This window comes from Akebia trifoliata, chromosome 16, assembly GCF_017979445.1.
Source record: "Akebia trifoliata isolate Shusen 1 chromosome 16, ASM1797944v1, whole genome shotgun sequence".
Taxonomy (NCBI): Eukaryota; Viridiplantae; Streptophyta; class Magnoliopsida; order Ranunculales; family Lardizabalaceae; genus Akebia; species Akebia trifoliata.
The window spans coordinates 26,886,286-26,958,374 of NC_141390.1; the positions used below are offsets into that span (position 1 = coordinate 26,886,286).

At 34.4% G+C, this 72,089-nt stretch overlaps 7 protein-coding genes across 13 annotated transcripts in view; 1 reads left to right on the forward strand and 6 right to left on the reverse strand.

Moving 5' to 3' along the window:
- The window catches only part of LOC147383134 (dyggve-melchior-clausen syndrome protein), a 12,254-nt gene extending 10,934 nt beyond the window's left edge, over nucleotides 1–1,320 (reverse strand). For 3 of the 4 annotated variants that reach the window (XM_086427749.1, XM_086427748.1, XM_086427747.1), the window contains exons 1-2: nucleotides 840–1,320; nucleotides 126–365 (exon numbers count right to left, since the gene is read on the reverse strand). In XM_086427749.1, the coding sequence (XP_086283875.1) occupies nucleotides 126–365; nucleotides 840–1,026 (427 nt within the window). In that variant the 5' untranslated portion in view covers nucleotides 1,027–1,320. The remainder of the gene's footprint in view (nucleotides 1–125; nucleotides 366–839) is intronic. The other variant, XM_086427750.1, reaches the window with a different exon arrangement.
- A 4,265-nt stretch (nucleotides 1,321–5,585) lies between these two features.
- On the reverse strand, nucleotides 5,586–9,518 carry LOC147383135 (acetyl transferase 1-like). The gene is made up of 2 exons (XM_086429227.1): nucleotides 8,974–9,518; nucleotides 5,586–6,670 (listed from the first exon to the last, which is right to left on the reverse strand). The coding sequence occupies exons 1-2, from the start codon at nucleotides 9,409–9,411 to the stop codon at nucleotides 5,753–5,755; spliced, it is 1,356 nt and encodes a 451-aa protein (XP_086285353.1). The 5' UTR covers nucleotides 9,412–9,518; the 3' UTR covers nucleotides 5,586–5,752.
- A 2,802-nt stretch (nucleotides 9,519–12,320) lies between these two features.
- Nucleotides 12,321–13,887, reverse strand: LOC147383136 (uncharacterized). The gene has a single exon (XM_086427282.1). The coding sequence runs from the start codon at nucleotides 13,885–13,887 to the stop codon at nucleotides 13,006–13,008; it is 882 nt and encodes a 293-aa protein (XP_086283408.1). The 3' UTR covers nucleotides 12,321–13,005.
- Nucleotides 13,888–27,989: 14,102 nt separating this feature from the next.
- CLH2 (chlorophyllase 2) lies at nucleotides 27,990–30,602 on the reverse strand. The gene is made up of 2 exons (XM_086429265.1): nucleotides 30,325–30,602; nucleotides 27,990–28,871 (listed from the first exon to the last, which is right to left on the reverse strand). The coding sequence occupies exons 1-2, from the start codon at nucleotides 30,574–30,576 to the stop codon at nucleotides 28,197–28,199; spliced, it is 927 nt and encodes a 308-aa protein (XP_086285391.1). The 5' UTR covers nucleotides 30,577–30,602; the 3' UTR covers nucleotides 27,990–28,196.
- Nucleotides 30,603–32,661: 2,059 nt separating this feature from the next.
- Nucleotides 32,662–37,345, forward strand: LOC147383138 (protein LIFEGUARD 2-like). Its single transcript, XM_086429116.1, has 4 exons — nucleotides 32,662–33,101; nucleotides 33,236–33,349; nucleotides 36,556–36,713; nucleotides 36,829–37,345. Exons 1-4 carry the CDS (start codon nucleotides 32,864–32,866, stop codon nucleotides 37,033–37,035), a joined length of 717 nt encoding a protein of 238 aa, XP_086285242.1. The 5' UTR covers nucleotides 32,662–32,863; the 3' UTR covers nucleotides 37,036–37,345.
- Nucleotides 37,346–40,025: 2,680 nt separating this feature from the next.
- Nucleotides 40,026–44,775, reverse strand: LOC147383139 (VAN3-binding protein-like). 2 transcript variants are annotated; one of them, XM_086428501.1, is made up of 7 exons: nucleotides 44,313–44,775; nucleotides 43,608–43,721; nucleotides 41,847–42,264; nucleotides 41,329–41,550; nucleotides 41,174–41,223; nucleotides 40,939–40,996; nucleotides 40,026–40,767 (listed from the first exon to the last, which is right to left on the reverse strand). In XM_086428501.1, the coding sequence occupies exons 1-7, from the start codon at nucleotides 44,622–44,624 to the stop codon at nucleotides 40,550–40,552; spliced, it is 1,392 nt and encodes a 463-aa protein (XP_086284627.1). In that variant the 5' UTR covers nucleotides 44,625–44,775; the 3' UTR covers nucleotides 40,026–40,549. The 2 variants fall into 2 exon arrangements, with proteins under 2 accessions (XP_086284627.1, XP_086284626.1); XM_086428500.1 differs by having other exon boundaries at nucleotides 43,608–43,724; nucleotides 44,313–44,773.
- A 23,188-nt stretch (nucleotides 44,776–67,963) lies between these two features.
- Nucleotides 67,964–72,089, reverse strand: part of LOC147383140 (PITH domain-containing protein At3g04780-like) — a 13,201-nt gene continuing 9,075 nt past the window's right edge. For 2 of the 3 annotated variants that reach the window (XM_086428162.1, XM_086428163.1), the window contains exon 8: nucleotides 68,187–68,427. In XM_086428162.1, the coding sequence (XP_086284288.1) occupies nucleotides 68,379–68,427 (49 nt within the window). In that variant the 3' untranslated portion in view covers nucleotides 68,187–68,378. Of the gene's footprint in view, nucleotides 67,983–68,186; nucleotides 68,428–72,089 lie in introns of those variants that run through there. The other variant, XM_086428164.1, reaches the window with a different exon arrangement.

A 72,089-nucleotide genomic window follows, 5' to 3' on the forward strand; every position in this document is an offset into this window, starting at 1 on the left:
ACTTCTCTGATGCCCATAACTAACAGACCCTTTTAACTGGAAAATAATGATCTTAACACAAGCAGTTACATCATGGCATCATAAGCAAAGATTTCTAGCTAATGAATTATTAATCAGTGAATTACCCCTCAAGATATCTTCTGGTGTTGCTTCACCTTCACCTATGGACAGATGTAATTCCTCAAACTTATCGCTTTTAGCATTCTCGATTAAGTATTTCAGAAACACAGATGATATGTATACTGCATTTACAGCCTTCGTATAATCTGTTGCAGACTCAGTAGAGGTTGACATAAAATCTTGCAAACTCCGAACCAGATGAATCAAAAGCTTTGCAAGATGTCTCGTGTGATAATTGTTCTTCGCTGCACAAGCACAAACAAAGCTAAGACAATGAGTACCCATACTTGGAACAGTTATTCCCCCTCCCACCCCCCCCCCCCCCCCAAAAAAATAATAATAATAATAAATAAATAAATAAATAATAGAAGAAAGAATCATGATCTCATTCCCTGAGAAAGCTTAAGTTCTACAAATGTAATGGTTCACAACAGAACTAAGTAATAATCTATTAGTTCAATTTAAACGAATTTTACACATTATGAACAGGAAAAAATTGCATATTTTTATGAGTCGAACTTCGAATCCTTTGTGTCAAAATCCATTTAAAATACCTAATTATCGATTTCTAGGTAATGTGCCGCACTGTTAACTACATAAGTTGGAAAATTTTAAAGAAACTAACAAGAAAAGAATAACTGAAGAAATGATCAAACAAAGATAGCTAAATTACTTAATTTTTTTAGACGATTGAGTTGAGAAGTGACAGAAGTACTAACCAAAAGCCTCGCATGCTTGAAGAATTCTTTCGTGCGGCCATTCGAGAATGAGAGGAAGCTCGAGCAATTTCTGCCAGAAATCTGAGGAAATTGGGAACGATTTCTCTCCTACTAAGGTGGTGATTAGGTACTCTGCCGTGTCTTGTGGCCGCGCGTTTTTTTGCGGCATCGAAGGCACCGCACCCATCTCAAACCCTAACACAAGATCACAAATCAAATTTCGAAATCTTCGATTTGAGATTCACGAGCACCGACATTGCTGAGGAAGATTAAACAGAAGAAGATGATATGGAAATGGAAGAACAGAAAGAGATGGAGATCAAAGTTTTCTTGTTTAGATCTGTCGGTCCAAATCGAAATCCCTAAGTTTCTCTGCTCGTCAAGAAGAAGAATCACAGAGAGACAAAGAGAGAGAGAGAGAGGACTTCGGTTTTAGGTGACAAGGCGTTTTGGTCTCTTTGATGATGATGATGGCCATTAACAGCACATAGATTACTTGTAGTTGACATTCAGTAATAGTTATTTGGGTGATTTTGATGTACCCCTCTACATTTTGGTGAATATTTGAGATACCCTGTGTTTTGAAACTTATAACATACCCTTGACCTAAGTTATACTCTAAAGGGCTGAAGATTGATAGAAATTGACCTAAAAAACCTTGCTTCAACCTCTAGTCCAAAACCTAATAATTTTTCTCTCCGTAACCAGTCATCTTCAATCTCTATGGTATATTTTTCCTTTTATTCAATTAGGGCATATAATGGATTGGATTCAAATCAAGGTCAATTTGGGACCAATTCAACAATAATTAGATAGGGGTGTACATTCGGGTACCTAGAACTGAACCTGACCCGAGTTTTTGGGTAAGAATTAGGTATACATGAAATCGAAAAATCGACCCATTAATTTTTGGGTACAGGTAAAGATAAAAAAGGTATATAACACATACCCTACTCATTTTGATTTTACGGGTACAAATTCAAGTATATATTAAAATTTAAATTTTGATTTATTTATATAGATAAATTTAAATTTAAAGTTTAACTCTAAACTAAAATTCAAATTTATAAATATATATATCTTACTACATTAGAAAATTTATAAGAAAAAAAAAGAGTATATGCAAATTGTATAAGACATTTATAAATTTTTTTAACTTAAAAATCTAAATATTTTACAAGTATCAAGTAACGGGTAATAGATATTGAGTTTGGTATCAGGTATTTTATGGGCCTATAATAAGTTCAGACTAATTCTATGTCATAGAAATCATAATCAAATCAAATCAAGTCGGGTCTGGGTTCGGGTCGATTTCGAGCACATTTCAAATCAGTTTTCGAATGAGTATTAGTTATTTTATACACCCCTTATTATCATATCGAACTCTCCGGTCCAATAAACATGGGATAAGACCCTTATTGAATCCAAATTTTATTGGATCTCAATATTAAGATCCAAAACAATAATAATTGGATCGTGTCAAGATAGTATCACATTTGATTTCATATTCAATATCCAGATAAACTTCTCATATTTTATCAAATCGGGGCCAATCAAATTATGATATGGTTGACCCAACATCAACTTGATAGACTATCAAATTACATCCTTATCAAAATTCAAGTCCCTTGACCCAAATCTGAATATGTTGGAACTAATTGGAATTCAATCTGATCCATTGATAATAATATTATATGATTTTTGAGAAGTAGGTGATAAATTTTTTAGTAGAAAATCAAGGATTTAAAAAAAATAAATAAATAAAGATTATTGATTTGAGATGAGATGAGGTTGAATGTGCTACAAATAATTTATTTCAAGGTTTCAAGAGCTTGAATATTAAATACGTTTGGGAGAAAAGTGAAGGGTTTGACTAGAAAATGAAGAGGATGGCATTTAAGTCATTTTCAATTCGTCCTCAGTGTAGACGGAGGTCAAGGTGCATATGTCATTATTTTGAAAACACATGGGGGTATTTCAAATATGCAACAAAATATGTTCTTAGTTTACCAACATCGAGATTAGACAAACGAACTACGTACTTGCGTTTGATGCAGACTCCATATTAAATGAACTCGGCAATTAAAGATTTCATCGCATACGTCACACAGCTTTTAATGTCCATTGATTTTCAGATCGACGGTGTTGGAAAGCTGTGACACATGTTTTTTCGGTAGTTCACTTTGTATCTGATCAAACCTTTGTAAGTTGTAGCCACGAAGTTAATATAGCCAGGAAAAAGGGAACCAAATTTTAGTGTAAATGCATCGCGTCGTCTCGCCGACTAAACAAAAGAATCAAATGGAACCGAAACTGCGTTCGAACATACGTTACCACTCTGGCGGGCTGACCCGCTAACCGAGCCCACAAAACTGGAAAAAGGGCTTGGGCTTGGGCTCGGTCTCGGGCCCGATCTTGCAAAGTAAGTGGGAATAATAATTCTCAGATCCATAAAGTTTTGGGTCAGGGAAGGAATTACAATCCCCAGCCCAACAATTTTGTAATTTGTACTTCCAGTTGGACCCATATATACACACTTAACCTTCATTCTTATTAGGATTATTACTATTTTGCAGCTTACGGCACGGTCATCCTCTTTGGGGTAAAGGGGGTGAAAGAAGAAAGATAATAGAGTTATAGGGGTATTATAGGAAAATGGTAGAAAGGTAAAGTGATAAAGTTGACAGTATTATTGGGAAGGGGTAGAAGTGAGAAGCGAGGAGAGAAGAGGGAATAAAGTTGAAATTATTCTTGAGATGCGTGCGAAATTGAAAGGAGTAAAAGATGAAAGATATTAAATTTTGATGGGTATTATTGGAAAAGGGCCAAGGGGGGTGAGGGTAGGGTTGGCAACAAATCGATTCGGTATCAAATCAGTACCACTTCAATTTTGATTCGAAATTTTTTAAACATGTATCCGATCCAATCTAAACATATGCCCTATTTTCAAATGATTAATGTTCAAAAAATAATAATAATAATAATAATAATAATAATAATAATAAAAATACAAAATCATATAAAATTTTTAAAAATCTACTTTCCAACTACAAATATAGAGGGAAACGAAACGATTAAAACGTTTTATCTTTATGTCTTTATATGAAATTAAGAATAATAAACAAATTATTAAAATTTGGATTAGATTTTTTTCAGATTGATTTGGTGTAGATCGGATTTGATCCGAAATTGTTTCAGATCTAAGCTTTCAATCTGAATCCGATTTGAAAATCTGATTTTTCATATTTTTTTCCGGATCAAACTGATTTGGACTTTGGGTATATTTCGAATCATTGCCAATCTTAAATGAGAGAAAATACAGTAAAGTTGAAGGGAGAGGGGGAAAAGCAGGGTTGTGTGGACCTCACTCATTTGTTTTAATCTTTATAACCCCACAAAAATGTAAATGAGTGAGATTCACTATGGAACTCTTATAAATATCAAGTTAGAAAGTTCAACCATATAATAAACTAGAGTTTATTTAAAATGAGATTGTGTGGATCCCACTCTTTTGTCTTAATTTTTTAGAATTGCTATTGGCACCCCAACTTTTATTTATTACACCTTAATTTTTTAAATTATTTACTACACCCTATTAAAGATTAAAACACACAATTCAAACATTACAAATGTTCGAGTCAAATTATTATCTCAACATTACAAAGCATTATAACAATCATTCAAACAATTTCAATAGTTATTTACAATTATCATTAGGCTCATATAAAATCTTAAACCTAGAAAATACAAATCTAGCAAAAGAAAACATGCGAATGAGATTCTATTGGCACCCCAACTTTTACTTATTCTACTTATTTGCATTATTTTTAATTGGAGTGTAATACATAAAACTTGGGGTGCCAATATCAATTTTCTAATCTTTATTCCGTAAAATTATAACTAAGTGGGGTCTTTCGTTGTGTTTTATTATATATTTATATAATAGAAAGTACCACACAATTTTATTCAATTACAGCATTCATCACCTTACAATTTTGTGTTCATTTTGATTTCTTTTAGAACTTACTATGCTCCTATTATATTTATAATTACGTCCTTATATAAAATTGTGCACATTAACATTTAAAGAGAATTATTGTAATTTGTTCCTTACAATAGTGTCGCAAGGTCAGGGTAGATATGAAAGCTAGTAGTTCCTATGAACTATTTGAGTTTGAAAATTGTTATTTCCAAATGTTCTTATAGTGGCAATTATCTTCGAAATAGTGGTTGCTATGAAATGTACGATGGGCATGTAATGTATGGCATTATTTCACAATTGCCATACATAATGGAACCCGATAAGATCGAGAAACATGTTCGCGTAATGAGCATATCAGAGATGAGAATGTTGAATTTGGTAAGTAAATAGAATAATAAAATTAAAGTAACAAATAGAACTACAAGTGAAAATATAGAAATTACTCTAATGGAATACCAGCTGAGGCAAAAATTGATAGAAATAATTAGATCTTGAGTACCTCTAGTTAGAATGAATGTGCAAATTTAACTAATGTTTCAAAGGGGAAGCATAATTAATGGTTGATTTGATGGATCGTGATCGTGATCACTGCAGCTATCACCGAAGATTAAAGATGTAACATGTAGAATAAAATAAATTTAAGGAATCCCTCGAGGTTTTGATGATTACCCCTGGAATGCAAACTTCACGAGAAACGAATAACGCTTTATGATCTAGCACTTAATGAAAATAGTAGAACATATTCTTTGGCACTTATCATAAAATTGCTGAAAATATAATAATTTGTATCGTCTTAGTAAGTCTTATACAACAATAATTTTACTCCCCTTATTTCCAAATTCTCCCAACAAATTCTTATCAACTATAGAAAGTTCGTATAATCCATTAAAGGTCGTGGAGAATTGGCTAATACAGTGCTTATAGAAACACTTTACCTTCTCCCACTAACAAGCATAGTGGGCTCCAAGTGCAATATAGCTTGATCATCGCATAGCTTAGCCATCTGATCCTCTGGCAATGTCACCATTACCGTCCTTCCAAGACCCTCTTCTGGCGATGGAAGCACCAAAATCAATCCTTCACCCTCCAAATTCCCGACATGATATGACACATGCAAGGGCTTCATGTCCTCAAACACAGCCTTGTAGGCAGATAAATGTTCCATGTTGGCACACGTTAGCTCGGGCCCATACATATTAAAAGGTGGTGCAAAATTTCCTCCCTCCCCTTTCAATGATTCAAGCCAATCAATAGCGGAAAAGTACTCCTCATCATCGATGCTCGACAAGTGTTGACGAATGATTCCCACCACATAGTCTAACCCACCTTCTTCCATGCCAGCTACATCTGTTGAAACTTTAGAAAAATGTAGAGCATTACCAAAGTACCCATGTGGAAGAGGAACCTCCATTAGCTTCCTAAAGTCAACACATAAGGAAAGGCTGCAAGATTGTTCGTTGGTATGCGTCTTGGCACGTGTGACACTTGACCAGAAGAGTCCGGCGAGCATGTCGAATGGGGTGGCATTGGGGCATTTGGTGTGAATCTCTGACAAGCATTTCTTGATCATAATGTCGGAGAATTTGAAGGTAGCGGTGGACATTTTAGTTGGGGAGGCGATGGGTTGTGCTTTCGACTTGGCTTCGTAGTACTTAGTGGAAGTTGTGTTGGTGTTGGGATTGGTTCGACCACAGAGGCCAGGTGGGTGGAAGAATGGGTTGTGTGCAATGGAGACACGACGATAAGTCTCAGTCCATGATTTCATGAATAGGGTGCCACATGTGGGATCGGCATGCATGTGTGGGAAACTTAGGCCAATGGCTAAACCTCCTCCTTCAAAGTTGTTCATCTGCAACATACACAACATGACCACATGAAATAAATTATATAATTTGATTTGGTAGCTCTCAAGTATAGCTGTCAATTGAACGTTTTGGACCGATCCAGACCGCTATGGATCGGGTTTGAGATTAGTTATTAAGTCCATTTACCCATCGGGGTGCGCTAAGCCTGTTTAGTAATAGGGTCGGGTTTGAGTTTTGAATGTAGGCCCGGCCTGCTATTCTATATTAAATATAATAAATAATAGTTTTATTATAAATTAATAATGATCACCTTACCTTTGTAATGTCTTTGAAAATGGGTTTGGCCCGACCCACAAATGACTCGAATATAAGCGGTAGTGGACTGCACCCAGCCCGATATTTAGATGGGTTGGGTTACTGTCTAATTTTTTTTTTAAGTCCATAATTTAGCGACACAAAGTGGTAAAAATTTTCATAAAAGATGTCGAAGGAACAAAAAGGAATTTCCAACAATGCTCATATAAGCCAATCGTGAAAAAAGAACCCAATAAAATTTAATGTGGTTCGGAAGTGCTCGCCATATTTGATGATTACGAATCACTAACTTTTAGAAAGCAATTGTAGTCTGGGATTTCTCCCAAAACCTCTCTCAAACCTCAAACCCTAAAATCAAAGTTTCAGAAGTCTTATTCCAATATATATATATATATACGAACTCGATCATCAATTATTGGCATACTATGTTCTGAATGATGAAACTATTAGATCTTGATCGTATGAAGGCATAATTTTGCTTGATAAATATATGTTGGTAGTAATAACTACTAAGCTAAAAAATCTAAATTTGTAAAATTTATAATTCTACTACAACATAATAGCTGTCATTTGTCTGTTTTTTGCTACTTTGCTTGATTCTATATGGCTTCGTTCAATTTGAGTAGATTGCATTGTTCCACGAATTATCGCCTTTTCACTAGAACCATAGTGACAAAGTCAGGGTTTGGGAATAATTCAGTAAGAAAAACTTCGGAAAAAAATCAGCAAAAGTTGGTAAAGCCAGAAAAGCATTGGATAAAATAAAAAAGTTTAAAAAATTATTATTTAAAGTATTAAAAGTATGTAATTTATACATTAAATGAAAAAATAAATACTTGAAAACGGCTAAAATAAAAAATAATCTGCAACAATTGTGATGTTTTGAAAAAATCAAGTTCTAAAAAAAAAAAAATTTGTGATTGAATCGACAGGTATTAAAATTGTATTTTAATCGCCATTTAAAAAAAAAATCACATATGTACTGAGTAGAAACCAATCTTAACAGTTGAGATCCGACTCGAATCTTTTTTTAATCCGCCACTATTACCCACCCATGCCCCGAAAAAAAAAAAAAATTTCACTATTAATTACCCTCACAAAAAAATTTCTACTTTTCATTGACCCCACACGAGCAAAATCCTCCCCACCCAAAGTAATATACAATAAATTGTGTAGGGCTCATTTTCAGATCCAGCTTTTTATATTTATTTAGATTAGGATCCAACTCGAATCTTACCAACTATAATCATATCCAAAATGGTATTCATTAAACTGGATCGGTCCCAACATGGATCTAGGGATGGATGTGTATTTAGATCCGAGTTGGGTCAAGGGGCATTAAACCCTATTCAAGACCTTTTTTTTTTTTTTTCTTCCGATCTTCTCTAAAGATTTGAACCCACTAAATTTGATTTTCGGATCTGAGTTGGGTCAAGGAGTATTAAACCCACAAAATTTTATGAAAATATGCATGTATGTATCCCGAGAAAAAAATCTATGGTTCCATCTCCATGCCACATCAGCTGAGTATTGACCGAGTGAGACTTTCTGCTTAGAAAACCATTATTACTTGATTTATCGTTTGTAATCCTTTATTTAGGTTGGTGGTGCGTTGGTGGATACAAGTTATAAATTTTATGCTTACGTCATACTCATATTAGTGTTTGGGCGATTATCATGTGAACATGAGACAACCGACACGTCCACTAAACCGTTACACGAGTTAGCTCTTTTTAACAAAGGTGTCGGGTTCGGGTTTTGCACGGGTCATAGGCCCAATAAGAGCATAAAACTAGTTTAAATTACAGCCCACCTCTTTACTGCCGAATTTTGAAAAAACCCTCTTCTCATTACGACAGGGAGGTATCCCAAATATTAGTGAAAAAGTAGGGATGTAAAGTAAATATTAAAAAATCCACCTGTCATTAGTGGGAAAAGGGCTTCTTCAAAATTTTGAAACGGGTTGCCCGCTTCAAAGTCGGACTCGGCCCTAACCCGCCCACTAACAGCTTTAATTGAGGTTAGAAAGTACCTGGATACGGAACGGCGACCACGTATTCGTATCATCCGGCATGTCATCCCAAACCGTTAGATCTCTTTCCTCAGATCCATCAGCAGATTTCAACCATTCGTCGAGAGTAGCGTTGACCTTAGCTTTCAAAACCCTAACCCCAGCATCGTTGCACTTCACCTCCCAGTTCCCATCTTTCTCTCTTCTCCTTAATCTACCAGTCACAGGAGGGTAATACGAGAGAAGCTCTGATAAAGATTCTCTTAAAGGGCTGAGATCGAACGATCCCCAAGCGTCAGATCGATCATATTTGTAATAGAAGATGATGTGGAGGGTATGGAAGGCCATTGCGTGGTCTAGTACGGATAACGGATATGTCTTACCTGGTTTGACCGGAGTGGCCGAAACGACCGTTAGTTTTGAGTGCACTGTCACTCGGCTGCTCTTGGAATCTGACATCTTCGCCGGAAATCTTACACACAGAGGGAGAGAGAGAGAGAGAGAGGGAGAGAGAGAGTAATTGGGAAGTTGAAAGGTTGATGGCAATAAGATGTCCGTGTTAGTTGAGAAAATTTATGTCGAATGGCGCTGTTTTCCACTTTAAGACCTTACGAAAACGAGATTAAAAGCGAGTCAGAGCCGGTTTTTACATGGTCGATCGAATTATATAGGAAATTAAGATTCTTTGAAATAACCGTACGGTTTGAACCGGAAATGAACAGTCGAGCAGATTGAACCGCCAATTTTTTAACTGATTTAATTATATTTATTAAAGTTGACACTTGTGCTTTGTGGTCCGATCAGATTCCGTTGGATTTTTTTATGGGATAATACTGAAGTAATAATAGATTAAAATGTACATCGTGGAGGGACATTTATGACGTGGATGTGTCAGAATTATTTATGCTTTCATCGAGACTTCACTCGTATCTCGATGAAAAGCATTTATGGTTCTAATACAAATTAATGTTAGAAATGTCCCCCATTATATACTTTTCAATGTTACTCCAACACAGACTCTTTTTTATAAAATCGATTTTTTTTATTAAAGAAGGGTTGGTGTTAGAGTATTGTCAATTTATGAACATAAGGCATTTTAAAAAGAGTTGTGCAGGAGTGACGTCAAGATTATGCCTCGCATCGTACACTTATGATGATATTTTAAGTAATAACAGAATTTACAGTGATATTCCATTTAGAAACATATTGCTATGCAAATCTCCATCTTTAACAATTAAATGATCTGTAATGCAAATGGTTTGCAACAAATGAATTAATCTATTCGTCTCTTCTTTTTTCTTCTGTGATTGAATGATCTTTGTAATAAAAAATTTCATTGTAATTTTACAAATGATTTGAGGTATTTCTTGTACGGCAAATAATTTGCTGAAATTTCTTAAGAATTTAGGTGATCCATGCAAATAATTTGCATTGTGTAATTGATCGGTTGTTAAGCTTGCAATAGAAATGCAGATATAAAGATTGAACTAAGACTTTGGGCAAGTCGAATTCGTTCCACAGGGACAATGAGAATTCAAGGATTCATTCGGATAAAAATGCCAAAACAGAATTTAGAAACAAAAACAGATTAGTTTTAAAAACAAAGCAAAGTTGTAGTAGAAACTAAATTGCAATCTAAACAGAAAATAAAGATTAAAATTCTAAGAGAGAGGGATTAGAGAGGTCAAGTAAACCTTTGCAAGTAATCCATAGTGTAGATAAATTCTGAAATTAACTCAATCCATGGAGCAAGTCATTGCTCATGGATCGGAAGATGGATCAATTAAATTTTTGAAAGAAATTACTATCATGAAAATCCTAATATGATGGAGATTGCCCAATTTATATTCTGATTATTCACATAGCATAGCCATTCTTGAACTTATCTAAGTAATGGCTATCTAAGTTGGATCAAAATTATAAGTTGGATTACCTTAATCATATAAAATTTTCGGAATTAAAACATGTAAGCAAGCAAGAATTTAAATCTACACTAGAGGGATTAATTTGCTATGGCTTCCTTAACTTCTCTAATGAGAATTTAGCCAATCATTGCAAGCATTGTAATTGCAGAAAAACAATAAAAGAGAAAAGAGAGAATAGGTGAAGAAGATGAAGATGATGATCGATCCGAATTCTTCTTTTATAGCTCTCCCAACAATTTACAAAGAAAAAGAATTGAACACTCTTGATGTTCTCACTACACTCAAGAGATCTCTCAATAGAAAATTACAGCAAATTAAAGAGAGGAACAATCAAAAATTGGAGAAGAAGAGAGCAAGGAGAGCCCCTTCTCTAAAATCAACCCTCAATTTATAATGTTCGTATTCGGGCAATCGGGTTAACTTTTCGGATGATTCGCTTCAAACTACCCATTCAGTTACAACCACCGAAGCTTCTAGAAGCTTCTGTGAAAATCTCGAGGCCAAATTCCTCGAAATGACCGCGGCGCGGTGACGTGGCGCCCAAATCCTTCGAGATTTTTCTGGATGCTTCCTTTCGGCTCGTGTATTGTAACCGTAATTGTTTCGCGATTTGTTGGCTTCCACGTGCGCTACAATTAACACTAATATATCATTAGCTTTATTAATTTTGATAAATAAAATAATTTTGCAATTATTTAAAGGAACTAACATTTATGTAATGGTAATCTTAGTGCAATTGTGGTCCCAAAATTGAATAATTGGGACCTTATCACACCCCCAAACCTCAATTTTGCTAGTCCCGAGCAAAACTTAAATCTAAACAACTCCTCTTTCGTGAGGTTCCCGACTGCATTTAGCTTATGCAGTAAGCCCTTAAACCCCTAGGTTACCCCTAGTGGACGAGTTTGACTCGTGAGGGTTTGCAGTGAATATACCCACAAAATTCTAACATTTTAAAAGATAACAACTTCAAAATTATTGTATATAATGCCATCACACCCATCACACTTTTCAGAATCCAGTCAAAGGTCTATTTGAGTAAAAATTCTTTTTATTCCTCATTTTCAGAAATATCTTGAGTGTGTGCACAAATTTTTCTGATTGTAACATAAATTTTTCGGAACAAGGTTTCCCTTCTTAACTACTAAAATGTATGGGTCTGCCTAAATTCTAACTCGAAACTGAGCCTCCTGTCTGGGATTGTGAGAAGTATGGATGTTCACTTTAATACCTCTAAGGGGCTTTATCTGTGATATTCCAGTGTACTCACGTTTTTACCATTGACGGCTTTCACCCTACTGAACTATTTTGGTCCCATTGGACTCTTTTTACAATTTGCACTTTTTCAGTTCTAACCTTCACATCTTTCTGCTTTTCTTTTCAACATTTTTCACGCTTTATCATTTTTCTGATATTCTTTTTTTCAAAAAGCAGGTAGCCCTTTTCAAGGTACCCAGTCTAATCCTATGGTTGCTGTCTTCAAAAATATCAACTACAGTTCTGTTTTTCTTCTATTCAGCCAACCAAAGGACAAGGAGGTCAAAGTTCATTATTTTTCAAGCTTTCCCTCTCATTCTAGACAGTGAAGAAGACAACTCTTAATCCAAAATAACTTTTTCACTACAATCAGAAGTGACGTGAATTTTGTTTTTCAAAATATCTTATTTTTGAGGAATAAGAATTTATAAACAAATTGGACATGAGCTTAGTTTTAAAAATTTGTATGATGACAGTACATATAAACATTTTGATGAAGGTATTTTTGAAAAATGTACCGAAAACAATGTAAAATTAATTTTTTTTTTTTTTAATTGAAATGTGCTATCCACACCCCCAAACCTAAATTTAACATTGTCCTCAATGATTAAAGAGTAGAGGTTTAGAGTACACCTGAAGGCGGATGTCATTACGTTGTAAAAGTTGTAGGTACAACCAAAAGAAGTGTTCCACACAAGGTGTAAAAGTGAAAAGCACACTACACAGGGTGTACACGTGAAAGAAAGTGAGTAAATGCAAAAAGAATTGAAAAATAAATCCTACATGGTCATGCAAAATATGTACAAAAATCAAGGGTTGCCTCCCGAAGTAGCGCTAAGTTTAATGTCTTCAGCCAGACCTAGAACTGGAGTTAATCCTGGTACACAGGATTACTCAGAAATGAATCTTTTTCGGATGAATGAGGGAGAGTCTGAAATGGCTTCAGCCTTTGGCCATTGACTTGGAAGATATTTCCATTGGCTGGATTGAGTACCTCGATGTTTCCATGAGGGTGAATATTGTGGATCAAAAATGGTCCAGTCCAACGGGACTTTAATTTCCCTGGAAATAAATGAAGGCGAGAGTTATACAAGAGCACTTTCTGGCCTACGTGGAAAGATTTTCTCTGAATGTGCTTATCATGCCAGATTTTCGTTCGATCTTTGTAAAGTTTTGCACTATCATAAGCATCATTCCTTAATTCTTCCAACTCAGTGAGTTGGAGTTTTCTAAGCTCGCCGGCCTTCGCTAGATCAAAATTTAAATGTTTGATCGCCCAATAAGCTCGATGCTCAAGTTCGACTGGCAAATGACAAGCTCTACCAAAGATTAACCGATAAGGGGACATTCCTATTGGAGTTTTGAACGCTGTTCTGTAGGCCCACAAGGCATCTGATAATCGTAAGGACCAATCTTTACGAGTCGGATTGACGGTTTTTTCAAGAATGGTTTTGATCTCACGATTAGAAATTTCGACCTGCCCACTAGTTTGTGGGTGATACGGAGTAGCTACCTTATGAGTGATTGAATATTTGCGCATCAAGCTTTCAAAAACTCGGTTACAGAAATGTTTCCCTCCATCACTAATGATAGCACGAGGGGTACCGAATCGGGCAAACACTGTGTTTTTGAGAAATTGAACAACAACCTTATGATCATTCGTTCGACAAGCTGTGGCTTCAACCCATTTGGACACGTAGTCGACTGCGACTAAAATGTATTGGAATCCGTGTGAAATAGGGAAGGGACCCATGAAGTCAATGCCCCAAACATCGAAGATTTCGATGATCAAAATTGGTTGTTGGGGCATCTCATTTTTCTTCGACTGATTTTTCCTAGACGTTGACATCTATCACAAGATTTAGCAAAGAGATGAGCGTCACGAAAGATTGTGGGCCAATAAAAACCACACTGTAAGATTTTAGCTGCTGTTTTCTTTCCTCCAAAATGTCCACCACAAGCATGATTGTGGCAGAACTCGAGAATACCACTTTGTTCTCTCTCATCAATACACCGACGAATTATCTGGTCTGGACAGTATTTAATAAATACGGATCATCCCAGAAGAACCATTTGGCTTGGGCGAGGAAGCGCAGACGATTTTGTTTACTCCAAGAGGTGGGAGTTTGACCTGTCACCAGGTAGTTGACAATGTCAGCATACCAAGGTGTGTCAGAAATAGAAACTGCCATGATTTGCTCGTCAGGAAAATTTTCAGAAATCGGAAGAGAGTCAGAGAGAGTTTCAACTACTAGCCTAGATAGGTGGTCTGCAACCACATTTTCGCATCCCTTTTTGTCTCGAATTTCGAGATCAAACTCTTGAAGAAGAAGGATCCATCGTATCAACCTCGCTTTTGCATCCTTCTTGGCAAGAAGGTATTTCAGCGCTGCGTGGTCAGTGAAAATGACTACTTTGGACCCTATAAGATAGGAACGAAATTTATCTAAGGCAAAAACTACTGCTAGTAGTTCCTTTTCCGTGGTGGAATAATTGAGTTGGGCATCATTAAGCGTCTTGCTGGCATACTGGATGACATGGGGGAGTTTTTCAACTCGTTGCCCCAATACAGCACCTATGGCGTAATCGGATGCATCACACATCACCTCAAATGGGAGATCCCAATTGGGTGGTTGGATAATAGGTGCTGAGGTCAACTCAGTTTTCAATTTCTCAAAGGCGGATAAACAAGCGGTAGAAAACTCGAAAGAAATGTCTTTGGCTAACAAATCACACAGGGGTTTTGAAATTTTTCCGAAGTCTTTGATGAACCTTCTGTAAAACCCTGCGTGCCCTAGGAACGAACGAACTTCTTTCACAGTTCTAGGTGGAGGGAGATTTGCGATGAGATCGACTTTGGCTTTATCTACCTCAATTCCTTTGTGGGAAATAATGTGCCCTAGAACTATCCCAGAGGTAACCATGAAGTGACATTTTTCCCAATTTAGCACGAGGTGCTTCTCTCGACATCTTTTCAAAACTAACTTCAAATGATCCAAACAGTCATCAAAACTCGACCCAAATACAGAAAAATCGTCCATGAAGACTTCAAGAAAGTCTTCGACCATATCAGAAAATATACTCAACATGCACCTTTGAAAGGTAGCAGGAGCATTACATAGCCCAAAGGGCATACGTCGATAGGCGAAGGTCCCAAATGGACAGGTAAACGTTGTCTTTTCTTGGTCTTCAGGAGCAATTGGGATCTGGTTGTATCCCGAATATCCGTCAAGAAAACAGTAATAAGCATGACCGGCTAAACGTTCAAGCATCTGATCGATGAATGGAAGAGGGAAGTGATCCTTACGTGTCATCGTATTCAGTTTTCGGTAGTCTATACACACTCTCCATCCGGTTTGGACTCGAGTAGGTATGAGTTCATTATCCTGATTTGTCACAACTGTGACACCCGACTTTTTAGGGACAACCTGAACTGGACTAACCCATTTACTATCCGAGATGGGGTATATAATACCCGCATCTAAAAGTTTGATGACTTCTTTTCGGACGACCTCTTGTAACACCGGATTGAGTCGCCTCTGTGGTTCTCTCGATGGTTTGAAATTTTCCTCAAGATGAATTTGATGCATGACCACAGAAGGACTGATGCCTTTGATATCAGCTATGGTCCACCCAATAGCTTCTCGATTTTCGCGCAGAACGTCAAGTAACCGATTTTCTTGTGATTTTTCTAGAGTAGGGGAGATAATGACAGGAAAGGTTTCAGCATTACCCAAAAATGCGTATTTCAGCGTATCAGGCAATTGCTTTAACTCGAGCTTTGGAATTTCTTCCACTATTGGAGATGACGAGAGAGAGGACAGACTCTGAATTTTTGGCTGCCAATCCATCATAGGGACAGATTCAAGAAGAGAGTTCACTTCCCTGATGGATTTCTCAATATCGAACTCAAGGCCGAATTGGCCAAAATACTCTTCAAACGGATCCTTGTTCTCCGCTTCCTCAAAAGTGCTACTGACCAGGGTGTCGATCATGTTGACTTCTTCCAAATCATCCATGTCAGTAGATTGAAACTTATTCTGGAAGACGTTCATTTTGACCTTCATGTCCCCAAATGATAGGGTCATGATACCATTGCGACACTTGATGACTGCATCGGAAGTGGCTAAGAAGGGTCTTCCTAAGATGACTGGAACATGAGAATTTGGGTTAATGACAGGTTCAGTGTCAAGAACCACGAAGTCGGCAGGAAAGTAGAAATCCTTCACCTTGATAATCACATCCTCCACTATTCCCTTGGGAATCTTCACCGATCTATCTGCTAGACTCAGAGTGATATCTGTAGGTTTAAGTTCACCTAAACCTAATTGCTGGTAGACTGAGAAAGGAGAAGATTCACACTAGCCCCAAGATCTAATAGACATTTCTCAATCATCGTTTCTCCAATGTGCACAGAAATTGTAGGACAGCCTGGGTCCTTGAATTTAGGAACAATTGTCTGCTGAATCAGACAGGAAGACTGGGCTGTCATCATAGCCTCTCTTGGCACAGGAGTTTTTCGCTTCACTGTGGTGAGATCTTTGAGAAACTTGGCATATGAGGGAATTTGACGAATTGCGTCAAGGAAGGGAATATTGATTTGAACGTTTTTGAACACTTCTAGAATTCCTTCCAATTGTTTTCCCTTTTTGTTGTCTAGAAGTCTATGAGGGAATGGAGCTTTGGGAATGATCACTCGACTTTCGAGAGGAGGAGGTGTCTCCTTAGACTGGTCTTCTTTTTCTGTGGAAGGTGCACTAGAGGTTGTTTCTTTGGATAGAACCTCCTCAGGCATTTCAACTTTATTGTCCACCAATTTGCCAGATCGTAAGGTGTGGACGGCTTGGACAGAATTAGAGGGACCTGCCTGACTATTGATTTCATACTGTCCTCTTGGAACAGTTCCTGCTGGATTTGGTACAGTTTGACTAGGAAACTGGCCTTTGTTTTTCTCTCCTATGGATGAAGCTAACTGACCCATCTGAACCTCTAAATTTTTGATTGCTTGCGCAGTGACCTGGTTGGTCTGAGACTGGTTCTGGGTAGTTTGAATTTGTTGATGTATGAGTTGCTGTTGTTGCTTTAATATCTCAGCCATCATTGATTCTAATGCTGAGTTTGGTTGAGCAACCGGAGGAGAGTAATTGGTCATAGGGTCGACAACGATCGCCCGTTGATCAGAATTTTGATGTGAAGAATAGGATGGCTGCGGAACCAAAGATAGGTTCGCACTGGCATGAGTTTGACGATTGAAATTTTTCTGAAACCCTGGAGGACCTCCTGATTGGATAGGTTCACTTTGTCGATAGGAGAAATTGGGGTGAAACCTATTATCGGGATGGTACGTCTGACTATAAGAGTTAGGAGTGGGTTTCCTATACGTGTTGTAATTTCCAACAGCATTGGCTTGCTCTGACTGCGAGAGAGTCAAGGTGGGACAATTCTCTGTAGAATGATTGAAATTCTCACACAGCTGACATGATGAAAATGTCTCTGTGGCGACTTGTAGAATTGGAGTGGCTTCTTGAAAGTTGGTTTTGACACTGAAGGCGTCAAACTTTTTGTTGAGACTTTGTAGGCTACTCACAAGGCTATTCATGACACTCTTAAGTTCAGGATCAGACTTAACCTCATACATGCCCGGCTTCTTGGCTCCTAAATCTCCTCTATCAAAATCCCCTATGTTTGTGCTCCAATTTCGAGCATTCTCAGCCAATTCGACTAAGAATTCATAAGCTTGATTAGGAGTTTGATTCATGAATTTACCCTGATGCATAGACTCGAGAAGAATACGCTGGGCTGTTGGGAGACCTCGGTAAAAGAAATTAACTAATTGGGCTTTGTCTATCCCATGATGTGGACACTTAACAAGAAGGTCATTGAACCTTTCCCAAGTCTGGGAGAATTCTTCATCCGGTCTTCCCTTGAAGTTCCGAATGGCATTTTTGAATTGTTCCGTCTTCGCCATAGGGAAGAATTTGGCCATGAATTTTCTCGACAACTCATCCCATGTAGTGATAGAGTTGGAGGACAAGGAATTTAACCAAGCCGCAGCATGGTCTTCGAGGGAAAGAGGGAATAACCTAAGCTTGACATTCTCATCGTCGAGGTGACCATTTTTGAATGTTTGGCATAAGGTCAAGAATTTATTGAGGTGATTGTACGGTTGTTCGCTTTCAAAACCGTGGAATTTGGGCAGCATATTGATGGTGGCTGCCCGAATTTCAAATTGTGCCACGTTAGCAGCAGGTAGAATTATACATGATGGAGGGTTGGCAGTAATAGGTGCGAACAACTCATTGAGCGTTCGTTGATCCTCATGGATGTGATGAGGTGGAAGTGGATGTGGATCCATTTCTGGGATTGGTGGAGTGAGAACGGTGTTGTTTTCTCTTCTAACCTTAGGTAGAGGGTGAGACCTTGTGATCTCCGGATCAAATACAATTGGATTTTTCTGCGATCTCCTACCTAACATACACTACCAAATTGCACACAATAGGAGGGAGAAATTCACACGTGAGAACTGGGTGCCTATTACTAGACAGCTCCTAACTGGTTCAAAGGATTAATCAAAGCCTCCAACCCAAATCTCTGAAATCGGAACAACCAGTTTAATCTCCAGAGGAGAGGTGGCGCACAATGCTGAGCAAGGGCACTCTTAGATCACCTCTCGTCTTGAATAGACGTAGTCTATCCCCTGAATTCACGTAGAACTACAGGGCAAGATTGCGCTAGGCACTGTTCACGATCAAGAAGTGCAATTGGTGCAACTTTTGATTAGCTTTGCTTAATGAGCTCGATGGAACCTAGAGTCCAATCTAATCAAATTTTAATTAATTAATTTGCTGTGAATTTGATTTTCCTAGAAGGGCAAGAAATCGGTAATGAACTCCGATTCTTATCTTATGGTGTCATCCTCGTAAGGGTGCCCTTGTTACTATGTGCAATCCAATGTGTACAAATTAGTCACTCAAAAGCAATACAGAAACTCACTAGCGAGTGATGCGTGAGTGTTTCGAAATTTACCTCCCGTTCTAGACGGGGGATGATCGATTTGAGTCGACTCGGGCCACCAACACCAAACTTGGTGTACGAACCCGAGGGGCTGAGATAGTTTCGTCCCACTATCGTCCGTCCTTAATTCTATTACAATCCGAGCCCTCTCGGATGAAATTAAAAATTAATACAAGTTCAAGTTCCTAATACAAGTTGTTTTCTAAGAAAAATAAAAATGCAGAGAAAATTTGAATTTGCTGATCTTCTTGGTGATGGAACCAATGTAGTGGATAAAAATTCCACGTGTCGCCTTCCGTCAATTTCCGTCGACTTCCGTCAAGTCCTTCACCTAAACAGAACAAAATTATTCAAATTAGAATACTAAGAAAAAAAAACAAATATGACCATTACAATGTCCATGATGTCAGAAACTTTTCCAACAAAAATCAGCAGAAAATGTTGCCACGTCACCGCGGCGCACTAAGGGGAAACCGCGGCGCGGTAAAATTTTGATGAAAATCGATTTTTCAAATTGGAAATAGTTTCTGATATCCTGAGGATTGTAATGAAATTTTTTTCAATTTTTTTTCTGTTCGTTTGGCTTCTGTTTCAAGCAAAACACATTCGGTTCTGTTTCGGAAACTGTTTCGGATACTTTCTGAATTGAAAAATGAATCAACTCGCTGTCCCCGGCAGCGGCGCCATTTTGATCGGTTGTTAAGCTTGCAATAGAAATGCAGATATAAATATGTGAACTAAGACTTTGGGCAAGTCGAATTCGTTCCACAGGGACAATGAGAATTCAAGGATTCATTCGGATAAAAATGCCAAAACAGAATTTAGAAACAAAAACAGATTAGTTTTAAAAACAAAGCAAAGTTGTAGTAGAAACTAAATTGCAATCTAAACAGAAAATAAAGATTAAAATTCTAAGAGAGAGGGATTAGAGAGGTCAAGTAAACCTTTTGCAAGTAATCCATAGTGTAGATAAATTCTGAAATTAACTCAATCCATGGAGCAAGTCATTGCTCATGGATCGGAAGATGGATCAATTAAATTTTTGAAAGAAATTAGAAGCTATTCATGAAAATCCTAATATGATGGAGATTGCCCAATTTATATTCTGATTATTCACATAGCATATAGCCATTCTTGAACTTATCTAAGTAATGGCTATCTAAGTTGGATCAAAATTATAAGTTGGATTACCTTAATCATAATAAAATTTTCGGAATTAAAACATGTAAGCAAGCAAGAATTTAAATCTACACTAGAGGGATTAATTTGCTATGGCTTCCTTAACTTCTCTAATGAGAATTTAGCCAATCATTGCAAGCATTGTAATTGCAGAAAAACAATAAAAGAGAAAAGAGAGAATAGGTGAAGAAGATGAAGATGATGATCGATCCGAATTCTTCTTTTATAGCTCTCCCAACAATTTACAAAGAAAAAGAATTGAACACTCTTGATGTTCTCACTACACTCAAGAGATCTCTCAATAGAAAATTACAGCAAATTAAAGAGAGGAACAATCAAAAATTGGAGAAGAAGAGAGCAAGGAGAGCCCCTTCTCTAAAATCAACCCTCAAATTTATAATGTTCGTATTCGGGCAATCGGGTTAACTTTTCGGATGATTCGCTTCAAACTACCCATTCAGTTACAACCACCGAAGCTTCTAGAAGCTTCTGTGAAAATCTCGAGGGCCAATTCCTCGAAATGACCGCGGCGCGGTGACGTGGCGCCCAAATCCTTCGAGGTTTTTCTGGATGCTTCCTTTCGGCTCGTGTATTGTAACCGTAATTGTTTCGCGATTTGTTGGCTTCCACGTGCGCTACAATTAACACTAATATATCATTAGCTTTATTAATTTTGATAAATAAAATAATTTTACAATTATTTAAAGGAACTAACATTTATGTAATGGTAATCTTAGTGCAATTGTGGTCCCAAAATTGAATAATTGGGACCTTATCAGTAATCAAGGGCCAGTAAAAGTAATTTCAAAAAATCATTTGTAGCATGCCAAGTAGAGCCTAAGAGATAAACGACAATATTTGAACTTTAAAAAAAAGAAAAAAAAAGACTATTTTAGATTTTATGTTCCTGCAATTTAAACTTCAACATTACTTCTCATAGATTTTCTCAAAATGTTGACAGTAAAGACTCGATGAGAATTGGATCATGTCACGACCAACTAAATCATAGGGGCTGCACTATCTCTCATCTAATAGAAATCAATAGGCAATATTTGTGCTTAAAACACGAAGAACCTTAATGGGGTGGACTGAATTTTACAAAGGATGATGAAAATGTGAACTCCTAGCCATTTATGTGTTGGAGAGACCGTTTCCTATTTTGTGTCGAGCAATTTATAAAGTCTCGCATTAACAATATGAGACTCCATCAACTTCATATAAAAGTTTGCTCAATGGGGCATTTCAGCAAAAAATTAAACAGAGAACACCTCAAATATGTCTTTATAAGTTCAAATGGGAGACCAAACCGCAATTTAAGAATTGGATGAAGTTGTAGCTAAAATGTTGTGTGGGACAAAGTGTTAGCCAGACACTTGAACATGACCTTGTAATTTGACTAAATTTCAAAAAGTTCCACTAACAGAGCCTCGCACGGTTTATGCTCCGAAGATGGTATACTTCGATGAATTTACGTGAAGGAGGTGGTTTTGGTGAGAAGAAGAGTAGAAGATATTGCACACCCTATATAACCCATTAAAAGTCCCATTGGATACATAGAGATTATAGAAGCTTTGGTGGTTGACTAAAAATTCTCTCAAATAAGAAAAATCACCAAAAACAGACACACGAATTCAGACCTTCTTCAATGCTACTGCCACAATAAAACGTACCCATTAATGAAAAGGAAAAACAATCAAAAGGAGATAATTACTTAATGCACCTTGTGGAAGGGACTTCTTTCTAGTCCCTCAACTTTTTTGTCTTAACTTGATCATCCATTTAGTTTAACTTTTTCTTTCTTAATGCCTCCTAACCTTCTTTCAGTTGATGAGATCGATGATTTAAATTGTTTTGATTGACAATTCGAATCTGTGAGATTTACCTATGTTCCAATTGTCAAGATCACCTTTTACAACTTTCGAGATCAAAGATTGTAAATCGTCAATCTCGATATTTGAACATGGATCATCGAGATCAACCTTGTTACGATAGTCTCTCAATGTTTTAACTTGAATCATCAAGATCAACAATTTGAGTTAGCCATTTTATTAGGTTGATGGGATATTAAGAAAGAAAGATTTACTAATTGGGTTTTTAAGATACCACTTCAAACTCACGGTGCATTTAGAAATATGTCCCCAATGAGCATTGTCTATTTAGTCATTTTCACAAAAGAAAGTGAAATGACCTTAGATTTGTAGATTGGACAAGTAAACCATATAGATACTTTTAACAACATTTAATAAATGCAATTTAACCCCTATTAAATGTTATAATAATTGAATAAAGAATGGAGAAAAAGAAGAATGAAAAGATAACTCTGGGGCTCGTAGTAATCTACATTATCTTTTATAGACAGCAGACGCTCCTCCTCTGGTTGAAATCAAATATGCAAATTCTCATATTTATAAACAAAGAAGGCTTTCAAATGTTCCAAAGAGGTGTGTGCACAAAAGGACACCTTAAACCAAATGAGTGTCTCAATAGAGAGAGAACCATTGCCTCCTTTGGGTTCAAATTGAACAAAAATCTGGTTTTAAAGCCTAATTAGTGCCTATTAGAGGGTACAATTGAAGAAGATAACTCTTCTGTTGTTAAAAATATTTTAAAACTAAAAAGTTATAACTACTTAGGATTTAATCCATAAGTAGTAAGTAAGATACTTAAGTTACTCCCAACCTATGATATTTACTATATCATTTTAAAATCACGTCAAACTAAAAAATAATTTAAATTTATCAAATAAAAAAGATTAATTTTATTTGAATCAACACTAAATATATAAAATATATTTATTTAACCTTCGACACTAATAGAAATCAATAGGCAATATTTGGGCTTAAAAGAACAATAAAATCAAAACAACCATATTTACTCACCATGGTCTTTTGCTTCGTAGGCAAAGAACCTTAACGTGGTGGACTGAATTTTACCAAGGATGATGAAATTGTGAACTCCTAGCCATTTATGTGTTCGAGAGACCGTTTCCTATATTGTGCCAAGCAATTTATAAAGTCTCACATTAACAATATGAGACTCCATCAACTTCATATAAAAGATCAGTCAATGGGGCATTTCAGCAAAAAATTAAACAGAGAACACCTCAAATATGTCTTTATAAGTTCAAATGGGAGAAGGATTTAAGAATTGGATGAAGTTGTAGCTAAAATGTTGTGTGGGACAAAGTGTTAGCCAGACACTTGAACATAACCATTCAAAAAGTTCCACTAATAGAGCCTTGCACTGTTTATGCTCCGAAGATAGTAAACTTCGATGTAATTTCATAAATTATATAAACAAATTTAGAATTTGTGAATCTAAAAGGTCAAGAAGTCTGTCAAAACAACCTAAATATGGTTTTCTTGACTTTCGTGGTGATATCTAAATCTAACAAATAAAATTCTAAGAGAGTTTTTATTGGCACCCCAACTTTTACCTATACTCACCTATTTATTTATTTTTATTTTATTTTAATTGGGTTGTAATAAGTAAAAGTTGGGTACCAATAACAGCTCTCTTAATTTATCCTAAACGTTGAAGAGCTCAAAGATAGAGATCTTCTAAAGAAAAATTGAGGAATTTTAGCTAGGTGTTTAGGTCATTTTCTAGAAGAAGCAAAAAAGATTTACAGGGAAAATGAATTATGATTGTTTCTACATTATAACGTTCTATTCTTGAGTAACTTTAAGAACTACAAATATAAAATTTAAGCTCATTTTCACGTTGATTACAAAGTGCGGAATACACGTCTACAAGTAGAATGTCATTTCGAAGGATTCCTTTTAAAACAATGTCGTAGCTTGAAAATAGACTATTTTAAATAATCCAAAACATTTAGGTCCTATACTTTTGGCATTGTTTTTCATTCTGTTTTGTACCATAAAAAACTATATGACGTGATAGTCATGATCACTCACTCATATGTGATTTTGATCTAGGAGACTCCAAGCCGAAGGTCCACACATATATGTGTTGTGTGTAAAACAATGGGATGGTTGAGTTTCATTGTCGATTATGAGTTGCATAGTGATGGAAATCAATTTGTTCAACAAGATATTGATCCTAAATAATTGGAAGAACTCTTTGACGTAAAGTCCAGGCTTTGTCTATTTTACAAAGGATACAAAATAATTGCATGCAAATAGAATGGTAGGTGGAAGGAATCCAAGACTTTTTTATATCCTAACCATCCAAGCTATGCATTTTCGTACTACTTAGCATACAATGATATTGAGAAAAACAAGAACAATCGAACCAAGAAACGAATAAAACACAAAATATAAATCATGCACAGAAACATAGATTTGTATGTAGTTCCGTTAAAATTGAGGTACGTCCATGGATAACACTGATTCCACTATGAAAAGAAAACTCACAGTTACATATTACATCTTATCACTAAAACGAGAAATAAATATCCCAGGAAACCTAACTAGAATATGTATAGTTTAATATCTCCTAAGAATTCTAAGTACTTCCATTACAGTGAAGGTCCTTGTTGATTGTGCAATCAATTTGTCAAACAAAAGATCTATCAATCACCCAGACGTACAAATATTTAATTTAGACAAATAAGAGTCTCAAAATCATCTCAAATACCCTAAAACCAAATGGCATTTCAAAAAATGGGAATGTTTCTTGGGTTTTATAGATTTGTGTGTGTGTGTGTGCGTGTGCGTGTGCGTGCGTGTGAGAGAGAGAGAGAGAATTCACTTGAAGGAGGTGGTTTTGGTGAGAAGAAGAGTAGAAGACATGACACACCCTATGTTACGACTCCAAAGAGTAGTAGCCTTGTAATGGCCGAATGTTAGAGAAGAGAAAATACAGCTAACCCATTAAAAGCCCCATTGGAAACATAGAGATTATAGAAGTTTTGGTGGTTGAAAATTAAAATATAATTTTTAGTAAAAAATCCTCTCAAATAAGAAAAATCACCAAAAACAGACACACGGATTCAGACCTTCTTCAATGCTACTGCCGCAATAAAACATACCCATTAAGGAAAAGGAAAAACAATCAAAAAGAGATCATTACTTAATGCACCTTGTGGAAGGGACTTCTTTCTGGTCCCCCCAACTTTTTTTTCATAACTTGATCATCTATTTAATTAACTTTTTCTTTCTTAATGCCTCCTAACCCTCTTTCAATTGGTGAGATCGATGATTTAAATTGTTTTGATTGACAATTCAAATCTGTGAGATTTACCTATGTTCCAATTGTCAAGATCACCTTTTACAACTGTTGAGATCAAAGATTGTAAATCGTCAATCTCGACATTTGAACATGAGTCATCGAGATCAACCTTGTTACAATAGTCTCTCAATGTTTTAATTTGAATCATCAAGATCAACAATTTGAGTTAGCCATTTTATTGGGTTGAGGGGATATTAAGAAAGAAAGATTTTACTAATTGGGTTTTTAAGATACCACTTCAAACTCATGGGGCATTTAGAAATATATCCCGGGGAGCATTGTCTATTTAGTCATTTTCACAAAAGAAAGTGAAATGACCTTTGATTTGTAGATTTCACAAGTAAATTATATAGATACGTTTAACAACATTTAATAAATGCAATTTAGCCCCTATTAAATGTTATAATAATTGAATAAAGAAAGGAAAAAAAGAAGAATGAAAAAATTGCTCTGAGACACATCATAATCTACATTATCTTATAGACAACAGATGTTTCTATTCTGGTTGAAATCAAAGATGCAAATAGGTTGCTAACGAATTTGTCTTCAAGATACAACAGAACCTAGTTATGCCGAAATTGTATATTTTCTCAAAATTTGTACTAATCTTAAGAAAATTTGTCACACAGAATTTCAAATATACAAATATCTTTTATGTTATAAAAAAAAACATGAAAAATAATTTAATTAAGAGAGAGAGAGATTAATTTTTAATCAATTTTCTTTTTTAAATTCAGATTTTCTCATATTTATATACAAAGAAGGGTTTCAAATTTTCCAAAGAGGTATGTGCACAAAGGGTGCCTTAAATCAAATGGGTATCTCAATAGAGAGACAATCATTGCCTCCTTTAGATTCAAATTGAATCAAAATCTGGTTTTAAATCCGAGTGCCTACTAAAGGGTACAATTGAAGAAAATGACTCTTCTGTTGTTAAAAATATGTGAAAAATAAAAAGTTAGAATTACTTAGGATTTAATCTCATAAGTAGTAAGTAAGATACTTCAGTTACTCCCAACCTATGATATTTACTATATCATTTTAAAATCACACCAAATTAAAAAATAATTTAAAGTTACCAAATAAAAGAAATTAATTTTATTTTAATTAACACTAAAATATAAAATATATTTAATTTTTAACACTAAATTCAAGTTTAGATTTTTGAATGTTAGATTATTATTATTTTTACTAATTATAAAATAAATTTGCGATCTTTTCAAATTGATGATTTTTGTAAAATTGTTGGATTGTAATTGTTCAAAATATTAAGGGTAAAATTTAAAATCTTATATGTAGTCTGTATTGACTTATAACATCAAATTTGATGGGTTAATGAATGTCCCATCAAAATTATGTGGTATCCACCACTACGTGAGAAAATAGGTAAATTTGACGCAAAAATATTTAAAATTTACCTCTTTTTTGCATATAGCATTCAAAAGGATCGCGTCGAATTTATCCTTTTTTCATGTAATACACGTAATACTAGGGTTCTTACGTCAAGTAAAAATCTAGTATCTCTCTCTTTATAAATAAGTAGTCGGCTCTTCTTCTTTACACAATTATTCTATTTTTCAAATATAAAAATTTTCATTATCTCAAAATATAAGAAGAGTCAGAATAGCACACATATTCTTCACAGATCGAGATCGATGCATTGCTTATAGATTATTGGAAAAGTTATTCCATATATTTTACGTTTATTATTTTTGTTTGATTATTGTTTTATTCAAGATCAAATCCTAGGTTTGTGGTTATAAATACATGAAATTTTACAGCATATATGTAATGGCAAAGAACTCTTAACTCAAGTGCTGTATCAATTTAGACAGTAGTCTCCTTCATGGACTTATTTCCCAACTTTTCAAAAATCATTATGGAATGGCAAAGAACTCAAACTGCTTTTCTCTTTCTTCTCTTCTCATTATTGAGAAAACCTTGATTTGATTAATCAACTTCTTAAGTTAATTTTTATTCTACAAATTTGAATAAGTGTAGGATATACATGGAGGTATAAAAACTTACAAGCATCCAACTAGACTCATTCATTATGTGAAAATTGGAAAATTCTACAGGAAAATTCGACGGGTCAAGGCCCATGAATTTTAGAAATCAAAATTTGACGGCTAGGGTCGTCGTAATTTGTGATGTTCCCTACGTTTGATGACTTAGAACCGTCAAATTTCTCTCATCCTCCATTAATTTGACGATTTCGACCCGTTAGAAGAAAATATTCAACAATGATAAATTTGACGACTTCAGGCCGTTGCATATGAGCTTTTTTTCACATTGTGATTTTCGTTACCAATTATTAAAATTTTTGATAAATTAATCAATTACACTTATTATAAGAAAACATTGATTTGATTAATCAACCTCTTATGTTAAAATTTAAATTCTACAAATTTGAATAAGTGTAGAATATACGCAGAAGTATATAAACTTATAAGCATCCAACTACACTCATTTTCGTTACCAATTATTAAAATTTTTGACACATACACTCTTAGGTAACGTAATCACCATGTACAATACATGATAAACCGAAAATAGAAGGCATTACCAACCAAACAAAACCAATTTACAGCTCTGTCGGCAAATTAAACAGGTTTTCGTGTTCCCATTATGTGATCAGCAGTTGATACAATCTTAAGTACTAAACCATTTTAATTCTCATATTCGAAAATCGACATTTTGTAGCTCCACCGGTCCAATTTCTTGCCCATCCCTAATAGCTCTTAACTCACTATGATCACCTTCAAGATACGCTTTCATGAACGCAACCACAATACCTCCCACGAATCTCCTCATCGGCTCCCTCGATTTTCCATTCTTACACGTACAATATGTAACCTTCCCTCTTATCCCTCTCGTATCATCGTCAAGCATATCTGTATGACCATAGTCCTTAACAACAACATAACATGCCGGGGAGCGACACTCATTAAAAAAATCCTTATGGTTTACTCCATTTGGAGCACAAGGAGGGAAGAGTGGGTTCTTCTTTAATTCTCCCAAGCCCGACCCAACAACCAATACTGCCATGTCAAGATCGAAGGATCGAGGGACGTAAGTGAGAACTGGTGGAGGTGTTTGTTTCCCTTTGTCCATTCCATCGACCGGGTCTATGCCCATCAAAGCCGAATATTTCAATGAAGTGTTAGTGTTTCTTAGAGCAAGTGCGAACGCAACCTTTCCACCTCGACTATGCCCTGCAAGGCCTAGCTTGTTTAGACTTGGTCGAATTATCGAAGGAAGCACAAAATGTAATCCATCTGATAACCAATCTGTTATAGCTTCAGCTGATTTTATTTCCTCACTTGTATCTGGCCCAGCCACATTGTATAACTATTGAAATACAAGAAAAGAGAGATGTGGGAAGCTGATATGTAATATATTACATTTTAGTTTAAAAGCTAGAAACTATAGAATCTTATAGGCCTTGTTTGGAACATGGTGCATTCCACGAAAGTGCTTCTATAGAAGCTCACCGGTTGGACACACTTTCCATGGAAGCACTTTTTCACGGTTGATATTTGGCAACAATGTTTAGGAAACACTTAGAAAATCGGTTTTTTATTAACATTTGATAAATACTTCAAAAAATTTAGACTTTGTAGCCATTGAATTCATATTATTGAAAGGGTCGACTTGACTAGCCTGACTAAATACTTAGAATCGTTGGACCCACATCGATTACTAGATTGGCAATCCAACGCCATAGTCCTCTAGATTTCATTAAAAAATTCAGATTAAAATAAAATTTCAAAAATATATATTTTCAGCTTCATCCAAGTTTTTAAAAAATGGACCGTACCGAACTCCCAAATTTAAAATTAAAATTCAACAGTGAAAAATATTTTTTCTTTTCAATTGTTTTTTGAAGTTCTTATAATTTTGTACTTTACATCCTAGTGTCGACCAAACGTGTTTTTGGATACTACAAGGTGATACAGTCAGGAAACTTTCCTTACTTGATAAGGAAAGTATTTTTCTTATAGAAATACTAGAATAGACTGGGGGTATTTTAGTTATTAACTAGTAAAAGCAAGACTGTTCACATACTAAAAATATCATATTAATTGGTGATTTCTAGTGAGTTCTAATTAAGGGTTTTATGGAGCTCAATTACGTCATTACCCAATCTATACGAAACCATTTGGTTTAGGAAAATGTTGAAGTAACATTTAAATTGACATCATTTTAGACATTGCTGACATGGATGTGTCTCCAGAATCATAGATACTTTTTATCGAGATATGAGTGAGAAACATTTATGATTCTGTGCACTCCCATGTTTGAAACAATGTCAATTTCAATGTCACTCCACCACAACTCTTTAAATTATCGTATCATGGAACTATTTTAGGACTTGATAGGGGATTGCTTTATTGCAACATATTTACAAGGACATTAAATAGTCTAATTAATGTCCATTTGGTCGAGTGTACCTTTTAATCTAAATGTTCATTTTGTTATTATTATATTTGTATTTTAGATATTTTACTAAGATTAATTTACATACAGATGGATTCTTTTCTTTTACCTAAATATAACATCAAATTGCTTCTTTGCAAAAAATAAAAATTAAAAAAAATATATGTAAAACCGTCTAATAATAATTCATTTTTGAAGTTGACTTATTATTAATCACAAAATACCTAAAAATCATATATAATAATAAGAAAACTGATGCTCAGATTACATGATCTTATATATAGACGATAGGTAGTTGAAATTGATATCAAACCATGGATTCAAAAATGAAAAAACGAAGTCATAGATGAAAGTAGAAACAGACCTGAGGAGCAATAACAATGAATCCATGAGAAGCTATGTGTTGGAGAAGTTGAGAGTAGAAAGAGTTAAAGAGAAGATAACCATGCAAAAACACTAGTATTGGGAATTCTCCTTCTTCCGAAGGCATCGCAATAAGAACAGGTTTTGGAGGAAGAACACAAGGAGAAGAAGATGAGGTCTTTGAGTCAACTCGCTTAAGCAACACAAGGTACTTCCCCAACTCGAAAACATTTTTAGAGCTACAAGAAGACATCTTAAGTTTCTTTCCTAAACTTGTTCTTGTCTCTTTATATAATAATAATTGGAGATAAGTCTACATGTCTTTATTCTAGCCTCACCTTACTGAGTGATAAGATTCTTTCCTTAGTCCCTACTCCATCTTGTTAGGGCAATCAATTGGGCCCAATCATACGGCCTGGCCAGATTAAAAGAGTTAGGTTTAGGGCCTTGACATTGAGCCCACAATGGTAGGATCAAGTTCAAACAAAATTTACCTGTTAAAATCCAGCTTAAAATTTGTTTTCTACATTGATCCTCATTAATATCAAAGGTTTTGTTTTGTGTTAAACGTCCAATTTCATGAAGAATGAAAATCGTCACTTGAAATAATTTAAATTCATTTAAATATTTTATGATTTTTTTTTTTTTTTAACTTTTATAAAAGATTTGATCCATCATTCCATAGAGTAGTAACAGATCATGATCTATTATAGATCGTTGATTTAGAAATGCCACTCCACACTTTGGTGGATAAATGGGACACAACTGTGTTTTCAAACTGATTACCAAGGCTGTCAATGAGCTGGGATGGGCTGAATTGGGCTAAGATTATACAGTATAGGTCCAAGTTCGACAGACTTGGACCCAGCGTGTATGTACCAAGGTGTTTTAACATTTTTTTTTTAATGATGTTAAAAATCGCACTATCAACAATTGAATTTAGAAGAATGATTTTTGACTCCCCCCTCCTACATACGCCCATGACGTGGCATGTGCCAAAACCATAGATCTTTTTCCTTGGGATGTGCAGTTGTGTATATTGAGGAAACGTTTTGTGGTTCTAGCCCATGCCACTTCAAGGAGCCTATGTTTGAGGGGGTGTTAGAAAATCACGACTCTTGAATTTAAGACTTTTTCGTAAGAAAAGTGTCACAAAAACCAGTTTTAATAAGTAATTATTATATATATGACAGTATTTTTTACTACATTTACTTTTTAATAATGACTCGGGATCCAATATAGTGTCTCGTACGCTATAGTTAGTATTTAAAACACTTTGCACTCCTAATCAAGCCGTTTAGGCAGCTCAAGGTATTTGTTTTCTTATCAAATTGTGCTATAGGCACCTATCTATTGAAATGGGACACCTCATGGGAGATGGACTCTTCAATAATACCCATGTCCAATTATGTTGTGTTGGTTTTTAAATAATAAATGCTTGTTGCCACCAACAAAGCATTTAAATGCGAATACTAAAATATCATTAATATTTATTATGTAAAAGATAAGCATTTATTAAGTAAAAGATCAATATATCCTTATTGTTATTTTTAATTAAAAGATAAAATAAATAATAATATTATGAAAAATTAAATGTGACGGAGAATTCTAACGTCCCCGTGAGATCTTTGACATTAGTATTCTCCTTTACATAAAATATTTTATATATAAATAATCAAACAGGCAATTGACCTAACATGCTTAAGTCCTAAATCCAAACTCAATCCCTGACTAGGCCAAAACCTTCATTGACATTCCTGCTGATGGTATATGTCCCCCCAATTTCGAGCTTCTCTTGTAGACTACTAAAATGACTTAAATGCAATTATCTTCAACTTTTAATCAAAAACCTTTAATTTTTCTTTTCCTAAAATCATTCATCTACAAGCCCTTCAACATCTTTGGTGAATCATTATCAATTTATTAAACTTCATTTTCAATTTATCGTGTTTAACCTCAATATCTAATCCCTAATACAGAACCCTTGACTTTTTTTAGTGAAATTCTATCATATTCTATTAATTTATCCATGAAAAATCATTAATCTATGTCATAACTCCTAAAATAATTCATGATAAATTAAGGACTTTTGTTGATGTGGACGAAGTTGAGGCGAGTACATTTAGGTCATCTTCAATAAGCCTATCAGAGTAAACTGTCAAGTCTACCTCAAAATAACTAACGATTCAATCCACGTGTCAACTACTCCAATTTCCACGTGTCAACTAAGTATCATCCACCACCCGTCATACGAAACGGCACGATAACGATACGCATTCGCAGGAGATGGGGAAATCGTTCGTTAATCAAAAACTCAAAATTCGAACCTTAAACCGTGTTAGATTTTCTCCTCTCTTTCTCTTTATAGAAACCCTAATCTCGCGGTTTCTTTCATCCAATATCAGAAACCTATAAAATTTATAGAAATTGAGAAAAATTACGCGTAATTCTAATTATGTAAAAGAGTCCAATAGAGATTTCTTTGCAACAAAAACCATTAATTTGTTCTTCCAATAATATTCTAATTCGTTTTTGCGAAGATGGGAAAACAGAGCGACATTGAGGCAGGAAACCAGCAACTCTATCCAGCAATGCTTGAGAATCCAGCCCTTCGATGGGCCTTTATTCGTAAAATCTACACAATCTTAGCCGTCCAATTGCTTCTCACCATTGCTGTTGCTGCTGTAGTTGTTTCTATCCATCCGATTGCGAAATTCTTTGTGTCTTCTACTCTCGGATTGGTGGTTTACATTCTTATCATTATCTCCTCCTTCATAGGTGAAAAAAAATCAATTTTTTTTTTAATTGGAAAATAAAAATGTGATCTTATAGAAGAAACCCTTTTTTTTTAATTGAATTTTTGTTTTTTAATTGGGGAGTTATTGTGAATTTCTCTTTGAAAAAATTTGCAGTTTTGTTGCCTCTGTATTTCTATCAGCAAAAGCATCCGGTGAATTTGGCTCTCCTTGCTCTGTTTACGGTTCTAATTGCATTCTCTGTTGGATTATCATGCGCGTTTACAAGCGGTAAGAACAACAAAAAATAAACCAAACGTTTGTTTTTGTTTCATTTGAATTAGACAAGTGGACCCATTTTTATTATTATTTTTTTTAATTTTGTGTTAGAAAATAAAGGCCTAATGTGTATTTGATTCGAACCCAACAAAAATACCTAGGTGGGGGAAAGTTAAGCCATATCTCTTTGGGGTGTGGGAGGTCATGGTTGGCTTTGTGTCACTCCTCCTATGGTTGGAACCTGAGACTTGGTTTTGACTTTGATACCAAATGACATTTACCCAACTAATAATACACCAAAATATATCTTGGTGTCAATGGTCTGGAAAGTAATACCCATATCTGGTTCGGGTCTTTTATCTATTTGAATGCCCTTGTGAAGGTTACTTGGTAATTTAACCAAATATCTATTATGCCACACCTTCTGAAAAGAAAATCTAAAAAAAAAGAAGGAAAAGAAAAGAAAGTAAAAGCTTTTAGAATAAGATTTTCATTTTGAATCCTCTTTCCATAATAAGCAAATAATGTAAGTAATTACACAAAGAGAGAGTAAGAACACAATACGTACAACACGAAATTTTATGTGGTTCACCTGAAGATTATATATCCACGGAGATATGAGTGTTGGAGCTCGATTTCATTATATAAAAAAATAGGGTAAATTTCATACAATGAATCATCTCTTTCTATCACTTAATTTCATCTTCTTCTAAATCTCAATCTTCATAAATCTCTCAACTTTTCGTCTCTTAAGTTTTCTCCCTTTCTCTCCTCTCTCCACTAGAAAGACTTAGACTTACAAAAGAAAACAAAACCTCTTTTGGAACATCACATAAGTGGGTCACTTACATAAATTATAAGTAAAACCCAAAATACCTTGGATCGATCTAAAATCAAACATACTTGGACCGGGCCCAATATATTTTGAGCTATACAACAAGAAGATCATTATTGTATTTTACACTGAAAACCCTTAATTTAATTTTCCATTTTGTGGAAGAGAGGTTTTAACTTCATATCAAAGTTATAGAAGTACATTTGCTACATTTTATTTCTCATTAGTAAAAGAAACTCTAATCCTAATTGAACAATAAATAATGAATTTGTTTTTATTTGTTGATCTCTGGCTTGATTTTGGATGATTCCTTCATCAAACAACAAAGTATTTATTCATATTTTTGAGTAACAAGGAAAATAGAGTATTGGTCTTATACCAATGTTGGAAAAATAGTTAACTTCGTTCCTAAGTTATAAAAGAATTTTTTATTTTTTATTTTTTTATTTTTTTATTATTAATCTTTTTATGTAAATCTGACTTTAATGAGATCAATAAATTGGTGATGGCGGAAATTGAACCTAGGTCTATGATATCATTATCCCCCACCTGTTTTTATTGTTTATTATTGAAATTTTATCTTTCATGAAATTTTATTTTGTTGGATTTTCATTTTTGATTTTGAAACATAGTTTAAATTTCTCAAGAACATGAAGCCTATGTCATGAATGTTGTCAAAAGCTGTGCCTAGACGCCACCTGTTTTTTGTTTTTTTTTCCCCATTACCTTTATTACATATAGAAATTTTATAACATCAATTTTTTTTTTTTTTCGTTTTAAGGCCTAGGCCCTAAGGAGGTCCACTGCCTTGGATCCATGATGCTTTTAACAACCTTGATATTGTCATTAATTCAAATCATAATATTTGTTTTGTCAAGGCATGTGTTTTAGATATTTGCTTTCGATATACATCGTTTGGCTTTCTTCTCACCCTTACAGTCTTAAACTTCCATTAAAAAAAGGGGTCTTATTAACGCGTGCCATAAACACATATTAAAGTGCAATAAATACACCTTGAAAATTAACATCTAAGGGTATTTTGATATAAAATAAAATAAAAAAGATTTTTTAGGATATTTTTTATACAAAATTCAATTCTCTGGATGTATTTATTGCACTTTAACGTGCGTTTTTAACAAGACCCTTGAAAAAATGCATGATAATTTTGTCATACTTCTTTTATTATTTCCTTTTGATGTACTTATTATTATTTTTTTTAATAATTTATTTATTTTTATTTTATATCTTTTGATCTAACACTCATTCATCTCAATATCATCATTTAAAACTTTACAATCCTTAAAATATGTTTTTTGAAAGTTATGAATCTTCTTCTATGCTAAAAAAATTTCTCTGTTAGCTGTGTCTTAAATAGAAGATAGCTTTGATGATTGACCCTCCTTGGTATGAATCTGAATTGATTTTATCTTATCATCGTCTCTTTTTATCCCTAACTTGTTCTCCATACCCTAACCCATAATTTGTGGTCTGACTCATACCCCACAATGGTTAGTGCGACTTTGTAAATTTCCCTGGTTCTTATATTATAGATAAGGCTGATAGAGACATACCCACCCACCTCTCTAGGTTTTGGTAAATAGTTGATATCTATACACACACACACACACACACACACACACACGTATACCCTCAACATTTTCAAACTAATGGTAGACACCCCTTGATTAAGGTCTTTTATACGAGTCTAATAACAGATACTTACCAAAATACCTTCATCTTCACCCAAAAGATTTCGTCTTCGAGACATTGAAGGATGAATTCATTCATTTCGGCTCATTTACAATGAAAACATATAAGAATGTGAAGATAAAATATAATAAAATGAATAAGAAGACTAGAATCCTTGGATTGAGTATTAGAAGCCCAATATTTTCACAGAATACTTACTTGGTAAGTCTGTTTCGTAATCGAGTGCCTTCCAAGAACCCCTATACTTCAATATCCTGATATTATTAACCGCTATAGGTTTTAATGGACAAAACCCATGGTCCAAAAGGTTGAAATGATCCAGGACAGGTATTGGTCCTACACAACCAATAAGATGGGCTCATAAACCCATCAAATATAAGTTGGCCGACAAACCAACTAGTCTGGTTGTCGCCCCCACACCAAAGGAGAAGCTAGCAATAGCATAATTGGACAATTGATTTGAGACACTATACAGCCTTAAATTATTATGCCATGCTCTTATGTTTATTTTGTTGACATGAACACTGTGCCTTGGCTTTGCATTTGTAATGTACAAATGTTTATGAGATTGAGCAATAACCTTATAAGAAAAGAAAAAAAAAAGGCTAATTTTGGATTTGGGTCTTGAGTCTCTATGCATCTGAGAGTCGTTGACATCTCTATTTGTTGACAGAGAAGGTTATCCTCGAAGCTGCAATTCTAACAGCCGCGGTGGTCATAAGCCTCACTGTCTATACATTTTGGGCTGCAAAGAGGGGACATGATTTCAATTTTCTTGGGCCCATCTTGTTCAGTTCCCTCATAGTTCTTATTATCTTTGGTCTCATTCAGGTATTTTTTATCTTCAAATCTAGACATATATATTTTTTTCTATGTTCATTAATTTCTAGATAAAGAAATTCGTTTGGAACTTTGATTTGTGACTCTTGTTTCTAAATTTTGGTAGATCTTTTTTCCCTTGGGGAAGATTTCCGTGATGATCTACGGTGGATTGGGGGCTATCATATTCTCGGGATATATCATTTACGACACGGACAACCTGATTAAACGATACTCGTACGATGATTACATCTGGGCCGCTGTTTCCCTTTATCTTGACATCATCAATCTCTTCCTCTCCTTACTTACCCTCCTTAGAGCTGCTGATAGTTAAAGTCCTTGTTTTCTGTTTAGCTTTTACTTCATATATGAACCAAAGAGAAGCCAATGCAGTGAAGTATGTGAGCTCCTTTGTTGAGAGCATTTTAATTGCAGTGGTCCTATACTAAATAGCTTCTTGACTCTTCTTTTTTTTTCTTTTTTGTGTAGAAAGTAACAATTGTCACTGTTATGGACGTGTGTTGGCAAATATGTACTAAAACCTAACCTTTGATTGTCTATTAAACTCCATTGTGGAACATTTCAATTGCAATGGTCCTAAACTCAATTACTTCTTGACTCTCTCTCTCTCTCTCTCTCTCTCTCTCTCTCTTAAATAAAAAGCAGCAATTGTCACTGTTATGGATGTGTGGTGTTGGTTAACTTCATCTCATCATTTTGGTTGTTGGTTACACATTAACTACAGTTGGATCATTTAACATTATATATATATATGGTATATGGGTACACAAGGATTACGGTGTGGATAAAGATTAACAAATATAATACATAAATTTGGAGCAAATAAGGGTGGTGTTAATAATATTAGTATGTGGAGCTAGGGTTTGCAATGGATCGGTTCGGTATTGGATCAGTATCACTCCAATATCGATCTGAAAAATTTCAAACATGTATCTGAATGGATTAATGAATATATAAACCGAATCCAATCCGCTTCATTTCATCCTTAATCCAAAACCGATCCAAACATGTGCCTTATTTTCAAATGATCAATGTTCAAAAAAATATATAATTTAAAAAAATCTACTTACGAACTACAAATATAGAGGGAATCCAAAAAGACTAAAATGTTTTATTTATATATATTTATATGAAATTAGGAATAATAAAAAATTATTAAAATATGTTTTTTTTATCGGATTTTTTTTCGGAATAGATTGGGGTAAATCTTCAATACTAAAATCCGATTTTTCATGTTCTTTACGGATCGGATTGGTTCAGACATTGAATGTATTTTGAATCATTGTCAGCCTTATGTGGATCACCTTTAGAACGTTATGTGTGTATTGAAATATCAATTTAATTGTTATATATATATATATATGGTCTTTGAAAAAGATAATAATCAATAATGGCTCTACTGTGGTCCAAAGCTTACTGATATTTTCACTCATTTCGTGCCCACAGATTATTTATATTTCCTCTCTTGACATGAACTGACTAGTGGTACCATTATTATTACTCTGATTTCATGGGCACAACTTATTTATGTTTCCTCTCGCTCATGATATGAAGTGACTAGGATTATCAAACAATTCAATTAAAGGGATCAACTAGTTGCACACCACCCATTATCAATTGCACTCTATCACTTAAAAATTCTCCTTTGCACTACATCTGGATGATTACACTCCAAAAGTAATAGAAAAAATATTGCACTCATTTTCCTAATCACCAAATATCCGGATTGATAAATTAAGGACAGTTGGTTTTGACGATTTTAAAGACATTGTGAGGCTTAAAAAACTCACTGGAATTCATGTCAACATTTCGGACTGATCAATGGTCATCAAATTCCAAGAGACAAGATCGAAGCATAGGCTTTTATTAATTTCTAAACAAAATCTAAATATGGATTAGAATTTCAATTTATGCAAATGAGAAAAATCAATAAAAAAAAATAGAGCACGAACATAAAAGAAATCATGGGAAGATGAATAACTCCCTAAATCATAAGGTTACCATGGTGAAGTGCAAATTAATAGGTTAAAATTGAGGTTTTTAAGAACCTAACCACTAGTTGCACATCCTTCCATGAGTATTGGTATTTATTTGTCAAGAATTATTACCAAATCTAATTTCACGGTTTTGGGTGAATTTTACTATTGTAAGTTGTAACAATATTTCAATATTTTCTATTTGCAAGTTACAATTAGTAGGTAGCATGTCCGAACACACATGTATTACAAAAAAAAAAGACTTTTGCCTGATTGAATCTTTTACAACTACTTATAAAAAAAATCTAATCTATTCTTATGTCATATTTTATGATTTATAATATAGAGGCTTTTCTTATATTTTAAAATATCAAGTAAAGATCATTTTTAAAATAACATATTAGATGGATGAACATCCAAACCCTATGGACTCAGGATAGAGATTTGAAACCCTCCTCCCACACCACAACACATGTCACTTAAATCACAATCTGAGGAAATTTTGATTTGGCTAACATGGCATGTGTGTTGAGGTGTGGGAGGAGGGTTTCAATCCTCCACCCCGGGTGCATAAGATCCAGACTCGATGTAATTTTAGATAATTATCTTATCTAATAAGATAAGAATATCTTTAGATAAGATTAAAAGCAAATGTGAAGGCATTTTCAATCTTTTCTAATTTTAGTGTCGTGCCCCACTCCACTTCTCATTATATAAGTTGATGGAGTGAGGTTCCATGATTTTAAAATTCGTCCGAAACTAACATATCACCCAAGTTAACTCGATATTAAAGTTGAATCAACATATCACCCGAGTTAACTTGTTATTGGAGTTGAATGAAACCAACTCATAAAATCACTTTTTGGAATGAAATTTAAGACTCACATTCAATTTTTTAAACTAAATGTCTCAAACATATCGAAAAACTCATCTAAGATGATTTGGTATCAGGCCTAAACAAGACAAGATGCAAAACCAAGTTTTAAAACCTTGGAGATTCTTAAGGGTGGACAGATTTCCAATACTAATTTGGGAAAAAATGGACAAAACTCAAAAACAATAAAAAAACAATATAAAAAAATAGAAAATAAAAAAGACATTTTAAAATTTACAGGGTGAAGATCAAAACCCTAACTCTCATTTCCTAATATGATGGTGCAGATAGGTTAACTTTCCAACCCATCAGATTAGTCTTTCTTAGGTATCCTACAATGTATTTGCCTGGTCAGCTGATCCAAAAATATGGGACTCAACAACTAAACTCAACTCATGTCCAAGAATAAATAGTCAAAAAGGCTTCTTCATGTAATTCAAAAGAAAACACACAAAACCATAAAATAATATGATAGGGAAGAGAGGAGAAGAAAACAAAGACCATAATTCTGAAACACCACAAATTTTCTTTTCTCAGACATTAAAAGATTCTTATCCATAAAACCCTTTCCCCAAAAGACAAAGTGAACTCCAGATATGGATTTTACAAATCACATAAACAGTACATAACTTGCTCTTTTATATAACTAAATTTGATTTCTTTCCTCCTCTTTTTGACCACAATATTCCAAGCTCCCTCCTTTTTCCTCTTCAAAGCAGTGAAAGCTGAATCACATGGCTTCTTCTTTCTTTGATTGAGATCCACTTTCTTCTCTCAGTTTAAACTAAAGCCCAAAATATTCTAAGACTCAAGATACCCCTACCCAATGATTTATATCTCATACTTCCTACTTTTTTTTATTTTACAGTAGATTACAGGCAAAAAGGCCCCACCAACTTCAAAATATCTGGTCAGTCCTTGTGGTCATCCATCAATGGTTGGCCTCCTTACAAGACATTGGTGCGTGGCCAATTGTTTTAGGGGCGTTTTTTGTTATTATTCCTCTCGGCTGCCATAGAAAGTAGACTAGAGACACCTTGAGTCCACACCGAGTACTCCCTTTGGTTCCTACATTCGAACTCAACTAACCCACGCATTTGGGTCTTCAACCCAAAGTAACGCCGATGCTCACCACCTTCGAGTAGGTGTCGCCCCGGCCAGGCTGGCATGTCTTTGCAAACTTCTAACACCACATCTACACAATTCAAACAGATTGAATCATAAATCAGAACCAACATCTTTTTCCTTTTTTTTTTCTTTTTTTTCTTCTTTTACTTTACTTTACTGCCATTTACACTACTTTCTCTGATCCCTAGAAGAGTTCTTTCTTAATTCTGTACACATTAAAGAACAAATAACAACTTACTCTTTTTCTTTTTGGTGATGGTCCCAGCAACATGTCTGCTCTTCATCTTCAAAATCACCTGCAAATTAAAAAAAGGAGGAATAAGGTACAGTGTATTGGCATTGTTCGGAAACAAGTTTTAAGCTATCCATGTATAAGTATAACCATGCTTAACTATCTAGGAATCACAATTGGTGTCTTTGAAAAGGAAAATATATAAATTATTACAAATTTGGGTTCGAATAAAGAATCTCACCTGACCCGTTCGATTGATATAAACAGATACAATTTTCCAATGAAGATCGCCTGCAAATTCAAATTATAAAAAGAGAGATTTAGTACACCTAGTCATATAAAACATGTACATGTTGATAATCAATATCAAATTTATATTGCAAATGAAAATAGTACCTTTACGGGTGCGTTTGAGGAGCTCACAACCCCTAGCGAGAAGCTCTTGAGTGCAGATCCCAAGGAAATTCTCTTCCTGAACAAGCTCCCCACTGTAATTACCATTAGGATGACCGTTATTATGGTTACCTCCATTCACTCCTCTCTCAACTGGTATCACTGCCGCTATATTCCACACTTCCTTTAATGCCCTTGCTTTCAAAGTGGCTGCTCCACGTAAAGCTGGCAACAAAACATCACACAAAATCCCTAAGCACAAGGGCATTTTTGTCACAAAGTTATACCTTTCAACCATGAATCTGAAGAACAGAATAGGGCTTTTGGGAGGTCGAAGGTCTGATGGATGAAAAAAATAAATTAAGGGGTCTTGGGCAAGAGGTTGAAAACAAGGGTATATAAGTCATTTCAATTCCTCTTATGAAAGACCAAAGTCAAACCTCACGCCTACTCTAATTTTAAGCAAAATCCGAAGAGTATATTTACGAAAATACCCTTAATGGCTTGCATAATTTACTAACCAGTGGCAGCGGCGGCCGTTAGTGTCATAATATCACCAGCTGAACGAACATTAACGGCAGAACCAACGACAGAAGCAAGGTGTTCACGTTCAGCTCCCATGGCCTCTGCTGCTTCTACACATTGTGCAGCCACCAACGTTGCTGCAGATGCCATCGCCATGTCTGTCTTCGTCATCTGCTCGTCTTTAGCAGATCCAGATGATGCAGCCGTGGCTGCAGCAATTGCCGCAACAGCTGCAGCAACCGCAGCAACAGAGACCGCCGCATGAAGCTGAGCATTGTGAGCACGAGTTTCCTCTTTTTTCTTCTCTCTTCTGTCCTTCAACCACCTCCCAACTGTCTTACTTCCACCGCCGCCACCACCTCCACCACCACCACCTCTGTATTGGGTTGTCATGGCGTTGTTCAAACGGCAGAGCTGTAACGTTAAATATTAAATTAAAACGTGTCGGTAAATACTAACGAACGCAGGATGCGTGAAGTACGCACCACTGAATTTTCTTTTTTGGGTACACAATAAGATCTAAAGATAGTTCTGTAAAAGACGAAAATGCCCTTTCAATTATAGATACCAGTTTCGTGATCATATGCAACGTTTTAAAAACCGGACAATTTTGTGAACCAGTTTTTTTTTTTTTCTTAGAATTAATTTTTGCTAACAGCACCCCAATTCATTTGTAAATCAACAAAGAATTGAACTCATCTTGGGTGCTGTTAGTAAAAGTTGTCGGTCGGGGGCAATTGAGAACTCTGTTTTGGAAAGTAATTTTTTCTTTTTGAGAACTGCCTAGTGACACCCAAGTCCCCAAATTTCTACAATTATTTATCACTCCAATTAAATATCAAAACATACCATTCAAACATTATAAAGTTTTCTCAAATATAATCTTTAACACAAAAAATAGAAATCTTTAACCAAACTTTTACTTAATCTCAATCATTTAGAATGTTCTTAATTTTTAAGAAGGGTGTAATAAGTAAAAGTTGGGCCACCAATAGCAGATCTCTTAATTTTTTTTTTCAAATCCAAGTTTGCCCAACAAAATTGAATCATAATCCGACCCATTTGACAAATATTCGGTCTAATCATTGGTCCGGGTTATAAATGAACATTTGCAGGGGTAAAACTCTGGAAATACAACTCACAAAAGAGACAAATTACAGGGGGTGAAGGTACACGGTACACCCCTGCACATCCTATGAAAGATGGTTACGTGTTGTGGTTGGGGGAAAAGAAATTGCAAAATTAATGAGAAGAATTCTGTGTCGGATCACTGTTTCTTTCTTCACCGATAAGCTAAAACAAGTAAAATTACAGAGAAAAGAGAGACGACAAGACAACAAAAGAGGCGTATATTAGCAAGGAAAAGCCACTTTTATACTCTACTTCTTTAGCTACATCAATGAAGACTAATTTTGGACTAATTTATCTATTTTTGCGAATATAATCTTGAAACGTATTGATTCAAGTTCTTCATTTTTTTTATTAATCGAAGGGTATTTTGGGTATTATAGGAAATTTTTAGGATTAAGACTTCAATATCAAACTATCATGTCTGGAGAAATAAAAGATTTCTTGGAATGAGAGAAAAGCATCTCTTCACCTTCCCATCTTGTAATAAAAAGTACAGAAAAGCAGAGACTTTCGGATACAGAGAAATCAAACACAAAACTACAAAACTACATCTCCTTTAAACAATTTAACGTGTGAAAGATGATGCAAGTGTCAGAAATCCGGTGTAAGTAAAATATAGAACAGACCTTAACGTCGTCGATTTCAGTCGGAGAGACGGGAGGACTGTCTGTAAGTGACCCACCAGCGGTCAAAGGTCCGCTACTGTGAGAAAGCCTCCCTGATGTACGCGGCGACACATCCTGCTGAACCCAAGAGAGACAAAAATAAAACCCATAAAATATAAGTTCTCAAGTCGAATTTTCTCTGATTTTATCGTCAATTTTGTCGCTAAATACAACAGATATGGTAAGAATGTTAATAAAAGAATCCCAATTTTTTTAATACATATGATTTTAATTGATTTCTAAGCTCAAGAGAAATTACTGGAACAAAATCCAAATATTTGGATCAAGAAACCCAGTTTCACAGAACAAACTCTTCATTGATTTATTTTATTTTTTAAAGAGAAAAACTAAAAGAGTAACAGAAGAAAACAAGAGAATATAAATAAAGGGTGGATTGCTTGAGAGAGACAAGTTTGTTTTATTCAGACTCTGTTTTTTTAAAAAGAAACATAAAAACAGAGGAAGAACTCCAAAACTTCCCAAAAATTCAAAAAACAAAAAAAAAATTGAAAAAAATCTATAACCCATTACAGAGTCCATGAATTTAATCTTCAATATGACAGATGGAAAAAAGCAGACCAAACACATTAAACAAAAAAATAAAAATAAAAATAAAAATAGAATCGGTTTTAAAGAAAAATTAATTCCCCTCTATTTTAAACTTACAGATTGAGACATTATTCGTTCCATTACGAGCTGCGAAGTTGCAGAAGAAGCAAAAGAGAAGGGATTCCCAGAAACCATAGCGGCTTCTGCCGCAGCTTCTCCCATAATATCTTCCATTATTGGATTTGGAGCTCCACCAACGCTTTCAGTCTTCAAAAGCGATGAAGGAGTCAGAACTTTCGATACTTCGAGAGCAGAAGCACTCCATGAACGTGAGAGAAACTCCATGGGTTCTAGTGGGGTTTCTGGCGGCCGGAATCCGGCAATCGGAAATGAGTCCGGTCGCCAAGCTTCTCCCACTGTCTTTTCCATGTTGTAGTGGATTTGGGGGTGTGGCGTTTAAGAGACAAAGACGGATTAATTTTTGGAAGAATTATGTTGGTGTGGCGATTTATAGAGAGAGTGAGGAGTGTGAAGAGAGAGAGAGAGAGAGAGAGAGAGAGACAAAGCGGCAGAGCGTCAGTCGAAGGATTGTTTAAAAAAGTGGAAAATATTCACTGATACGACCTCAGACGGTTTTCTGTACTCTTGTCCCCACCATCTTATTTAATTACCAATTCCTCCTCCCTTTGGTCCCTTGCCTGGCTAACTGACAATGGATCCGATTTGTATTGGATCAGGGTTGATTAGATCCGCTTCGATTATTAATTTCATGGGATATTTATTTGTTGAATTTTCAATATTTGATACCAACAAGATTGGGTCGGATCATATTAAATAAATGTACATATTATATTATATCATATTGGTACACAATTGATCCAAAACCAATGTGATAAGATGCGGATTGAATCTTTTTCGATTCCATATTCTTGATCAAAACTATGGATTATTTGATGATGCTCTTAAGAAAAGAATGTACACAATATGGATATTTTATAATCATTTATATTTGGTAGGATTTTTATTTTATTTTTTTTCCAATTCTTGAAGAAATATGCAAATACTGTCGGTAAACGGACCAGAGGGGTTGATCAGACGGGCAACCTAGGTTGAAAAACGTGTGGAGCCCAAATAGCTTTGGCCTTCATTTTCGCTTCCTGTAGTATTCAAGGATTGGGATCTTTTCATTTTTTGAATAATCGTAACTGATGTGTCAAGCATGAAAACGACGACGATGCTCAAAGTCAACATCCATCAAATATACAAGTAGAGCTGTTGCCTTCCCCTTTGACAATTGTATTTAATTTCATTTTTTCTCACTTTTACGGGGATTGTCCAATTATCAAATTTTGTTTTCATTGGCTTAATGATAACATTTCAAGTACCAAGTTAATAGAATTTTTGATAAAGTAACAAGGTATATTTGCCTTTATTACTCATATTCATTTGATTTTCACAATTTATTAATTATATCATATTTTGATTTGTCTACACCTATGTCAACTAACATTTGGTTCAACGTACCCAAACAAGAAATTCGACAAACTCATCAATCTGATTCGGCGAAGCAAATATTTTTTTAAATAATTTTTATTTTTTTTTCATTGTTTATATTTAAATTTTAAATTATTTTTATTAATTTATTTATAGTTAATTTAAAAATATATAATATTATAATTATAATTATAACTTGTATACTTGGATTATATATATGCACAAGTGAACTAAGCTTGTGATCTGAATTAAGAAATTAAAATGAACCTAGAAGTGAAATTTCTCTACCTACCCCTCCAATTCGAGTTCATTTTAGATTGGCGAACCACAAACTTTAAACTCTAAAACCAAATTTGAATCAATCAAACTCACGAACCAGGTAACATAGGTCTACACCACACCCGTAGTAAATTATAAAATTACAACAAGTGATTATCAAAATTTCATAGAGGGCAACCAAGTGTTGGGCGTATTGGGCATGATCTCCCTTCAAATGGGAGAGATCTTGATTTCAAACCCCCTTGTTGGTCACTCACAATGATCTATCTCGTCTTACCTAGTATGTGTGATTTGTAAGGTATTATATGTACCTAGACAATTTGGACGAGATATTGTACTCTAAAAGGTCAATTTCTTACCCCTACAAGTCGGGCCTATCGATATAAACACCTCGTCATAAAAATTAAATAAAAAAAATCAAATCATGGAGACTCTTCTACATATGATGGATACATATCCATATTTGATTGAAGTTTCTATCTTTTATCTAATTGTTATGAACATGTATTATTTGATTACACCATTGTTTACTTATTTAGTGTGACCATCATCGTCACTTCTTCTGATCTCTCGATTTTGATGCTCTCAATATCAAGATAATCCGGGGCTTGCACGGTGAGACGGTTTGTAATTTCACCTTTTCAATTATGAAACGATATATGTCGGTTTTTCTTCATGATTTAGTCGATTATAAAGTTCCCAAACTTGGAACATTTTTTCCATCCCTTCGATACCAATTACTAATTTGTTTTTATGTCACTTATTGTATTGTAAACTTTACATTTAGCATCACTAATGAGATTAACATAAGTAAGAATGAAATTAGAACTCGAAATCTTGAATGAATTATTCAACAACTGGAGGTCGGTGACACTCAAAAGGTAATTTGAGACATTCCACGTGTGGCTTAAAATGTCATCAAGACAAAGGGGTACATCAAGGCCCCATATTACCTCCAACGTCACCCTCAATGATGAATTTGAGGTAATGTGGTTGCATTCGAGTGGAAACTAAGGTTAAAAAAAGGAGGATGCATGGGTCATACATTAGTTCTTCAAAAGAGTAATATTCTTTTGCCAACTAATAATTAAAACAAATTGAAGAGAAGTTAATAAAGTCTTAGAGCTCGTTAATTTCTAATTTCAGCTATACTGCTATTTCCAACCACTAATATAAGAATTTGTTAAGACGATATCGATTGTATTATCTTATTGTTCTGAAAGTCCTTTGATAGATTTAGAAGTTGTACGTGACACGATTGTTTTTGATCGACTATAATGCTTTTTAAAAGGGATGAAGATAGAAATAAGGCCTTTTAATGAGAAAATACTCGCGATATGAATATTTTTTACCCCGGCTTTATGCCTTTTTTCTCTTCAAATATATCCAAATGCTATTGATTTGTGATAATGCAAAAGTCAATGTGATATTGACTTCCAAAAGCATTTTCGTGTTGTGTTTTGTGGAGCCTGATAGTACTAGTCAATAAGGAGATACTACAAATATAGCCACACATCCCTGTCGATTGAGCTTGGTGTTGAACTCATTTATTTTTTTATTTTATTTTTGTTTTAGAAGGGGGGGGGGGGGGGGGTTGCCATGGAGACTCCAAAAGAAATTTTCTAGGAATATTTTCATGATTTTACTAGTATTATATAATATCTTAGTTAGGTTTTTAAGGGAATTATATTTCTCATATTTTGTGAAATGGTGTAATCTGTAAATGTGAGTTTTATCTTTATAATGGAATCAATGTGATTTGTGGATATACCTCAATTGTAAAGGAATCACGCTAATCTCTCTATAATTTGTGTTTTGTTTCGATTCTTTTCTTGGTTGGATTGCCCCTGTTTTCCTAACATTTCGATGGATAAGTCTAAAATCGAATCCTAAAAATTGAGTCAAAGTCTCAATCTTCTTGTTATGATTTATGTGAAGAAAGAGATACGATTTTACCTCTCCATCATCCACATGGCACTTCGAAATGGATAATAATCAATGATTCTTGAGCACACACGCAAGAGATGAGTTGCATGAAATTATCGTAGGTTGAGATAATTGTTAAAAGATCATTGAAAGAGACAAACCAGTAAAAACAAGTTTAGAAAGGATCGAAATTGAGATCTAAGAGCAGAAAAAATGAAAATCAATGGTTCATATCTCTCTATGTGTTGATTCAAAAGAGTGCCCGACAATAGTTTTATCTCATTTGAGCTCATGAACATAAAGAAGAAGAAAAAACAAGAATCTCTTGCTTGATATTTTCCATGTAATATCATGTTCATGCGTTTCTATCCATATAAAATGCAATCATGAGGATTGTGGTTGAAGATGGTCGGCTACCATAACAGACATCATTTATTTTATCTCATCTACTCAAGCGCGAGGCCGTTCGTGTGTGATTAAAACATGCCTTACACCACATATAAGTAGTACAGGTTATTTACCAACAATTTGAAGAAAATCTTAATTTTTGTGGACCCATTCATACCCTACCACTGAACCACCATCTCTTTCTCTCGATCAGGACTGTTTATAATCCGTAGGCCACCAGTTGGATGAGTACAAATCGTGGGTGCCACGATGGGGTTGGATCCAATTTCAGCATGTTTTAAAGATATATTGTAATATAAATTAGGGTGAATTATCATTTTGTGAGTTGAAAATGAGTTATTTATGATTTTGGCTAACTGTTCATTTTAATTATCAAAACGTGAATGATGACATTTTCATTTAAAAAAATTTCAAAACTATAATGAATCCGATGATTTTAAAGTGACTATTTCACGAAATAATCACTTTAAAAACCTCTGAATTCGTTATCGTTCACGTTTTGGTAATTAAAATGAACAGTGAGATGGATTCGTAAATTTGTCAAAAGTTGATCACTTTTTTCGTAAATGTAACTATAAACTAATAGGACTCAAATTCACCAAGCATTGCCCATCACATAATTCGTAAGAGATCCAATATCACTCACCTATTATTTGGAAGATCTTTATCAAGTTTATTATAATTTTACTGAATTGATCAAATTTGGTGTTAATAATTTAAAAATATATATAATTTACATAAAATAATGAGATTTCATGATTAAAAATGGATAAATCTAAGTACTAATTATTCACAAATATATTTATTCGGACTGTTTTGGAACGATTTGATGTCTGAAAGATGAGTATAAGATACTAGGTTTTGAAAATAAAATAAAAATGAAGTGATATTTGTACCTAAGTTTTAATTAAGGTAATCTCAACGCCGGTCTAGATAGAGGAAACCCACCTAATTATAAGATTGGACTCGTGACCACATCCTAGGACAGATGTACCAACGGTGAACATGCGCGTAGGCCACCCAATGGTGTGCTATCTTATTCTTTTTTGTTTTTTTAATAAGGATTTTGTTAAAATGTGTTCTAAGGGCACATGTTAAAGTGTATTAAATACACCTTGAGATCTGATTTTTGTATCGAAACTGTCTTAAAAAAATAAATTTTTGACCAAAAATGCCCTTAGATGTTTGTTCTCAAGGTGTATTTAGTGCATTTTAACGTGTGCCCGTAACCAGACACTTTTAATAATATTGGCAATCATTTATATTTAGTGATAGTAATCCTTCAGATGTACACACACAAATCTTGAAGACCATCCAAAGATCAGAAATCATCCTGAGAATGATACTAGGGTTTTTCTAAATGATCTTTAAAGCTAGAGGACTTTGCGTGCATAGTATAGTCCCAAGCCAGGGTGAAGGAGGAGGATTTCGTCAAGTTGGCAACTAGCTAGCGTAAAATCTTCGCCTACACCTAACATGAATCTTGATTCTTCATTTTATTTACAACAAAATTGAATGAAAAAATCGTTCAAACTTTGGAATAACCCTTTCATGATGATGAGCTTAATGTTGAAGGAATAAGATGGGGCAAATAATTAAGCACCCAGTTTTCTTTTCGAACTTTCCCCTTATAAAACTGATAAAAATAAAATAAATGAGACCTTAAGCCCAGAAAAACATATAAGGCATTTTATAGAAACACTATAGAAAATAGGCAGAACTATTATTTACTTAATAGCTTAACAACCCAATTTGTTAACAGGAAGTCCATCCCAATTAAAGGGGGATAAGGGGCAAATGAGTTGACAATCCAAAGCCTAAACAATTTGATCCCCAAATTGTTCTTCATTAATTTCTTAACAATTTTAATCCCAATAGGCTTTGTTGGAGCAGAAAGATGTTTTTCGACAATTTGAGTGTGAGATTGTATAAACCAACTAGACCTTGAGGAAGATCACATATGCTACGCATCCATCACCTCGGAGTCGTCAAATTGAACTCACAAGCCTTCCAACCAAGTAATTCCTCTGTATAGTTTAAATAAAAACAATGTTGGAATTCAAATGTTAGATTAGTAATTGCACTTAATCGAGTACTGAGCAAAAAGTTGAGGTAACCATACAACACATGCTTTGATAATTAGGTATTGACACGTGCCTATCTTGCGTAAGAGAGCCCTTGTAAAGTCAAACCTCCAGAAAGGGACGCCTATGATAATTACAACCAATTGGTCATAACAATATAAATAGGTCGAAATCTGAAATCTCAAAAATTTTGAATTGGAAAGATAAAGATATACAATTTCTCTTTTATATATATATATATATATATATATATGGATTAGAATCCGTATACATATATAAAATTACCTATAAAGTTATAATGTATTTTGTCTTATATGAAAAAAAAATATTCAAATGGACTGATTTTTTGTGAGGATGATATTTATGACAAGAAAATCTTCCTTGCCAAAAATCAGCCTATTCTGAAACTTCTAGCCCCATGTTGCAAGTTGAAGAATTTTGAACAATCCATTTTTTGTAAATCACTTTTGATGAGATTAGAAGTTTTGGAATGGGCTGATTTTTTACAAGGATGATCCCCTCACCATAGATATCATCCTCGTCAGCACATTCCATAGCTTAACTGCTACTCGAAAGGCAATAAAGCATCCTTCTTATAAATCATAAACTCACAATCCTTGGTAAAACTTGCTAATAAGTCTCAAATCCTTAAAATAATGGAGAAAATCCAAAGATTGGTACTTATCTTACCAACATAGAAGAAAATTGAATTAGAGGAATCAAAAAGTAAATGAAAGGAAAATTTATTTTTTGAGGAATTAATTGATTTTGATTGCATTTTTGTTGTCAGTCTAACTTACTTAATTATCAGAGTCTCTTTGATAGATATCACACTAATACTTTCTGATGGTTTTAGACAACTTCTTCTAACAGATTTGAGAAGATGGTGAGGTGAATCTTGAAGTTCTATGAAACTTTTTATTGACTCAATTGTCAAGTATTATTATGATCATAATAACAACAAAACTGAATATAAAGAATTTGAACTCATCATCAAAGTGAAGAGAAAGCAGATCGAAGGGGAAGAAAAATTGCACTCGTGCACTTTAAAATTATTAGTTTTTAATTTTTTTTTTGGTAGAGTAACAACATTAAATAATTGAGAGGTCCCATCTGAAACGAATTTCTTAGTTATCCTTTTCTCGATAACGTTGCTGGGCCCATCAATGGTGAAGGTGGGGGCCCATTTCTACAGTGAGAAGAAGGTGGGCGTTGGTGAGCACAGTGATTATGTTTCTACTTCACACACATAGCACACACAGAGAGGTATTGGCAATGTCTTAGACCGACAAATGTAAGACGTCCTGACAAATCTAACTAAGCTTTTGTATCACTTGTTTTCTTCTCTTTTTGGCAGATTTTTCTGTGAGAGAGAGAGAGAGAGAGAGACAACAGTTTTATATATAAAGAGAGAGCGAGAGAGCGAGACAGAGAGAGAGAGAGATCTCTGCTAAAATACGCATGGAGGCGTGCCTGTAGACGTCATCATCTTCTCTTTTTGATCTCATCTTCTCTCTCCATGCGACCTTCTCATGACTCTTCATCTGACCAAAAGCTTATAACATAACCAGCTTTCTCTTTTAAATTCTTCTTTTTCTCTTTTGTTTCTTTCTTCATGACTACCGAAAGATCCCTCTTCCCAACATTTTTTTTTTCTTTCAAATTACCATATTAACCCTTCACATGTTACATGAGCTTCTCTCACCAAAATTACTGTGGGGCCACGCAGATTGAAGCTCTGGACCTGTGTTCAGTTGTTTTTATGATACGGTGGGGAGAATGTTTTCTTCCAACTTGATTGGAGGGTAAATTGGACTTTAATCATTTGTTTTTTTTTTCTTCTTTAATTTATGGAAAATGCTAGAATGACATAATGCATTTACTGCGATTCTCACAATTCTGACGTGGGATGTGCACATAACCATAGATGTGTTTCCTCGCGATACGAGTAAAAACCATCTACGGTTATGTATGCATCTCCACGTCAGAATTGTGAGAATTACAGTAAATCGTATGTCATCCCAGCACGACTCACATTTTCAGCCTCTCTCTCTCTCCCTCTCTACTTTCAAACTTAAAGTTCCCTTACGTCCTCACTGAAAGAGATTAGATGTTGATCAAAATCCAAATCCAAATCATGAAACTTAAGATTCAGATCTGATCCAAATCCAGTCTAATAATTACTGCATGTATAGTGCATTTATCCTTTAGATCCTACTTAGTTCTATATTTTGATCAAAATATTCTAACAATTGGATGGGATTTCTGTTATATTCGTCTAATGGGGGATAATGGTTAATTTGCATTCAACTTATTATTTTCATATTTGTTCAGGTTCTATCCAAGCTAAACTAAACTCACCTGATCAAATAATTGTCAAATTTGAGTTTGATTATTGTAGATGCAAAAAACTTGCATCACCTTGGGATCTATGATGTCAGTTTGGAATCTCCTCTTTCTATGCTCTTGGGCGTGCCAGTAACAATACCTCTCCAATGCCCAAATCAGACTTCAGTACAAAGTAATTAATATGTAATTTTGAGGGGGAGAATCATCATATCTTTTGGTGCTTCTGTCCATGTATTTAAAGAAGAGAAACCCTAGGATCCATGTTAACTTGTTTACCAATTCCATCTTTATCCGATTTAGAAAGTGGATCTTGATTTGAATGTATCGAATAAGAATCTTGCCCTCATTCACTCCTCCCTTCTAGGGACTTTCCTTCATCAAATTTCTATCTACCTCTGGCCCAATCCTTGTTTTTTAAGGATTTTGGACAAATCCTATTTGTTGCATGTTCAAGTCTATCTGTTCGACCAACTGAGGTTTGTCCTTTTTTTTTGGTATGAGGTCTGACTTATCCGCGAGCCTTTTTTTTATCGGACTCAGATTCGAAACCTTAAAATCATTTTGTTTTCTTGATCCAATGTGTCACATGTCAGCTTTTGATGCCTTACAAAAAAATATCCTCCACAGTTATTATCAATAAGATAAAAAATATTTACCTTTTCTCCACATTTCATCAAGTGGTTATAGGAGAGACAGAATGGGCATGAATAGTTAGCATTATTAGATGATCTCAAATTATGATTTCAAATCTCGGTATAACTCGCCATGTTTTGTTCGTGGAGGAGACCAAGTTGTCTCGGATGAGTCATCTCGTTTTGGACAAGTCATCTCTTTTTCTACCTCTCTAACAGAAAATCCTTGATTTTTTTTCCTTTTAAAACCAATTATCTTCAACTTCTTTAGATAAAATATTTAACCTTTATTTTCAACCTTAAGATTACTTCAAGTCTTATACCTCCAAACCTCAAGTAAATATAAGTTTTTTCGAAAAAATAAATGGATGCAACTTCAGGTAGAAAAATTTAGGATTTTCTATTAGGAGTTAGGCAAGGTAGAAAACAATGTATTGAAGATAAGGTTGAATAGATTGCAGTTAATTTACATAAGGGTTGAAGGATTTCAAGATAAATCATTTTGAGAAGAAAAATCAAATTAATTAGATTTTTTGGAAAATAAAAATGGAATTTCGATTTTTAAAAAATATAGGGTTTTCTCCAAATGGTTAATGTTGTTTGAAAACTATAAATTTAGGGCTTTTTCATTAGTCTTTTAGGGAGGTTGAGATCAGGGGAAGCATGTTTGTAGTTTCAAAACAAAGGGAGTATCTCTAATATACACAAAAGTAAGGGGGGCATGTCTAAATAACCATTTTTTTTTAATCTGCATTTTGTAGTACTTAGATTATCTCATCGGATAATTGCAAAATCTTGGATGAGATGTCTTGGTTGCCAAACGATTAATTGCGAAGTTGTATCTATTGAAAATCTATCTAAATATATTCACGAGCATTCCTAATGGCTTCGACGAATCATCTTGGTTTCTGATGATTTCTAAAACCAAGTTTCAACTAAGATAAGAGAATTGACGAAAATACTTGTCCCCTAATACAAATTCCTTTTCAACCACACTCTATAATATCTATTTGCATAAATTTGATCAAAAAACAAAATATGATGGGCTTCCATTTAATGAGTACTCCTCAGTCTTCATCTCCAACATAAAAGATACACTAATGTTCTATCAATGGTCATTTTGCCAAGATGTGGGGAAAAGCCCATCTTACTGGATATGTTATCTACAATATATTAAATTAATATGAGATTTACACTTATAATTTAGAATGAGATCAATTGTTAGAACATTGAAACCCTAAGGGGTTGGCCCAGTGGCAAGCCAAGCCTTGATAAGCTCCTAAGGAAGGGTAGGTCAAGTGTATGAAGCCCTGTGAAAAAAAGAATTCCTTAAGACCACCCTCCAGGGTTCATTTGACCCTCAATTCAACTAGTTGCATGTAGGATTTTCCGAGGGGGTGGTGCTTATGACTGTGGGATTAGTCTCACCCGAAGGATGGGAATGTTAAGATTTCTACGTAGCGGAGTCAAAAAAATTTTGAACTTTTATTATTGCAGATACATAAAACAAAGAGAAACACATCACACGCTACACCACATGAAAAAGATGAAGGAGAGAAGTTGAGAGAGCATGATAAAATAATATAACATTTATTCTCTCTAAGGCAAAATTCAACACACACTAACTGTCTGCCGTCGAAATTTAGAGAACTTCGGAAAACACAATCCCTTTGTGAAAATATATGTCGTATATTCTTCTGTATTAACTAGGAGAAGACTGATATCTATTTTCAGTACCTTTTCTCTAATAAAATGATGATGCACTTCAATGTGCTTTGTACAAGCTTGAAACTCTAGATTTTTTGCCAATCGAATCATGTTCCCATTGTCATAGTATAGTCCAACTAAATAGTTACTCTATTACTTGATGTCTGACATCAACTACATGAGCCAATCACATTCTTGTGCTACCATAGGTGTTATTCTGTATTCTGTTTCAATTGTTGAAAGTGACACCGTTGGTTGTCTCTTGTTACATCAAGATACTGCTCCTGAACTCAAGTTGAATACATATCCAATAGTTGATATGCGTGTGTAGACACCCCAATTTGCACGAATCAGTTAGGAAGATCCAAATTTTCTCGAATTGATTCCGATTTAGAACTCAAGATTTTCGACGGACCCACATTGCTACTTGGCATCATTTTCATGCATACATGCATCATGTCATATAATTTGCATGCTCAACCTTGTCCCTAACCCACTCCCAATTCGTGTTCATTTTTCATTAATCGATCCATTACCATACCCTTACCATAGTCCACTCCCCAACCAAATCTAAGCCCAAAACAAAGTCCATCTTTTAACCTAAATTCAAGCCCATTCTCTTAGTCTTAAACCCAATTACTCAAACCCATTACCTAGCCCAACCTAAGCCCAAAACCCAATGCCATTCTAAACCCATAACCTAAATCCATTTTCTAGCCCAACCTAAGCCCAAGACAAAATCCATTCTCTAAGCCCAATACCAAACCCACTCCAAGTCCATCCTCTCACCCCTTCATAAGATGACACATGTTGATACCTCATAAGCCCCCAATGCCCAATGCATCATCTAATTGGAGGGTCAACTTTCCCTTTGTGAAAACTCAAGAATGCCCTTCTCAAAAAAGTTTAGTCAAACCAAAAAGGTTATTTGTTTTTGGTTAAAATCCATAAAGGTGAGAGGACTTCCCATTATACCCTCAAAAGGTGGGAATCTTCAAGTACATACATGGAGTTCTCCCATTGGTCCATTTCAAAAATATACTTCTACCCTTGCTTTATAAGTTATTTACAAATGAATCAAAGTCTATTTTTCACCTACCACTTCACCTTTACACATGTCATCCTCCTATTCACCCTCCCAAATGTGCTTTTATTTTTTCATTGGTCCATTTCAAAACTACACTTCCACCCTTGCTTTATGAGTTATTTACAAATAAACCAAGATCTACTTTTTACCTACCACTCCACCTTTACACATGTCACTCCCCCATTCCTCCCCAAAAGTACTTTTGTTCTCTCACCTCTATTTACCAAAAAAAACAAGGATCAAAGCATGCTTTTAAGGTTTCTTCACAAATGTCATCTTTACCCTCATACAAATGGAAAATCCAAAAATAAATAACCTAAATCTCATGTCCATGTTCTTTATTTTTAGGGTTGGACCACTTTATCCCCAAAAGTTCTCTAAAAACTCTATAAATACCCTCATTTCCTATGAACAATTCATGCTCTCAAGCCCCCATCTCTCAACCTAAAACTCTACCCAAATTTCTACTCACTCTCTTATATTCTAAACTTCAACTCACTCAACCTTCAATCACCTCACTCAACTCTTAAGCTCACTTCTCAAGATCAAGTTCATTCAAAACCACCAAGGGACAAGGTAGGGTTTAACATGTAGTCTATCTATTTCAAAGCTTGCATCTTTTTCTTCTAACCTTCTATTTTATTTTATTTTTAGAAAACCTTAGGATGTAATGCATACCCTCTCCCATCCCCGGTAGGTTGGACTAAGGTTCGATCGAAAGGATGGGGGTTGAAGCCCTTTTCACCTCAATCTCATGCATCATATTGTACACAATGCACACACTCACTTATGCATGGCAATGATGAAGAAATGTGTCACCATCTTGATGGGGTGAAACACTAAGTTTCTAGCCATGCATACATGCATCATGGTTGTGGCCTCAAGGGAACTCCATCATGGAGTCTCTCTAAAAGCTCAAACCTACATTCATATTCATAAATTTAATATGGCTACATGGGTCATTCTTTTCTATAGAATGCCCCTAATGTCATGTTAAAAATCAAAACCCTTTGTTAAGGGAACATTCCACTTAATGCACACACCACTCTTATCATACATTCTCATGCATTTTAATATTTGTTTTCTCAAGTTTTTACAAAATAAAATGGCCAAACAAGGTAACCACCTTTGGTGGAGAGGATGGGGTGCCTAACACCTTCCCCATTCTCTAATCGGACCTCCTTACCTAGATCTTAGGTAGACCGTGCCCTTTCCAACATATGAGAGTCACTACAATGCAATGAAAAAAATGGTTTTCAAAAAATCAATTCGGGTGCCCATTCACACCAATTTCCAAAAAAGAATGGTGGCGACTCCAAACAATGTAGTATTGAGGTTCATGGCGAACATTTCATGTCTACAGCGTGTTGATAAGTCATCCGTGTAATCTGCATCACATTACTCGACTACTTCACATGAGACCCCATTTTCATAAAGAATCCCAAAATCAACTGTGCCTTTTACATATCATAAAATGCATCAAACTGTTTCCAAATGTTGCTTCCTCAAATTTTGCATGAATATGCTTACCACTCCAATTGCATAAGTAATATTTGATCATATCAACATTAAGTAAATATACTTTTAACTAACTGTCGATACATGGTTTCATCCTCCAATAGTTTTCCACATCACTTCTCAACTTGCCATTTCTTTCTGTTGGCATCGAGATTGACTTGTAGTTTACCATCCCAAACTTGCCTAACAAGTTTGTAGAATACTTCTTTTAGCACAACAATACTCTATTATCACATCAAGTTACTTCTAAACCAAGGAAATGTTTGAACTCCCCGAGCTCTTTCATCTCAAACCTCATTAAAAGACTATCACGAAATAGTAATTTCTCTTGTGTCATCTCCAATAATGATGAGATCATCCAAGTATTAACACAATAATAATCAACCAATTTTGTTGCTTGACAAATAGATTGTAATCTACTGGTGTTACTACGTAACCACTAAAAATTCTACAATCTAACCATACCAAGATCGCGGTGCTTATTTCAGTCTATAAAGAATTTTTCACAAATTATAGACATAACATAGTTTCTGTTGGTCCTCAAATCCATGTGACTGCTCCATAAATATCTCTTTATCAATATCTTCGTGTAAAAATGCATTATTGACATCCAATTGCCAAAGCTTCCACCTTTTACTTGCTGCAATTGCAATCAACACACATACAAAAATGATATTTGCAATTGGATTGAATGTTTCGTCAAAGTCAATTTCATATTGTTGACTAAATCCGAGTGCCACCAAACACGCCTTATAACGATCTATTGTTCCATCTGACAGTCTTTTCTTTTTGTACAACCACTTTTTCATAACTAGTTTTACTCATTCAGGATGTGGGACTAGTTCACATGTTTTATTCTTGATCAAGGCAGTGAACTCTTAGCCCATTGCGATTTCCCACTCCTTGACTCTTTGTGCTGTTTCAAAAGAAGTCGATTTCTCTATGTCCGGGGCTTCCAAGTTGTTGCAAGAAATTTTCTTTCCCATAATGATTTCTACAAAAGTATTATTTATGTATTTGAGATTAAATCTTCTTATACCTGAAGATCTCGAAGGATTCAGTTCTACATATTCCTTCATGATCTCAAGTTGTGAATGATGTTTTTATTCTAATGTCATGTTCTTTGGTGAACTGATTCCACTTTTTTAAGGGTCATTAGAACTTCTTGGAAAACTTTCTAGCTCAATAACATTACCAACCTTGGTCACTTGAGTGTTTAATCCATATCTTGACTAATCACCTCCCCTTGCTTCAATTCATCTTTATTAAGATAAATTTGAACTTTATCTTCAAACTCTAATGAATCTAGTAAAGAAATATTATCGTTTAACCATCACGACGATGCTTTATCGAAGATTACATCCCGTGAGACATAGATTTTCCTCGTCGATGATCACAACACCTCTAACCTTTTTTCTTAGAATTTGAAAGCGCCCTTGATCCGCGGGGTGCGCGGATCCGCTTTTGACCCTTGAGGTTTGGGAGTCGCCACCTAGTTGTTATGGTCTAGGAACCAAATTGACTCTAAAAAAAATAATAAACTAATCTACGAAAGAGAAAAAGAGTCCGGGGATCACGTTACGGGGTTGGAAGGGTTAGGCACCAACCCCGCCCGGCCAAAATCAGTCTCTACTAACTTCCAAATATATCACATTGCTAAAAACCTAGATAAAAATAAAAATAAAAAAATTCATACCTTTCCGATAGCAAGGATTTTGCTCCCTCAGATCTAACAAAAAGAGCTCCTTGTACTGTACTCCCTTGCTTTGTTTTGTCTCCGGATTTGACTTCGGATCTTCTAGATCAAGGTATCTCCTTGTTTCTAAATTTGAACTCTTCAAGTTTGTTGCGGATTTAGGGGTGTTTTTGGAGGGATTTTAGGTGTTTTCTAGACTAAAATTGAAGGGGGGATGTTAGGTAAGGAGTTGGGGCTTCAAAACTAGGGTTTATGGGGGGCTAGGGGAGCTTCTATACCTACTTCTCCTAGGGTTTATTATTTGATACGAAAATAGGGTGTGAGCACCTCTATTTATAGAATTTTTTTTAAGGTTGATTTGGATAGAGTTAGTGTTTAATTAGAGATCTTTTAATTAGAGTTGTGTTTTAGTTAAAATTGTTTTAGGTAGAATTGTGTTTTAATTAGAATTGTTTTAGGTAGAATTGTTTTTAAGTTAGAACTCTATTAGATAGAGTTATTATTTAATTAGAGTTCTATTATGACTTTTGGTCTTATTTAATTGATTTTTAATGTTTTGACTTTAGTCTTAATTGATCGACTTTCAATATCTTGACTTTAGTCTTGCTTAATTGACTTTAATTTTGACTTCAGTCTCACTTGATTGACTTTAATACCTTGACCTTAGCCTTGCTTGATTGACTTTTAATTTTTAGAAAACCCCCCTCCATTATTTTTTTAATTCTTTGGACCCCCAAATGGAGGGGTCCTTAAAGAACTATCCCACGAACCCTCAACAATTTTGCCTGAGAATCCGATTAATCGATTTTTTAAGTTCAAAATTTTAAATTAATTTCATTAATGTTTCACTTTAATTATTTAATGTTTTATTTATTAATTTCGAATTTTTTAATTATGAAAATTGTGAAATTACCGTTTTGCCCCCAGAGAGGACTTTTCACGTTTTAAGTCGGTTTTTAATGTTCTAGGATGTTTTAGAATCGGTTTTTCATAAGGAATTCAATGAGAATGTTGGTTTGTGTCATTTATGAAAATTTTTATGTGAAATGATTGTGAACTTTATGAGGGGCATTTTCGTAATTTTGTCAGATTCTGTTAAAATTGGCGAAATGATTTATTTGATTCCGATTTATTATTTTATGTGTTTGATAAAGTTTTCCTAAGCGTAATGTAAGCTCTAGGGTTAGTTTGATGTTAGGGGTATTTTAGTAATTTGATCAATTTTTTAGTGATTTTTATCGTGAAGTTTCTTTTTTAATCTACAAGATGATGATTTCTATGTTTCTAGGGTCGTATTTTCCTAGCGTAGCGTGGTTTCTAATGTTTTGTCAGTTCAAGATACCTCATCCGGATTTCTGAAACATATCTGGTAACAAAGTAAAGCAATGGAATACACATCCATCATTGGGAATTATTGCGATCGGGTTGACGAGTTGATTAATCAGGCGAGTGCAAAAATGGGGTGTCTACAGAATTGTAACCCACAAAGATGCACCTTAACACCCTTTTATCAAGTTTTGTCCAAAGATTTTCTATGAGAAAAACGTAACAAACATACTCCAAAACATGAAGATGTTTTACTGTTGGCTTCTGTTCAAGTAGTTTTTCGTACGAAGAAATAAATTCGAGTCGAGGTTACGGTAGTCGGTTGATCACATACGCTATTGTTGCAATTGAATGAACCCAAAATTGTGGTCGTACGTTTTTAGAGTGCAACATGCATCAACATGTGTTACCTAAATGTCAATTGTACTCAACCATTGACTCTACTTCTGCACGAAATTCCTTGAACTTCTTGAATGCTTCAGACTTTTCTTCCAAAAAGTACACCCTAACATATCTTTAGAAGTCGTCTATGAAAGTGATCATGTAACGCTTACCACTTATTAACGAGTACTTCACCTGGCCAAACACATCAGTGTGCACTAGCTACAACGATTCTTTCGACTGAAACTTTGATTCTTCAAAAGGTAGTTGATGTACTCTGCCGAAATGGTATCCTGCACATACTGTGTCTGAACAAAAATTAAGCGTTGGAAGATCTCTGACAAGTTCACATTTTATCATCTTATGGAGTTTTTGTATCATGCTTGCCCTAATCGTTTATGCCAAAGCTCCGATGTCTCATTCTTTCTGGGTATTTTCTATGTACGTCTTTTTTGTCGACATTATGTACATAAACTTCACTTGCATTCATTTCATCACAGGTATGCCATCTACTTTTACATTCTCAAAGATCTTCACATCTTGGAGTCCGAATAAGACGTATTGTTTTGTCTCAGTTATCTGTGGAATAGATAATAGATTTTTTGCCATGCCATGAACATGGAAGACTCCTTGTAGTAATCAGTTCTAGTTAAATCTTCTTGCGATTTCTGCATCACCCACATGCCTTACTAGATATTATGAGTTGTCAATTGTCACAACCACTCGATTTCCATCATAGGGATGTATGGTTTTAAACATCTTCTCATTACCCATCATGTGGTTTGAACAACCCGAGTCCACGATCTAATCTTTCGCATAGTCAATTGTTGCATTCTACTTAGATGTGTAATTCATTGAGGCTATAATAGATTTATCATGTTGATGTTCTAGCACAATTGTGAATGTGTACTATTTGATCTTTGAATGGCGGCTGTTGTAAATAAACCTTGTAGTTCAGTGGTTGATACATAGTTTGTTTGTGGATCCAAGTCTTCCTCATCACTGGCTCTCCCTCGCTTACTGGCTTCTGTATGTTGAGAATCTTCAGTTAATGTATTTACTTTTGTATGAATCAACTTCATTATGCAATCACGTGCAAAGTGTCCTAATTTTCCACAATGATAACATGATTTTTTTAGTCTGTTTATCCTCTGTCTTTTTTTCGTTCTTTCCGTTGACGTTGGTATTTCTTCCATTTTTTTATCCGCCTTTGTTGTGATTCAATTTGAATTTGTCTCGCTATTTACTTTCTTAATCTTTAGAAAACATGGCTTTTTTTCTTGTCTTTAGTTTTTAAGGTACTAGTTTTGACGAGCACCATCTCGTGACTAATAAGAAAATTTTCTAACTCATTTACAAAAGGCTATGTCGCCCACCCGGTAATAATCACCACGTATGTCGCGTACTTTGGTCGTAAATCGTTGATCAAGAGTCTCCTCATCTTGACATTCGAGATTTTATTCTAGATCCAATAGGGATAACTCCCTACACACAGTTTTTATGCGAAGGAAATACTCTACGACTGAGAGTTTTCCTTGTTCTAAACTTCCAATCTCTTTTTCTAATAGTTGAAAGGGATTGCAATTTTTCTTTGAGAAAATACCAACAAAAATATGTCATGCCTCTTTTGGTGTCTTCGCATCCGAGATACGAATTGTAATATTGTCATCTATGGATTACTTTAGTGCATAGAGAGCTCGACCAGCCTTGGCGTTCCACTTGGTCTTCTGACGACACCGAATTGTCTTCACACATCACGTTGCAGAGTTCGTGACTCATCATGTACGACTCCATACATGATCTCCATAAATCATAATTGGGGTTGTTGAGATTTCATTAAAACGAGAAACCTGAGTCACTCGTAATCTTTTTCTTCAATAAAATCATTACGTAGCTGTGCTTAAAACTTTTTCCTATTGAATTGTCCCACTCTGATACCAATTATTAAGATTTTTACACAGTGGAGTCAAAAATTTTTTTTGAGTTTTTATTATTGTGGATACATAAAACAAAAAGAAACGTGTCACACGCTACATCACACGTAGAAGATGAAAGAGAGAAGTTGAGAGAGAATAATAAAATAATATAAAACTTTATTCTCTCTAAGGAAAAAATTCAACACACACTAACTCATGTCTAGGTAGAAAACAAATTAAATTCCTAATTCTTAAAATACTCTAACTCTATTTAATTAAAAATAATCCTAATCTAACACAAATAAAATTACAATCTAACTTAAAAGTTTAATCTAATCTATGCACCATTCCATCAAATCTAATAATTGAAGGTCGACGATGACTCTAATAGGAGATACACGAAAAGCAAAAAATAAAAAATTGTCGAAATATTGAAGTAGTCTCTAATAAAATGTATAATTCTCTTAAGGTTATTTCTATTTTTTGTTGTCACTTTAGAATTTTTAAGGTCATTTCTATTTTTCATCATCACGTTAAATTTTTTAAAATTTTCCCAATAAATGAATAAAATATTTTTAGTGAACATGCTACAATTAATTACTTTTATCTTTTGTTTATTTTGTAAAGACAAAGAAATATATTCTATTTTTAGTATTCTTATTCCTATTTACTATAAGGCATAAAATCAAACTATTACTTAATATCATCACAAAATTGACCTTTTCTTGTTATGCTCATCTTGGAGTTGGTTGAAGAGTATAAAGATTCAGAGTTAGCTAAAATAACAATCAAGACTATACCCTAGTGACCCTTCATATTGTTTCTATATGGATATGATGTCATAACCCATGATCTTATTTAATAAGAATCTTTTCATAATCATTCAATATATTTAGGGTCCCTTTCGATAGACTATTCTTGTTGATCGAGATATGAATGACATTCAATATTATGACATCAAATCCCTATCGAAACCAAAATACTCAATCAAGGCCTAAGTGATCAAAATTGGTGAAATCAAATATTGGGTTAAGAAATTCTATCCATTGATAGTTCTACTTTCTTATACATTATAATACTTGTAACTAAAGTTATGTTTGGTAATACTTTTGAAGTTTGAAGTCTAGACACTAAAAATCAAATTTCAAAAGTTTCATCTAACGTCTTTCCATTGTTAGTTCAAAATTTTGAATTTCGATTTTAAAGTCTGAATTTTAAAAATGGATCACCTCCATTTAGACTTCAGAAGCGTTACCAAGCACAATAATAACTTCTTGATATATGCTTAATAATTACTTCTAAATATAATTTACTATTAATCAAATCATTAAAAGGACCACTTAAATATTCTAATTTTTCCTCCTTTGTTTTATAAGATAAGTTTGTTGCACTATAGAAAATAGATAATAAATTAAGAGTCGTGCTGGGATGACACAGGATTTACTGTGATTAAATCATAAATAAATAAATAAATAAAATAAAAAATAAAAAAGAAGAAAGAAAGAAAACATGTTGTTGCCTTACCCACAGAGAGAGAGAGAGAGAGAGAGAGAGAGAGAGAGAGTAAGAGCTGTTTCACAAGAAAAGAAAATGAAAAAGGGCAGGATGTAGTTCCCATCTATTTCAGTCACACCATGATAGGCTCCATGATTGAAGCTATGTTTTCCGCAATATTTAATTATCCAATAGCCTTCAAATGTGCATGTATGCGGCCCTCACATGTGTGTATGAGATAGAGAAAGAGAGAGAGAAGGGATGGCTAGGTGGGACATAAGCATCATCATTAATTCTGATACTACGACAACCTAAAAAGATCTTAAGCTCCCAATACTCTTAGAGATGCCAACCTCATCTCCTCCTAATTTCTACCCTACCAACACCCTCTTTACGTTTCTTTTCTTTATATTTTAATTAGCTCTCTCACACCTTTGAAGGGCATCACGAAAGATATATTCTGTGTCTAAGAACTGACCAAAGCAACACAATATAACACAATGTGAAAATAAAAAATCATATTAGAGGGGCTCAAGATTGTCGATTTTCATAAAATTTGATGGATCAAAATGTGGAATTTTTCATTATCGATTTTCTTTTTGATATTGAAACAATCTAATTAATGGAGGATAAAAGAAATTCAACAACTCTAAGCCGTTGAATGTGGGGAACATCAAAATTTCTACAGCTTTAAACCATTGAAATTCGTTTTCTAAAATTCATGGACTTTGATTGAATTTTCTCATCAATTTTTCCATAATGCAAATCTTTTCAATTTGATCTTAGATACGAACCCCAACAATTGTTTTCCTTTCTTAACAAATCTTAGAGTGTGATCCATATTTAAAAAAATATATATTAATATCTATAATACCGTTGGTCTAACAGATATATAATTAAAAGAATTAAGATATCATAGATATTTAATAATTTAATGCAAGAGCGATTAAGTAACAAAATTGATAAAGTAAGGGAGATTTTTTAATAAAAATGCAAGGAGATGGGTCTGTCCGGTAAATCTATCGTTGATAAAATGTAAAAGACATACATACTTTAAAAATAATTATAAGATTTAAAATGTAAAAGACTAGTCAAGATATTATTTTTTTCCCCTACCATCTGTTCACAAGATTTAAAATATATTCTAAAATGTAAGAATCTTTTTTAATGACAAAATTTATTATTTAAAAGAAAAGATGATGGAATTGACCCATGTCAACTCTAATGATCAAAATCTGTAAACATAGGGAAAAATTGGTATTTATGTCAACATATGATGATTGAGCCCCTGAGCTAACTGATAATTTTGGAATAAAATGCAAGTCCAAAATCTCATACTCATTATTATAATATATATATATATATATATAAACAATAATTTATTTTAAAAATATAATATTGAGTCCTCGAGCCATCTTTCCATGTATCTCGAAATCCAATACTTTACTTTGGCAGCTGTGTGTACATATTTCAATAAAACATACCATCATGATCATTCCTTTTGCAATGGGTGGACCAAATTTTGAATATTGGATTTGTACCATACCCTCTTATTCTATCTAACCCACTACCTCTTGATGTGATTTGAGATACTATTGGATTACTTGAATACCCATTTGATTATACAACCTTGTCATGGTGGGGCCTATAAGCTTAAATCATGATATATAATTGGAAAAAAATGAGAGTGAAAGGCCATGGGACAAATAAATACTTTGGGGGTATGGAAGAAAAGAGAGGAGTTCATCCCAAGCAATGATAATAAATACTACTACACCCACTTCCCATAATGTCAGGATGATATATATCCTCCACACAAGTTGCTTCAGAGCATGTGTGGGTGTGTGAAGGAAATTGTATGGGTGACACACATCCTATCCTACTTGTCAAAAGATGGTGAGACATTACATCCACATTCCAAGTTCCATCTAAGTGGGGGAGGAGACATTATACAATAGGAATAATTTCAACGAATATTTGATTATCTGCACCATTAAATATAGTCACCAACTATACCTAATGTGTATGTGTGTATGTGTGTGTGGTTGGGGCGTGGGAGGATTAGAGAGGTAAGCGAAAACCCTAACAGGCAATTCTCTCTCTGGTTTTATTGGACTGTCAATGTAAAATATATAGATAATTTATTGATTTTAACATAATTACAATTCTAATTAAAATGGATGAAAACCTTTTGAAGGTTTTTAAAATGCAAAAAAGGCCAAATAATAATAATAATAATTATTATTATTATCATAAAATAAAAATAAAAAAGTGGATTGTGATAGTAATTATAGGCTTTTCAAGGTTTTCAAAATGTAAATAAAGGGCATTATTATTATTATTATAACAAAAAAAAAGTGATTGAGATAGTAATTATAGACTTTTCAAGGTTTTAAAATGCAAAAGAAAGCCAAATAATAATATTGCTATTATTATTATAAAATAAAATAAAAAGAAAAAAGAAAAAAAGAAAAGTGGATTGAGATAATAATTATAGACTTTTGATAACAGACTTACATTTAAATAGAATCAAATGGAGGAACATGACTCGATTAACCAATCACAAGGCTTTGATAATGAAGATTGATCTTATCTTTTTAACTAAAGTTTGCACGTAACTATCTGATGGACATCCTCTTAAGGATCAAGCGACTAAATCTTAGATCTTTTTTCTGTGTATCCCAAAACAAAAAGAAAAAAAAAAATTATGATTTTGTGCCCTTACAGGTTGTTATATCCATCGAGTGAAAAGACCAATTGAAAATTTATTTAATTAGAAAATCACGATTGAAAAATTTATTACGGAGAAAGAGAGATAGAAGAGGAAAAACAATAACATCGAAAGTACAGTCCCAGAAAAGAAGAGGAAAGGAAAGAAAAGAAAGCGTGGGAATGTACCATATCATCCATTGATATTGTTAAGGATAGATAAAGTGAAAATCTATTTTTTTATAAAAGAAAAATAGAAATATGAGGTAGGATAAAGATTTTGAAGAAGATTCGATAGCTCAATCCAGTAGAGATTTGATTTGATGGTATTTAATTAAATTCTTCACAGAAACCTAATCAGCCAAAATCATAATGGAATGGGTTTTATTAAGATGGAATTTATCCAAGATTATCCCCCAATTCAATTAACAGCTGTGTCATCAGAGTTGGACAAGGCATTTATGATAGATGATGATGTTGCACCAAAGCTATCAATCACTGATGCTAACATTGATTTGATTCTCTCTCTCATTCTTATCCCAAGGAATTAAAACGAAACAAAAAAAGAAAAAAAAAAAAAAAAAATATATATATATATATATATATATATATATAAATTCAAATCTCATAATAAATATCAAGTATCACTTTCCAACAGTCTCCACCAATACGCATGCCCACCTGTCAATTTCCCTCCACACCTACACTTCTCTTTCATGCCTCCATTTGCAATTCCAGACTTCCAAGTTCCAAGAATCAATCAACAAAAAATTTACCTCATTTGTGACAGACAACGTCGCATTCGTACACGTCAATAAAGGGTAAAAATTAAAAAGAAAATTAGATAAAATATATAAAAGGGTGAGAATAGGTCAGTCATTTCTCCTCCCAACCTTTAAAATACCGTCTAAACAAGGCCTAGTAACAAATATCGAGAAAGTTAAAAGAGAAACGAAAACCAAGAGAAAGAGAGAGAGAGCGAGGGTGATCTTCAAGTAAGATACTACTGTAAAGACTAGGTAGCAGCTATGCATCTTTTCATTAGTTATAATTTGTGCCAATAAAATCAAACTAAAATTTTGAAAAAAAAAAACAATATTTCAATATAACAAGAACCAAAATTTTATTTTTTGAGGTTTTTTTTACCCCTTTTTGGGGAGTGGGGATAATAATGGGGTCAGTGATCCTCTATCTTCTTCAACCCTTTCATGTCTGTTGTCTCCACTCTGCGTACAGATCATTGAAACAAAGATTACTCGACAGATTCTAACAATTTATAATAGAGGGAACGGATCAAAGGGACATATAAAAAAACATATGTAAAAACAATGTAACATTAATAAACTTTCAAATATGGGTTAGAAGTTTTAAATTTGGTTGATTTTTTGTGAGCACGATGTCAAGCTCAGTTGATCACAACCTATTTAATCTATTTACCTTCGTGTAGGAGATTTTTGCACACTTTTTTTATTTTTTCTATTTAACTAGTGCAATAACGGTCAACAATTAATATATGAAGATCGCATTAATTTTAAAACCCACATTTTACCAATCACACACTAGGGTATGTTTGATTGCATGGATAGTCACTTTCCATGGAATTTGAAATCCATAGAAAATTAATTGTGGAAAATAGGTAGGGTTGGAAAATCAAATTCCATTGTTTAATTTCACTTGGATAAAATCATGGAAAAAATGAGAAAAAATAAGAAGAGGAGAAGGAGGATGAGGCGACGACGAGGGCGACGGTGGCGGCGACGACAGCGACGGTGGTTGCTACGACGACGATGGTGGAGACGGTGGCGGCAACAACGACGACGACGGTGGCGGCGGTGACGACTACGACGGTGGCGGCGGTGACGATGAAGGTAAGTGAGGAAAATGGGGGGAGAAGTTGGTGGTGGTGGTGGCGGAGGAGCTGAGGGATGGAGAAGAAGAAAAATAAGAAGAGAGAGAGAGAGAAGGTGGTCGGAGACGGAACCGACGGCGATGGTGACGACGGCGATGACGACGACGGCAAGGTTAGTGTAATGGTGGTGGTGGTGGTGGTGGTAGGGAATAATTGATGATGGAAAACATGGGTGGATTTCATTTTCCCACCCACATGGGTGGGAAAGTGAAATCCATGATTTAGTGGACTTTTTGAATGGGGTGGAAAATGAATTCCATTTCCATGTGCAATCAAACACTTGAAAAATGTCATTTTCCATGGAAATTGATTTTCCACCTTATTTTCCATGTGCAATCAAACATACCCTAAGATTTAATACATCAAGGAAAAAAATTTAATGTCAAATAGGCCCAATACTTAAGCCCACATGACCAATCACATGTTTTTAATATAAAAAAGAGCCCAAACCCTATTAGGAGTGACCAACTCATTCTCATCTCTATTTTCCTCCTTTCCTTAACCCTAATCTCCTAACATAAAATCAAAGTTAAATTTGTATGTTCCATCTTGAGGGAAAGTGTTAAGAGTTCTTATTTTATGTAATGTGGGTCCAATACTTAAGCCCACTCGACCAATTACATGTTTTTAATATAAAAGAGAGGTTGAACCCTATTAGAAATGACCAAATCATTCTTTTCTTTATTTTCCTCGTTCTCTATCATCACCTTATGCACTTTCTTCTTGTGACCGTCTTATTAACCTTTGCCATCCTTTAAATGACTACATGACTCCTTTGATCCACCCATACACCCTCTCTTATATTCTTATCTTCATCATCATAGTCTTTGTTACTATAGTTGTCTTGTTACTTGATCACACTGAAGAAGTAAATGAGATGCCTTAGAATTAAACCTCTCCATTGAGAGCCAATTCAGAAGTTATAAGATTGGGAGTGACAACCCTAATAGAAGATTTCGGTTACTAAGGTCCAAATCTTAACTCCTAATCTAGCCCATACGAATTCTAGGACCTCTTCCAATCAGTACCCACCCACTGCATCAATCAAACAATGTGTATACTCTGCTGTATTTTAATTGTGCGCCCCTTATATATAGATCACATGCTTGCAAAATCCCATATATCATCTCGGTAACTTCTATGGGAATTTTATTTTATTTTATTTTTACAAAAAAGACCATGGTTTGGGATATCTTATTAGATTTTTTAAAACATAAGGGTGTCTAAAATATTCACCCAAACTGAAGGCTTTATAAAAATATATTTTTAATATTTATACTTCTAAGACTTCTCAAAGTTGAATGTTAGGGCGTGGAGGGAGATGACGATGACAATGATGGTGGTGGTGACGATACCCCGGTCGATTGGAGGGATGAAGACATTATTGACTTTAGATTAGAGGATTTTTGTTAACTTAGTTGATATCTATGAAAACTAAATTGAAGATACTCTATTCACATATTTTTCTTAATTGATACTTTGATGGATTTTAAATTGCAAATGTTAGGTTGACTTGTTGAGTTATGGGTTTTAATTGATTATAGATTTAGAAGGGCTCTTAGGCACATGAAGAATCTTAGGGTCTGTTCTTTACAGAAGCCAACTTCAGCTCCAGAAGCTGGCTTCTAGAAGAAGCAGAAGCCTGGAGCCTGAAAAGCCATATCTGGCAGAAGCTTGTTCGTTACATAAGTACAGAAGCCAGAAAATCATGTTCGTTTGACAGCTTTTTATTACTGGATTCTGATAAAATGACCAAAATACCCTTAATGTTGATAATACACCCAGAATACATAAAAAATTATCAGAATACATTAATAAATATATAATTATACTAAATACATATATAAATATAATAAATTTATATTAAAAAATTATAAAAATAATTATTTTTAATTTAAATATATTTATAAAGTTTATAATTCTATCGAAATTTCGACAGCATCTCCTCTTAAAAATGGACATATGAAATTTTCCTGATAAAAAAATACCTGCATAATGCACTGCATAATACATAATCTATCATCCACGCAATATCTAATACACATTAACATTAAAAAAATACATAATATGTACATCAATATGTTTTAAGTCATTATAGTTCATCATTGTTTTAAAAGAAATGTTACTATTAACATTATAACAAAAATTGACCAGAATCTGTTAATAAATATATAATTACACTATATATATATATATATATATAATAAATTTATATTATAAAATTATAAAATTAATTGCCCAAGAACCCAAATTATCGTTCATATAACTACTATAAAAGTTCATCCTTATCAACAAACCACATGGTTATGTAGGGATTAGAGATGTATAATTGCTATTTGCACATAACACTATGCATTTCTGTTGATTGGGTTGTTACATAAGAAAGTTGATGCGGCAATAAAACCTCTCCAAGTATACATTGGTGGGCATTATCATCATATGAGCTAATGTTCTAGATTTTTTTAAATAAAAATAAGAAAAAATATATATTACAAGTGATGATAAATTATATATGTTGTAGTATGTTCTTATATTGAATATAACACGTATATAGAGAAAGCAAGCGGATGCCGGAGTGGAGAGAAAGCAAGCGGATGCCATAACTCCCCTCTCACCACTCCGGCATCCGCTTGCTTTCTCTATATACGTGTTATATTCAATATAAGAACATACTACAACATATATAATTTATCATCACTTGTAATATATATTTTTTCTTATTTTTATTTAAAAAAATCTAGAACATTAGCTCATATGATGATAATGCCCACCAATGTATACTTGGAGAGGTTTTATTGCTAGGAACAATTAATAGGTTGGGGGTGCGGGGGCAACGCCCCCGCAGTACGGTACAAGGGTATTATTAGAGGCGGAGAAAACATTCCAAGGGAACCCGATTAAAATCAAGTTAAAATAATAAATAAAAAAACAACTCAAATTATCTTACTATGGGTCAATTTTCTCAAATGAATTATCTAA

Excerpts from the sequence above, each read along its gene's own strand:
- LOC147383135 (XM_086429227.1), bottom strand. The coding sequence starts at position 9,411 with ATGTCAGATTCCAAGAGCAGCCGAGTGACAGTGCACTCAAAACTAACG. Across the intron at positions 6,671-8,973 it reads GGTCGCCGTTCCGTATCCAG|ATGAACAACTTTGAAGGAGG; the intron begins GTACTTTCTAAC and ends TGTATGTTGCAG.
- LOC147383136 (XM_086427282.1), bottom strand. The coding sequence starts at position 13,887 with ATGGGTCCCTTCCCTATTTCACACGGATTCCAATACATTTTAGTCGCA.
- CLH2 (XM_086429265.1), bottom strand. The coding sequence starts at position 30,576 with ATGTCTTCTTGTAGCTCTAAAAATGTTTTCGAGTTGGGGAAGTACCTT. Across the intron at positions 28,872-30,324 it reads TCATTGTTATTGCTCCTCAG|TTATACAATGTGGCTGGGCC; the intron begins GTCTGTTTCTAC and ends GTATTTCAATAG.
- LOC147383138 (XM_086429116.1), top strand. The coding sequence starts at position 32,864 with ATGGGAAAACAGAGCGACATTGAGGCAGGAAACCAGCAACTCTATCCA. Across the intron at positions 33,102-33,235 it reads CATTATCTCCTCCTTCATAG|TTTTGTTGCCTCTGTATTTC; the intron begins GTGAAAAAAAAT and ends AAAAATTTGCAG. Across the intron at positions 33,350-36,555 it reads ATCATGCGCGTTTACAAGCG|AGAAGGTTATCCTCGAAGCT; the intron begins GTAAGAACAACA and ends ATTTGTTGACAG.
- LOC147383139 (XM_086428500.1), bottom strand. The coding sequence starts at position 44,624 with ATGGAAAAGACAGTGGGAGAAGCTTGGCGACCGGACTCATTTCCGATT. Across the intron at positions 43,725-44,312 it reads AACGAATAATGTCTCAATCT|CAGGATGTGTCGCCGCGTAC; the intron begins GTAAGTTTAAAA and ends TCTTGGGTTCAG. Across the intron at positions 40,997-41,173 it reads ATATCAATCGAACGGGTCAG|GTGATTTTGAAGATGAAGAG; the intron begins GTGAGATTCTTT and ends TTTAATTTGCAG.